General features: G+C 37.8%; 1 protein-coding gene across 1 annotated transcript; it reads left to right on the plus strand.

The window, feature by feature from the left end:
• The first annotated feature begins 5,773 nt into the window (after nucleotides 1-5,773).
• UFL1 (UFM1 specific ligase 1) lies at nucleotides 5,774-42,646 on the plus strand. The gene is made up of 19 exons (XM_032215412.1): nucleotides 5,774-5,923; nucleotides 9,446-9,591; nucleotides 11,430-11,458; nucleotides 12,165-12,262; nucleotides 13,327-13,441; nucleotides 15,710-15,840; nucleotides 17,826-17,884; nucleotides 22,305-22,451; nucleotides 23,455-23,630; nucleotides 25,213-25,392; nucleotides 26,783-26,903; nucleotides 28,372-28,494; nucleotides 29,770-29,890; nucleotides 34,204-34,367; nucleotides 35,779-35,909; nucleotides 37,246-37,326; nucleotides 38,439-38,524; nucleotides 40,036-40,216; nucleotides 42,398-42,646. The coding sequence occupies exons 1-19, from the start codon at nucleotides 5,847-5,849 to the stop codon at nucleotides 42,614-42,616; spliced, it is 2,385 nt and encodes a 794-aa protein (XP_032071303.1). The 5' UTR covers nucleotides 5,774-5,846; the 3' UTR covers nucleotides 42,617-42,646.
• Nucleotides 42,647-51,513: the final 8,867 nt, after the last annotated feature.

A 51,513-nucleotide genomic window follows, 5' to 3' on the forward strand; every position in this document is an offset into this window, starting at 1 on the left:
TCCAACCTCAGGCCCGCGGATGACCCTCCACCTGCTCCCTTACTTGTGGATGGAGAACATCATTTTGAAATTCGTGACATTCTTGATTCCCGTAGGCACCGTAATCGCATCCAATACCTTGTGGCTTGGAAACATTTCCCCCCCTCTCACACGGAATGGGTTGATAAGTCCCACGTTCGTGCGCCCCGCTTACTCCAGAGATTTTATGCTTCTTATCCCGACAAGCCTTGACTTCCCTCCCCTCCCTTTTTCATTTGTTTTCTTATTTGTCTGTTTCGTTTGTTTTTTCTTCCAGGCCTGACAGCCTTTTTCCGGGGGACGGCCGGATGTCAGCTTCTGCTTTGCTGTTGCTTCAGCTGCCATGAAACGGGAAGGGGGGGGGGGCGTGTATGTGGGAGGGATTTAATTGACGTGCTGGAGGAAGGTTCTAGGATGTACCAGTCGTTGGGAGTACGCATGCGTACGTGTTTCCCGCCTGCATCAACGGCCTACACATTCCATCTTCGGCCTGTCTGTTTGAAGTTATCTCACACCTGACATTTGAAGGACTTATGATTGGACTGGAGCTTTGATCCTAGGGGGGGGAACGGGTTTCCCTATATATCAATTGCTTTCGCGCCATATTATTCAGATCTTGCTTCACTACTGCTCGCTTACCATTTATAATTAGTAAAAGTACTTTGGATTTCCAACCCATGGAGTCTCTTAGTCTTCTTTCCTAATTATGGAGTGGAGTGGGCCCTGACACCGTTGCTGTGTCCCAAGGTCATATGATAATCTTTTGCAACCTTTTGATAAGCAAAATCAGTAGGGAATCCAGATTCACTTAACAACCAGGTTACTCACTTATCAACTGAAATGATTCACTTAATAACTGTCATAAGAAAGGTTATAAAAGGGGGCAACTCCCTTAACAAATGTATCGCATAACAATATAAAATTTGGGCTCAAAATTTTGTGGTCATAAGTTGAGGAGCACAGTTGGAGTTGTTGTTCAAAAAACATTTTAGAGTTTCTTAGTCCCTCCGACTGGGTTTGGTGGGAATTTCATGTCCTTGAAAGAGAGTATTTGTGATCTGGGAGTGCTCCTAGATTCATAGCTGTGAATAGAGTAAAAGTTTGAACGTATAAAAATATTGACGTCTTGGGTGGCGGTATGATCAATCATGCCACAAAAATGGCGCAAGCAATCGTTTGAAGGTGAAAATATTTTGGCCCAAATATTCCTTTTTAAAGTGTTGCAGCCAATTTAAATAACAAAACATGTTATTTTGCTTACTTATAGCTGCCAAAGACTTAAATGGCAAGAAGCTAAAAGAAAGAGACTTGGCATATTCACATATAAGAAGCAGACTATCCTATTTCCCACTAAAAAACAATGAGATCTGCACTAAATAATAGGGTCTTGATTAAAAAGAACTCCCCTTGAAGCAATGCTTAGATGTCACATTTCTTTGTGATAGGTAATCTAGGATATACACATGAATGCATGTCAAAGGACACCCCCTCCCTGATAGTACTGAAAGATTTATTTTGAGAGATGGGCTTAAAGGATTGTGTTAATACTGTTGACAGTGATCAAAATAAACTGGGTTGATCTCTTTTCAAATGATTAAGTATTTATGGGCTCCCTCCCTCCCACCCCTTGTATTCAGAAAAAGATTATCTACTGTATGCCCTGAAAAAATTCCAAGTCTTAAAAGGCTACTATACATTCACAGGTAGTCCTCAACTTAGGACAAGACAGTCACCATTCAAAGTTAAGACCTCCCCGCTTCTCCTCACCTCTTGTCACCGATGGTTTGAATTTGGACCTGTCAGGAAAAAAAAGAAGGCAAACTTTTAGCACAAAAGAAACCTTACAGCCCAAACACAATACAAGCAGTGCTCGACTTAGGACCACAATTTAGCCCAAAATTTCTGTTCTTTAACAAGACATTTGTTAAGTGAGTTTTACCCCATTTTACAACATTTCTTGCCACAGTGGTTAATGAATCACTGCAGTTGTTACGTTAGTCCCAGACAGTGGTGGGATTCACTAACCTTCACTACCGGTTTGCAAATGTGAGCATGCACGGTTAACTTGCACCCGCCACGTCTGCGCATGTGCATCGCTTTCTGTGCATGCACACTGCTTGCGCATTATGCTGGGAGAGTGGGCGGAGCCTTCTGCAGCTGTCACTACCGGTTCACCTGAACCAGAGAGACCTGGTTGAATACCACCTCTGGTCACATGGTTGTTAAATGAATCTGGCTTCCACATTGACTTTCCTGATCAGAAAGACACACAAGGGGATTACATGACCTTGAGACACTGCAACCGTCATAAATATGAGTCTGTTGCCAAGCACTGAATTTTGTTCACATGACCACGGGGATGCTGCAATGGTCATAAGTGTGAAAAATGGTGGTAAGTCACTTTTTTCAGTGGAGTTGTAACTTTGAACGGTCATTAAATGAACTATTGTAAATCGAATTATTACCTGTAATCTGCTTTGCATCTTGGTAATAATTTCATCTCACATTATTCCTTTTAGTATTTTTGTTAAGATAGAATATCTTAGCAATGTTGGTTTCACATTGTTTTCTTGTAATATTGCCAGCAAATTGCATCTAGTAATATATATACAAGTGTGCGTGGAGTGTATATGAACTTGAATACTTGAATTTGTTTTAACTTCCCTCTGAGCTGCAATTTCGCTGAATGAGCTTTTTGCCAAGGACAGATCAAGTTTGACCCTAGGTATGAATTAGCTAGAATATGCTAAAAGAATTGGCAGTAAATTTATTAATTAAGATTGTCATCCAATGCAAAAGCCATTGAAGCATACAACTGAACTAAATTAATAAATCATAGATTAGCTCCTAACAGAATGACACCGCTTTCTGTATTAGATTCTAATATAGCAGTTCAGATCTGGTTTAAACTTGATCAAATCAAATACTGTCCAGCTTCCTGTATTTGGGGAAGGGGAATTTTGAGGATTTTAGGGGAAGGGGGGGACTTTTTTACACAAAGTCATTCAAACTTTTATATTTTATGACCTTGTACATTATTTGCTTCTTTCTTTCATGTCTGTCAATTCAATAACTTAGATTTACATTATTCAATTTATTTCCTGATTCTAGCAATCAACTTCAATCCAGCCACTTCAAATTTTCAATCACTGTAAACTGTGTTTCTATGGTAAAATTTGAAAAGTGTGTCATTGTCTATTCTATTGACAGCATATATTATTGAAAATAATGGTTTGGAAAATATTGTGATTGAAAAACCAGTCTTTCTGATGTTTGAAAAAGTTATTTCATCTAAATGTAGATCTAAGGGTTTTTTCTCTGTTTTTCACTGCAATTTTTGTTATTAGTGACAGGAAGGTTGAATTGTTATGAGTGCTGAGAAGGCTAAATAATATGTTCTCTTTTTGTGCCCTATTTGTCCCCCCCACTCCCTCAATCTATTCAAATATCTGGTAACTCTCTCCAGGCTTGAACGGATCATATGTAGGATATCTTTGTTATTGTAAACTATTTTAGTTTCCAATAATGCCTTTTTAATTTTTACACAAGCTTACAGAGTAAGGAGCATTCAGAGGGATAACTGCATGAACTATATGAAGTGCTGAATTATAAAATAAATTTTAAGTGCTATATAAGAAATTAATAAAATGAATAAACTGTTCACTTCACTACCCCATTAAACTGATATTATCCAAGGAGAGCTCATTGCCCCAACCATGAATCATCTTTCAGTAATACATCCTCAGTGACATTACCATTGTCTCACCCTAATCCACAGTGTAGATATCCCAAAGGTGCTTTTTCAGGAGGCACCTGGACTTTCTAGTTTTTTTTTTAAGACGTTTCGCTTCTCATCCAAGAAGCTTCTTCAGCTCTGACAGGATAGTGGGGAATGGAAGCTTTATATTCCTTGCAGACAGCGGGTAATTTGCACCCTTTAGAACAAATTGTGCAGTTCGCTGACAGGCATTATACATCATTTAACATAACACAATCATTTATGTGTTCACTCAACAATGAAAGTTTCCTGCATTTGGCAGAGGTAGCAAATACTTTGCTAACCTTGCCTGGAATCAGAAACTAAGTATGATCAAGCCTGAACAGCTATTAGATGGGGAAACACTTAGAAAATCCAGGACTATGTGTTGGGCGTGGTAATTCTCCACTTCCATTCTCCACCATGACATATCACTTGTACATTTCTGTCAAGCAAAACTACATGGACTGGCACCAGACATAAAACTTGATTTGCAGGAGACTGTACTTCTTCTGCATCTTTAGGGTATCTACAAGCCATTTGTTTTGGCTCATTTCCATGTCCCTCTCCAGCCCTGTTGTCTTAGTCGTGGAGCAGCACTTATTTATTACCAATTTACCTGCAATACATCAGAAATCGCCAGGCTCCCTTAGGTCAACTTGCTTTTCAGCTTCTGGGCTTTTCCCTCTCACTTCACATATATATATATATCTAATATATATATATATATTAGATTTTTTACAACCCCTGGTAAGCCCCAATTATGGGAGGAAGCTAACTGCTTCCATCATCTGTCCTTCGGCTCGTCACAAGAGTCCATCACGACAGAAACCCGCACAAATAAACTCAGCACAAATTTAAAAAAACAAAAACAAACACAAATATATATATATATATATATATATATATATATATATATATATATATATATATATATATATATATATATATATATAATCATTATCATTTCGCCGCTTAAGCACTGTCCTTCTCAATTTTGTTTTGCAAACGCTAACACAGCGTGGAGGGAGAAAGATTCCATCTCGCGTTGTCGTCGTTGGATTATTGTTGTTTTTGTTTCTTGGGGGGGGGCGGTGTGGGATTTTGTATTTTTTAGCTTTCTGCTATAGGTCAGCTGGGTGGAATGACTACAAGTTAGCTCCCATGGAGTTCTCCACCTGTCAATATCGATTCTAACAAGATCTTAGACTTAACAGAATAACAGCTGGTAGGGACCTTGTAGGTCATCTAGTCCAGCCCCTGGCCAAGCAGGAGACCCTACCTCATTCATTCATTCATTCATTCATTCATTCATTCATGCCTATCTTTCTATCTGAGTTTTGGGGAAAAGAAAACGTTGTGCGAAGGAACCTTTTGCAAGAGTTACAACTTTTCCACCATTGTCTTAAGGCACTCAGAAGCGCTCTCTCTCTCTCTCTCTCTCTCTCTCTCCCTCCCCCCCCCCGTCTGTCTGTGGGTGTGGGTGTGGGTGTGTGGGTGCGTGCGCGCAAGTTGTTTCAAGTTAACATTTTTTTATTAGTTTATAATATAACATACAAAAAAATACAAAAGTAAATAGTAGGGAAGATAGGGGAAGGGGAAGAGAAAAGTGAGGAAAAGCAAGAAAAAAAGTTGTTTCTCGAACATCGTGAAATGCGTATTGGTTTTTAAAAAAGATTTGATTCCAATAGGATTGCAGTATACGGAGACGGCTTTCTCCGTTTATCCAAGGGGCAACGTATTTTCGCAAATGCCAAGGATCCAAAGGGTAAATCTGGTTTTTACATGCAGCCACGACCACGGGTCAGGTTTCCGATTCGGGATAAGAAAAACTCAAAGCAATCGGCCCGCATCTCCGCCCTAACAGACCATCTCTCCTGCAGGTGGCGCTGTCACCGACCGAAGCGCCTTTATAATGCGAAGACGTGAGGAATATTGTTCCTGCTCGCGGCCGGTCGCTGGGAAGGCATCGTTGAGCTGACGTGTGATTTTCGAAGCCTTCTTTTGGACACGCCCCTTTTCCCCTGTTCCGTCGTCTCTCCACCCTCCCCCGACCAGACCTGGGACTGCGATGGCTGCTACGTGGGAAGAAATCCTCAAGTTGTCCCAGCAGTTTCAATCCGCTCAGTTCGCCCAGGCGACCCAGAGGTGAGAGGAACGTACTAGGTGGGCGGAGCGAGGAAGAAGCCCCCCCACCTCCGCCTTACGCTCGCTGTAGTCACAAATACACGTCGCCCCCGCCCCCACCCCAGCGACGCTTTTCCAATGCTCTGTTGCACCTTAACTTTCTGTCCCATGTCAGGACCGTAAAGCTTATGGAAGAAGCGGCGCGTCGTTCCCGCTTTTAATAAAAGGGGAGGCTTCTGAACAAATCTACCGTAATGTCTCAATTAGAGCTGCCCCTTTTTGGCTTCCTTTCAAAAGCGTCAACTGCATCCCATACTTGACTGCTGCTATCAAGTGGTGATTGACTGGGATGATTTTTCCCTTGCCAGGAGCTAAACAAACATGGTTTTTTTCATGCCAGGAACTAAACAAACGATCAAGGGATTTGCTTAGATTTTCCTGCAAGCCTACTATCAAAGGGATACGCCCAGGTCTACAAAAACAAAAATTCTGCCTACATATATCTGTATTTATCTATTTATCATGTCAGGGTTTCCTTGCTGCTCTTTATGGAAAGTGCATGAAATTTACCAGTGTGCCTTCCTGTCTGAAACATGTTTATAGGGCAAAGAGCTTTCCTGGTGACATCTTCAGATGTTCAACACTTGAACTACCAGTTTCTTTTGCAGACTGCACTAATCTCATAGAGAAACACGTTTTTAAAGACCAAAATAATGTGTCTTCTGAATTTACTGTCACAAAAATTGTTAATAATGGTTTCCAATGGCATAAGAAAGCACTGTAAAAAATTGTTTTTCCTGGCAGGTAGATGTTAGAACAGGGAATGAGATGGCTCAGTGGCTAAGCTTGTCGATGGCTCAGTGGCTAAGCTTGTCGATCAGAAAGGTTGGCAGTTCGAAACCCTAGCTCTGCGTAACAGAGTGAGCTCCCGTTACTTGTCCCAGCTTCTGGCAGCCTAGCAGTTCGAAAGCACGTAAAAATGCAAGTAGAAAAATAGGAACCACCTTTGGTGGGAAGATAACAGCGTTCCATGCGCCTTCGGCGTTTAGTCATGCCAGCCACATGACCATGGAGATGTCTTTGGACAGCGCTCGCTCTTTGGCTTTGAAACGGAGATGAGCACCGTCCCCTAGAGTCGGGAACAACTAGCACATATGTGCGAGGGGAACCTTTACCTTTACCTTAGATGTTGTAACAGATGGAAATCTGAAGCTTCTAAATAAAAAACAATTTGTCATTCCCCTATTAAAGGATAAAAAGAGAATTCAGTTCCTTGTAAAATAAAAGCCTTTCAGGTTTTTAACCACATACTTAATATATTTAGGTTAGAATTTTGATAAATATTAATACAGTGCAACACATAAAGGACCAGAAAGAAAGCCACATAAATTTTGGAAAAGATGCAGTTGTCATAAAGAGTTGCATGATTGTATTACATTGGGTCCCCACATTCTGAAGTATCTATGGGGAATTTAATCTAATCCAAACTACCTACATCTATCCATGATATCTTTAACATGCAGAATTTAATTATAAAGTTGAGGATTCCATGATAGTTTAGATAGATAGATAGATAGATAGATAGATAGATAGATAGATAGATAGAATAGATGGAGATAGATAGATAGATAGATAGATAGATAGATAGATAGATAGATAGAGATAGATAGATAGATAGATACATACATACATACATACATACACATATACATACATACACACATACATACATAGCAGCTCAATTTTTGTAAATTGTCACATTAATGATTATTTTACTTCAAACTCTGGATGTATGGATCAACTCCCAAAATATTTTGTGATAGACATATTGTTTGGAGAATTCTGAAAACTGTCTACTATTTGAAGAATACCTAGATTGAAAACAGTTATTTCATTTTATTACAATTATCATGAAGTATATTATGAACTGGGGCCATATCTGCCTATGAAAAGAGTGACTAAAACTGACTTTGATACTATTCCTTTCAACAATTGCATAGCTTGTATAACAGAAAAAAGGGGTGTTATAAAAAAAAAACCCTGTGGTGATAAAGTTACTTAATTCAGCAGGATTCTTGAAACAGAATTTTGGGGAAATGAAGTTACAATAATAATAAGCATTGGGAAAATCAACTTTCATAAAATCCTACTTGGATGAATATATCGATACTGATTTTAAAAGTGTTTAACTTGGAAATAGTAGTCTTCATGATTCATATTTAAAATGTATTTCATACATGGTAATTGTAGATTCTATAGAATTTTCAAAGCCCTGGATGCTGAATTTCTGATAAGTTGGATACTGGAAGTTTGATAGAAAATAGACAAGAAGGTCCAGACCTAAATTATAGGCAGCTTTGAACTTTTAATGTTTCACTGGAGTAGCACATATCACGATGCTGGTATGCATATTTTTGTCAGATAGTACCAGTACTGACATAATCCTAATTTAACCTAAACCATGGGACATTATTTACAAAAAATAAATTATTGAAAATGTTTAAAATTACACAGATATAAGGGGGTATTTGGATTCTACACGTGTAGAGAAAAATTACTCTAACAAATATATCTAAAATATAGATTGTTGATATATCTGTACAATATATTACAGGAAGTCCTTATTTAGTAATCATAATTGCTTCTAGCAATTTGGTCCTTACAGGTAGCACTTGCTACGTGATAATTATGTGACAGTGACTATGCTGATGATTTTACTTCAGCTGTCATTTGCTTTACAGCTTCAGAAGGATACAACCCCAAACAGCCATCTAAACCCAAATATTGGGCAAGTTTCCAGAGCCCAACTCACAAGGATACTGGATAAAAGGGCAAATGTCCTTTTTCCTCACTCCCCACCATTTGGAGGGCTCAAAACAAGCCTTAGAATAATTAGCAAGAAGAGAATTAATGTTTCTATTTAAATTCATTGTAGAGGAAAGGATTACAAGAGAGTAACCTGGCAGACAATGGAGTATATACACTGAAAGAAATGTACTCTAAAGTCTGCTGCTTCCCTAGTCTTCTCACACTTCCTGCCACCAGCTGCTTAAGAGGCCCAAAAACCTTTAGTATGAAACTGATTAAGGATTGGTCAATTTCAAGCAGCAGCTGTCCTGGAGAGATTTAATCAACTAATTAAGCTTATACAGCTGAGCTTGTTAACTTGCAATAGAGATGCATTATGCTGTGGAGAAAAGTAGCTGAGGAAGAGGGCGCTTATTCCACAAAGTGGGGGGGGGGAGGTTGCTAAGGCACAGGACAATACAAATTAACTGACTGTAATATTGAATATATGACAGAGAGAGAGCGGGGAAGGGGGGAGAGAGGAGGAGGGAGGGAAGGGAAAGAGAGAGAGAGAGAGAGTCTGCAAGTATTGTAAATGTAGGCATTGGTTTCAAAGTAACTTTAATCACCATTATAACCAAATATGTGCTTTCTGAAACAGTAGCTAAATGAGGACTACCTGTCCTGGCAAAATGCACATTTAAGGTCAGATATTTAGGATTACATGCAAATTCTCTCTGTTCTTTCAATATACAGACTGTCAGAACGTAATTGCATAGAAATTGTTTCTAAGTTAATTGATGAAAAACAGTTGGATGTAGTACATACTCTTGATGGAAAAGAGTATATCACTCCTGCACAGATTAGCAAAGAAATACGTGATGAACTTCTTATTCGTGGTGGTAAGTGTCCATTGATATAATTTTCAAAATTTGACATAATTTGTTAAGTTGTTAAATATCACTTATTTTTAAAAAGGTGTTACTGAAATGTGTAACTTTCTCATTTAGGCATTGTATAATAATAATTTTAAAACTGAAATCATGGTACAGTGCCTAATAATAGATACTGAGATTCTACAAGCCGTATTTCCAGTAGAAGTGCATTTTTCCTGAGAGAGTACTTGAATTTAGCAGGAGAAACATTTTAGGCATTTCAGTTCTAAAAGCATTAGCCAAAATTCTAATAATACTTTTGTTTAAATTTATGTTGAACACTAAACTTCTCTATTCAGAAATCTCATTGAGTTCAATGACATTTTCCATCAGGTAAATCCCTTTTGTCAAGCTATATATTGCTTGGCTAATGTAATACTCAATGGTCATTTCTTAGAAGGAACGGCAAGAAAAGTATTTTTATATGGATTTCAAGCGCAGAGTTCATCTCTGGTGGAAAATTATATATCTGTATTGAATAGAACCGTTAAAAATTTCATTGGACACAGTTTTTTTTAATCACTGCATTAGTTCACTGATATTTTATCCATGAAGTGAATAAAAAACAAAAAATAGATTTCCCACCTCTTTGCATTTTTATAAGAAATGCCTCTGTGGTACCCCAATGTGATTCAGGACTACATTGGTTTGAATATTTTCTCTCTCCAATGACATTTTCTTGACAAATCTTGCATAACTTCCTTCATCCTTCTGAAACATTCCTTGCCTGATAAAGGCAGTACTCCTGTAATATTAAAATACTTTCCAAGGCAGCTTTCATTCTTGTGAATGTGTTTGTTGTGATGCTTGTGGCAGCACCTTCCCAACCTCATAAAACACAGTAGATAATAGTTTAGCTCTTTTGAACTTCACTGTAAGGATTATATCATGTTTTTATAATAAAATGATTGCAGTTTTTATTGCAGAATGTAAAAACAAATGCTATCAAGACTTCAGCCCTAGCAATCTTGCTCTTCCCTTACTCAAATTAATGTCTGCATTGTTGAGTTGATTTCATTTTTACTTTAGCCAGGAAAGAAGGCATCTTTATGCCTCCCATTAAAAAAAATCATTGAATCAATCTCTTTACAAAAATAGCAGCCATACCAGTGCAAGGCTTATTGTAAATACTTGTACTCAGCATTTTCTCCCTCTTTACTATTCTTGGTGGTGCTGATTCAGTCTTTGCTTTTAAAGTTGTAGAAGCACCTGTTTCATAAATGGTATGTTCCCCTTAGTGCAAGAGAATACAGATAGCCCTCGACCTAACAACAGTTCACATTCAAAGTTACAATGACACTGAAAAAACTGACAACCATTTTTCACACTTTTCACGGTTTCAGCATCCCCAGGGTCACGTGATTGACAACTGACTCACATTTATGACAATTGCAGTGTCCAGGGGTCATGGGACCCCCTTTTTCGACCTTCTGACAAGCAAAGTCAATGGGGAAACCAGATTCACTTCACAACCAGGTTACTAATTTAACAGCTGGAGTAGTTCACTTAACAAATGTGGCAAGAAAAATTGTAAAGGGGGGCAAAACTCAACAAATTTCCCACTTAGCAACATAAATTGTGGGCTCAGTTGTGGTTGTAAGTTGAGGAAAACCTGTATATATAGAGGAAAGTAACATACAGATGGAGGCAACCATGCTGGAGAAAATATTATAGGCAGCAGTCATAGATATAATTAATGCTTAAAGTGGTCCCAAGTTACTTTGGAGATTTGAAGTCAAAATGAAAAACGTAATGAACAAATATTAATATTTCCCGGCATTCTTTTTTTCAAAATCTTATTACAGGTCGAGTGAACATTGTGGATTTGCAACAGGTAATTGGACTTCATTATAAACATTGTTTATTTTCCCTTTATTAAGTCAGGTTGAAGTTTATAGGTGTTTTTAGTGGCTTTGTCATTAAATAAAGGGGTTATAAACTGTTTTATATCTGTAGATTTTATAATCATTGTATATATCACCTATTTAGTTTCTATTATGTTTATAATTTTGTACTTTGTTCATACTGAAATAGTCTCATGTAGTTTTAATTTCTTTAATTTCTCTTAAAGCTGTTGTAACTTTTTGAGAAAAGCTTTCCTTTTATTCATCCATTGAATGTTGGTGAGTGTATAAATAAAAATGAATATTCACCAATACATGCAGAAATATAATATTTCATTTCCATTAACCTGTTTTCTTCTCAAACTTCAAGTAAATTGAATCATTTTATAACATTTTAGTGATACATTACTTCATGTCTTGTTTTAATCTTTTTCAGATCCATATTTTAATTAAAATGTTGTGTATTGAAATAGCTGCTAAATAATTATGTAGGAAATTGTCAGTATATCGTTTTAACGGGCGGTAACAAATTAGATTTTGCTATATTTGCAGTATTTGTAAAGCCAGATACATTTGCTATAAACTATTCATTCTGCATTTGTTCTGTTTCAACTGCTGTTAATTTGTTGAACTCGGGTCAGTGACCGTGATAAAATACTAATTACTAACTTATTCCTCCTTTCTTTGCTCTGCCAGATAATAAACGTTGATCTGCTCCATATTGAGAACCGAGCTAACAACATTGTCAAATCAGATCGAACAGTTCGATTGGTATTGGGACAACTTATAGATGAGTGAGTTGCTTAGGATAATTAAATGCAATCTAATTATAGTTGAGACATAATTTTGAGGAATAGCTTTATCTGCATTTGCATAAACCTTTCAGGTTTCGAACCCATCAAAATACTATTCTAGACTTTATTGTAAACTGCAATATATTGTATTTTTCTTGTTAAACTGGAGACAAATGGTTCATCTTGAAATAGTGTCGCTGTCTAGATGGTAAAAAAAGAAATCCAAACTAAAGAAAAGCACTCTGGATTTATTTATTTTATTTATTTGTTTGTTTATTTATTTAATATATCAAATTTACATCTCAGTAACATTACTAAATAATACTAGGAGGGGAAGAGCTAAAAAAGAGAAAGCATGGTGAAAACAGAGACATTTATGTCTAATATCTAAAATGAAGGTGAATGAGAGCAGTAACAAGTAGTCTGTCTTTGGGAACTAGTAAAAGAGACAAAAAGGAAATTTAAAAAAATCTTATTACATACAAAAGTTCCCTTACTTTTAAGTTACATTATGCTGTTTGGAGCTTGGGATTTTAGTATAAAGAAATACTGAATTTTATAAACTACAAGGAAGTTCATAGAACAACAGGACCAAAGAATTGGCTATTTGTATATCTCCATTTCCACTTTGCAGTTATATAGACCTGTGTGCAATTATATTCTATTATACCCTGGCTGTGAACTGCTTATAAGAAAAACAATAGATTGAAAACAGTAAACAAAAGCAACATTAAAAACAAGAATCTCTATTAGGGAAGGCACAATCTAAAATTCCTGAAGCCCTCTTAAAATCCACCAAAAAAACAGAGATCCAGAGGTATGATAGCATAATGTTCCCCAAACAACGAAATTGTTGCTTCACCACCTGAAAATATGGACTTAACAGTAACTTTTATTTGAATAAAATTACTCTGTTCCTTGAAAGTTTTATTGTCAGGCACTATACAGCGATATCTTTTTTGTTTTATCATCAAGTACCATTCCTAAACCAATTACTGATGATATGTATATTTAGTAGCACATTTGAAATATTACACTAATACTGATTCTTCATGTCATATCAGAAATTACTTAGATCGCATAGCAGAAGAAATAAATGACAAGTTGCAGGAATGCGGCCAAGTGAAAATATCTGACTTATGCAAGGCGTATGATCTTCCAGGAGACTTCTTGAAACAGGTAATTCATCTGAAAATTACTTTTTTCACAGAAACTATTTCACTTTGGTAGCTATTTGGATTCCCAGTTATATCTTAAATGTAATGTGATAACATATTTTGACTTGAGATTTAAACCATAACTGATCTCATATGCATAGCTATAATTTAGTTTTTTCTGCCACATTGTTAGGGTAAGGGTTGTATCCAATCTCTTGGCAACTGCTTGCCTAATAACCAGGAAGTAAGGTAGCTTTTAAATTATGAAAAGTAATTCAGAACCAATTACATGATTGCTTTGATGAAATTCTCTATGAAACAATAGCAATAGCAGTAGACTTATATACCGCTTCATAGGCCTTTCAGGCCTCTCTAAGCGGTTTACAGAGAGTCAGCATATTGCCCCCAACAATCTGGGTCCTCATTTTACCCACCTCGGAAGGATGGAAGGCTGAGTCAACCCTGAGCCGGTGAGATTTGAACCGCTGAACTGCTGATCTAGCAGTAGCCTGCAGTGCTGCATTTAACCACTGCGCCACCTTGGCTCATCATAGTAGTTAATAGTAGTTTGAATCCTGAGATTGTGTTAATGTGTTGCTTATATTGAATCCTCTAGTTGGTGGGATATAGGCACAATAGATTTATTAATTTATCTGTTTTATATAGTGGTCCATCTCACAAGCAAGTGGCTCTGGGCATCATATAACAAAACTGAAAGAATAAAATAGAAAACCATTATTAATAAATATTAAAAACATTTTATTAAAAACCCATAAAACTGCTAAAACCAAAAATAATAGATGAAGGTGTGTTAATAGTGCCATCTTACTAGTTCCCCTGCCTCTGGGGTCCTCAGCCCCCCCGGCTAAGGTCTTAAAGGACCTTTGAAAGCTTAGAAGGAGAAGGAGATTTGACAGTGTGGGGGCCACAACAGAAAAGACTCTCTGTCTTAGGGCCCACTAAATGGAACTCCCTAAGTAGTAGAATCTATAACGTATCTATTCTGATAGATCTGGATAAATGAAATTGGGCAAAGGCCAAAGTCCCTCAGTTAACCCCGTCCTTTGCTATCTAGGGCTTTAAAGATCCATACCAACACCTTGAATTGCACCCGGAAACAAACTGATAACCAATGCAACTCATGCAGCAGTGCTCAACCAGAGACACTCATAACTGCTTATGACAGTGCATTTTGCAGCAGCTGAAGTTTCTAGATACCCTTTATGGCCAAGCCCCATGTAAAGCACATTGGGATAATCAAACCAGGAAGTGACTAGGGCATGAATAGGGCCCATTGATCCAGAGACAAGTACAATTAATGCATAGTTTGAAGTTGGGCAAAAGCCCTCCTTGCCATGACTTCCCTGACTCAAGAATCCAGGACGACTCCCAGACTGCACACTGGGTCTGTTTGGGGCATTGCAGCCCCATCCAGCACCAGAGAAGGTGTACTATTTAGAATCAGGGACCCCAAAACCCAATGCCACTTCTTCTTGCCAGAGTTCAGCTGAAGTTTGTTGTCCCCATCCAGACCTTCCCAGCCTCCAGACATCAGGGTAAGATGTCCATAGTATTGCTTAATTGACCAGGAACGGAAATATACATTGGATATCAACAGCATACTCATGATACTTCACCCATAGAGATCGATGAGCTCACCTAGCAATCTCATTATGTTAAACCGGAGAGGGAAGACCACCAATCCCTGTGGTCCCTGCACACTTGGGCCAGGGGCAGGATCTCTCGTCTCTTAATACCACCATCCAAAATCAACCCAAGAGAAAGGAAATGTATCCACATAATACTGTACTGCCCACTCTCAATCTTCTGAATGTATCTAGAAGGATACTATTGTTGCATTTTTCCTAACTCAATAAGCATTATATGAAAGCCTTTATTAACCAAGCTATGATGGGTGTTGTCAGTAATAATTATTGTCCTGTCTGTTGATGTTCATGGCATATGAAACATTGTGTATTGGCGTATAAGAGAAGTAAATGGAAAGGAGCAGGACAAATTGGCACGAAGACAAATAGACAATGAGTAATAGTGGTCCATTCTTTAACATTTGAATTACACATTAACAAGGTCAATTAATCTCTAATAGGATCAAAATATTGTGCATCCAGAAGTAAAAGAATCATTTTCTTATATTAATGTACATAAAATTTGATAATGTGCAAGTTAGATATTACAAATGTGTTGAACTTAGAATTTTCACACACAAGAATTTCACCTACATAATAATGTGTAATGTGATTCTTCTCTTAATTGGTGTATTTTATTCTAGGCATTTTCTGTTCGGTTGGGAAAAATTATTCATGGCCAATTCGATCAGGAAAACCGTGGGGTGATTTTCACTAAGACATTTGTCACAAGACATCGGGCCCGTATTCGTGGTTTCTTCCGGGCTATTACCCGGTAAGTCAAAGAAAATGAAAAGATGCCTATGAGTAATTTAATGTGTTTATAAATGTCTTGGTGAAATGTGTACTTTGAAGGTACAAGTAAAATAATTTAACGTTCTGTTCTTCACAGATAGTCATGAAGTTTAGATTTGTGGAATGCCAAAAGCTTTAATGGTTTTTTTTTGTTTTTTTTGCTTAGCATCCGGCCATTCAGTTTTTAAACCAGCAGTAGCATTAGACTTATGTACCTCATCGTTTGTTTGGTACTCAACACACAAAATAGAATTTGTTCTGTCATCTGCCTAGTGACTCACTACATTATGGGAAAAGATAATTTGGTACCAGGGGTGGGTTTCAACCGGTTCACGGCGGTCCCTGCGAACCGGTTGGTCGGCGAACTCGGAAGTAAGTAACTTCTGGGAATGGCGAAGGGCCCGCCTGCGCGCCCGCGCGCGTTCCTTACCCGGTTTTGATAAGTTCTGCGCTTCCACGCATGCGCAGGACGCATACAGCACCTGCGCAATCCTCCAGGAGCAGCTGCAGCATCACACAGACGCTAGTACGCATGCGTGCGCCGCACGCGCGCACCGCACACGTTCACGAGGACGCCACCGACCCCGTTCCAACCGAACTGGTTGGAACGAGGCGAGAAACCCACCCCTGTTTGGTACCCATCGTTTTTGGTATTCGTACCTCCTGGAACTAATTAACGATGAATACCAAGGTAGCACGGTATCTATTGTGAAATGCAGTTGCATGAAAAGGTTATATTGTATGTTTTCTTTTTTACCTCATTTTAAAAGCATAAAACCTGTATTTGATTGTTTTTAAAACGTGAGACCATTAATCTTATAATAACTTTTCATAAACATTTCAATTATCAGTAAAAGTGGATGTTGGTTTAGCTTCTGAAAATATTTTCTCTAAATACATTCAAAACTATATGAGTTTCCAAAGCAGTCAACGTACTGCTTGTTAGCTGCTTTGGGCCAGTTACATTCTTGATAAAATCCTTCAAAAGTTTTAAAAGATACTACAAATATGAGATCTGTATAGAGCAATAGAAAAAAATCTGGAATGGTTTTTTACTCTCTTCATGAAGAAAGAGGGAAAAGGGAAATGGGAAAAAGGATACATTTGTACAGCTTTTTGCCCCTATTCACTTTTTACCTCTATTCCAATCTACTCTTATTTAATTTATTTTTGAAATATGGTCCCCAGACTACTGGTGATTTATAAAATTCCATCCAAGAAATTTTGTAGTCCAGAAGAGCCCAGTAGCTTCTACAATCCCTGCCTCCCTTTGTGTATCCTGACAGTTCATTTTGGGACTTAAAACTGGTTCATTGACATACAATTGATAATACAAGTAGCAACATTTTGGATACATTTACTGTCATTCTAAGTACGTCGCACTAGGCAGAATGGTGGTCTTGCACAAGAACCCAAAAAGGGAAATATGAAGTGGCATTATGATGAAAAATACTTTTGAAATAGATTTAATTGATTATTTAATTGGATCCTTAATATTGTACTCAGAATTGTTACAATCTTAACCATCAAATTTGTACTGAGAGTTGTTATGATATGGTGTGCATAAAATAATCTATGTGGTAAATAAATGTTTAATTTGGAGTTAAATTCTATGGTATAAAAACTAGTTTATAAAGGCCTTTAAAACTAAAGATGGGAATGCATTCCATATTCATTATTTTATTTGCCGAAGGAGTCATTAAAAATAAAAACAAAGGGAGGGGTGTTAATTGGCAATCCCTGCATTTTCCAAATAGTTGCTTAGGAGTAAGCATATGCTTACTCCCTAAATTTCCACATTTTTTCATTGTATTACCATACAGTGCTAACAAACACACAAAAAGTATTGCTTATTGAGCACAGCAAACACTAGAAAATAGTTTGTCTGTACTGAAGATCATATCTGGTTATTTAGGATATGGTGACATAGTATTTGACATGATGCTTATGTCACTTCTTTCTTAGACCTACACCAATAATTAACCTAATCACTCGACATGGATTTCAGGAACATCTGCTTTACTGTGAGTTTTGCTCAGATGCCTTCTTTATTTTCCATTTAGTGAAAGTAGCATTTCAAAGTGATAACAAGCTCATGATCTATTTTCCAGCTACATCTGTAAGCAACCATATTAATTTTTTGAGTCATCTGCAGAGCTTGGGAATCAGAGATACGGTTTTTGATTGACGCTCCTTTTTCTTCAGTGGGCAATGCTCAGCTGGTACTGTTAGGGGAGGGCATGTTGGGCACTTCAGTGTGGAATGCTGGACCTTCTCTCCTATTTTATTAACAATCTATATGAGCCTGCTGGAGAAGCGCCCATCCATTTGGGATCAGATATCATCAATACTGTTGTGATGTCAAATTTTAGACGTCAATCCCAGACTGAACAGGTAATGTATAGAGGTCCTGACTCAGTGGCTAGAGGCTAGGATGGGGCAAAAGAGACAAGACATCATTTCTGAAACTTTCTTGCGCCATGGAATAGTTCATCCCTTAACTTTTGATTGGATAGCATTGCCCCTGAAGGAGGTGATGAGAGTTCCCAGGTTGTCATGTTGAATCAGAAGATGGAAGCTAAAGCCAAGACAGCCTTTGATTAACTTCAACACATTTACTACCGTATTTTTCAGAGTATAAGATGCTCCGAAGTATAAGATGCACCTAGCTTTTGGGGAGGAAAACAAGGGGGGAAATCTGCTTCTGCCCCCCAGCAATTTGCCTCCCTGCAACAAACAGCAAACAGTCCAAACAATATACATTGTTTGTAGTGTTACATTTCAGACTATACTTGTACAGATGCTGTTAAAATTGATGTGCTTTTAGTTATAGTTATTCTCTGCTATTTAAAAGAAGATAGAATAGCACCGGGCCTCTTCTGATCAAGCATTTATTTTAAAAAGCTTCTTCATTTTATTAAGCTGTCTTGAACCATAATAAAGCAGTCTTTAAACAATAAGTCTAATCATTTGAACATTCTGTAGGCATTTGCAGTTATTGACTTACCTTCCTGTAGCAAACAGCCTAATTAGCACAAGAAAAAAAAATCTGCTTCTGCCTCCCAGCAATTTTCCTCCTGGAGCAAACAGCAAGTTTCACTTTCAGTTTAAGCAGGCCTCCCGATCATTAGCTGTTTCAGGCTGCAGGGATTGCTATAGCCTATTGCAGCCTCCGCAAGCCCCATTTTCCCCGTTTGCTGCAAGGAGGTAAATTGCTGGGAGGCAGAGGCCAAAGGGTGGTGGACAGTTGGTGGGTAGGGCTACATTCAGTGTATAAGACACACCCAAATTTTCGCCCTCTTTTAGGGGAGAAAAAGGTGCATCTTATATTCCAAAAAATACGGTAGTTTTGTCCTTTTTAAAAAAAAATGATAACCCAAACTTTGTTATACTACTGCGTGTTATTTTGTGTGGGGATAACTTTGAAAATGATTATGAGGCTACAACTGCTACAGTAAACAATAGCTTACATATTGACATGCATTTGTCAGTTTAGCAGGACAACATGTGTTTAATTGGCTGCCAATTCACTTCTGTATCCAATTTAGTTGCCAGTAGACTTGGGCCCTTGTTACCTTAATTGTCATCATATAGAATTTGTTTGATCCATACAGTCTAATAAAGAGGTGTTCCAAATACCTAGACAGAAATAAGAAGAAGATATGGGACCTTCAGATTGAACTCTCCTTCTTTAATAGCTTACCCCCAAGTTATGTGTGCCCTTACTAAACTAATGACATTGGATGATAATGAAAACAGTTAACTTCAAAAGAGGATTTGAGCTAATATGATAGATTCTTATCTTTTTGCTTATTATTATTGTTTTTTACAATAGGGTGTTATTTTATTAATGTTTTATCTCATGTGTTGTAAGCCACTTAGAATGAGAAGACTAAGTGACATTTTAAATAAATAAATTGGCTGCTATAAACAATCTTGTTATTCTTCCAGGTTGCCTTCATTTAGTTTCTCCATGTTTAAATTTGCAATCCTGTTGAAATCATTCTTTCCACTTGATAATATTTGGAAGCCTGAAACCACATGTCATTTTTCTTAGCACCATGTCAGATTTGTTTTTGCCACCTATCTGTTGATTTTTTTAAAAAAACCATAGAATTAGGTCTGATCTAGTTATTCCAGGTTTTTAGATGACTATAGCAGAGAGGTTGTTAAGGAAAAAATAGGTTCTTTTATACATGTCATCATCATCATGATAGCTGATGGTATACAAAAAGTAGTTTGCACTCTATAGTTCAATATCTGACATTTCTAGGCAGATCTAGAAAAGATTGATGCCTGAAACACTGTCATTTAGGTAATCATAAGCTAGAAAAACCAGTGAATCTGACTCTGTACCATATAAGGCTGCATATTAACATTTCTTCTTAACCAATTTCATTGTATACATGATGTAGAATGACAATAAAGGCTATTATTCTTATTATTTTGGTTTATATTCTGTGTGCTCACAATTAAAACAAAGCAATTACTGATCAACAATAACAATAAAAGAATCAGTTTAAAAACCAACTAAAGTCATTCATTCACCTAAAAAGGCTTCAGAAAAGAAGAATACTATAACACTCAAGGTACAGGTAGTCTCAACTTACAACAGTTCATTAATGACCACTCAAAGTTATAACAGCACTGAGAAAGGTGAGTTATGACTGTTTTTCAGACTTACGACCTTTGTAGCAAGCAGCCCCATGTGATCAAAATTCAGATACTTGGCAACTGGTTCATACTTATGACTGTTGCTGTATCCCAAGTTCATGTTGCAACCTTCTGACAAGCAGTCAATAGGAAAGCCAGATTCACTTAACAACCTTGATACTAACTTAACAACTGCAATGTTTTATTTAATAACTGGCAAGAAAAGTCGTAAAATTGGGGTAAAGCTCACTTAACAAATGTCTCACTTAACAACAGAAATTTTGGGCTCAATTGTGGTTGGAAGTCGACGACTACCAGTAATTGCCTCTGCTCTTCAATGCAGAGATTGGGAAGAATGTGTCTTTTTTTCCCTACTCTAGGAAGAGGCCTTGAGCTTTCTTTGATCATCATTCAACTATTTCAGCCTTATTCACATGTTACTTTCTATTATCCCTAAAGGAGCCCAGAGCATTTTGTTCTTGCCGTTCAACCACTTTGTTGTCTGTCCTTGACAGAAAACAGAATAGCCATGCTATCAATAGTGTACAATGGTTGTTTCCTTGAATGCAGTGAACTGGATTCAGTTGCGTACCCATTTAAAATAGATTCATTGAAGTCCATGAAATGTCATCCTAATTTGTTTTGGAGCCAATTGCTTAGCTCACTCAAAAGTCTGGTGTTCTTAGTTCTAAAGTGCTATTCTCAGAAAGAAATTATTGTCTAAACTCAAAATGACTCTGTTAGAAAACATGTTGCTATGAAACCTATTTTTATTAAAATAATGGATGTTACAAAGCAAATTTCTAGGGACTTTATGTCAACAAGCTGAATTCTGATGTGTATAACTTGCTTCTCAAAGTCCAGAAGCTTTCTAACAAGGGGATCAAAAACCCAAGAAAACACACATCATAACCTTTCATTTCACTTCAGTCTTACTTGTTTTTGGAGCTTAAGTATTGCAATAGTGAGAGAGATCTGCTACTATTTGCTTTAAAAAATCTGGCTGATATTCCCTGTGCTTATTTTAAGACCTGGTTGTTAGCTATGTTCTATTTTTTAAATATATAAATTGTCTGTAAATTTATGAAGCAAAAAAGGCATATGTACAATATGTCGGAATCCATAGCTTTTAGTATTTTGTAATACAGTACAGAATATACTCATTAAAGGAAATAAGTTCACAAAAATATATGAAAGTTACTGCTTGAAAATCTATACATATTAGAAAAGAAGATTCCCAAAAATGTGCACACAAATATGTATGAATTGTCATGCTTATTTTTTTTTACGGCTGAATTTATTAGCTGATGCAGAAATGGGACTAAACCTGTAGAAAATGCCCCACTGATGATGTAAGAGTAGATGGCAGAATATATAGAAATACATTGTCATTTAATCTAAGGCCAGGAACATGACTAGAAGCACTTCTCCATTTCCCTTTTTAAGCATTTGAATTTTGACTTTTGATAGCCATTATAAGAGACAGATGGGATTTGTAAAATAAAATAAAAAAATTTACACATTAAAAATCACATTGAGAAATCTGTAATCCAAACTTTCATGCTTCCAAATTACAAATCAAGCCGGAAACTAAGCAAATCCTGCCTTAAACTATATAAGTTCACAAAAGAAACCCAGTTGTAGACCATTAAATGTGCTTAACTACTGTGTTCTGTGAGCTGTATACCTGAAACGTAAGGGGACATACCTTATTATTGCAGCTAAATTTGTTTTCATGATTTCTTTGTAAATCTTTCTAATACTGCGGCTGCTTCATTTTTCCCCCCTCAGCTTTGCTTGAAGAACTTATTAATTCTGGATGTCTAAAAGGCACAGTGGTTGGTGGAAGGCAAGATAAAGCTGTGTTTATCCCTGACATTTACGCCAGAACTCAGAGTAATTGGGTGGATTCATTTTTCAAGCAAAATGGTTATTTAGGTAACAAAATCCTTTGTTTTAAAACAATTAAGAGAAATATATCTTAGATATTGTTTGTACACTTGTCAGTTCTCATTATCCTCGTGTACACATTTGTATGGCCAAGAAAAAAACTGCAGTAACTAGGGAAAACATGAATTCTTAAAAGGTTAGCATCACTAAACAGTAATTTTTACATTTGCTCTTTAATGTTCTCCTGTTAGAGGATTTTGACCATTTTTATGAAAAGAAAGAAAGCGCATACTTGGGAGTGGAATCTGCCTATGATTCCTGAATTAGGAGTCACAATCACTAATTATTACATTCTCAGAAAGAGGGGAATATGTTCCTTTTTCTCCGGTAAAATAGAAAGAATTGAGAAATGTTCTAATAGCTTCATCAAAGCCCATGAATACAGATTCTAAAAGCAGTTTCTGGCTCAGAAAAATAATATATTGCTTTCTCATTTACCCTATAGGAGCTGGTAAACAGTTTATTGTGAAGGGCAAAGCTGGTGGCAATCTGAGTTGTAGAAGGCTATATAGATAGAACTGCCCTTCATTTTTGGAATAAAGCTAAGATTGCTTTGACCACAATTCAGTGGTCAAAGCAGCCTTTGGGCATAAGAAAGTTTCTAAAACTGGGATGTTCTGGGGGGGAAATGGGGTGGTCTGTATAGCAGGTTCCCTCTTTGCAGTAGATATTATTTGCTCTTAGTACTGTTTTCCTTAATGTGTTAATGGCTAGCAAGCTGATTGATATTGCTTTTAGGGTTTGATTATTTATTTTTGTATTACCTTTTGTATTAATAAAAGTGCCTCAGAGCTTTTTTGGAATTTAGTAGCATATAAATTGCAGAAATAAATAAAATAAGTTGAAGATAACAGGCTTTTAGGTAAGCTCAGAATAAAATTCACAGCCAATATATAAAGAAGGGTCTAGAATCCACTCAGAAGTAAATATTACACACACACACATACACACACACACTTAATACTTTGTATGTCATTATATAATTTTGTAGAATTCGATGCATTGTCAAGACTTGGCATCCCTGATCCTGTGAGCTACATAAAGAAAAAATACAAGTCTTTGCCAATTTTGTTTCTGAAAGCATCTTGTGTTGGTCATGAAATTTTGGATCAGGTGGAGGCATCTGTGGATGAAGCCATCAGTTCTGGTCTGTGGGTGGATATTATGGTATGCTTATCCTGACTTTTGATTAGTTTTATTGTTGAGAAATAAGATCTAGTTTTCAGTGACATATGTTATCTAGAACGTCCTACATTCAATCCCAAATATATGTGAGAAGGGCTGAGAAAGAGTCTGGAATTAAATCTTACAGAGTACTTCCAATCATAATATGAGATATGATGTACCTGTATTTGTATGTAGTTCTATAATATAATAATGCGTGTCTAATTGTGACAGATAGAAATAGTGTAAGTTCTAGAAGTACAGCCTCTCAAAGTGTGAGAATGTTGAAAATCATTCGACAAACATTTATTCTAATTTGAAAAGTATTACGGGTCTAATTTAAAAGAGTACCTTATGTCAAATCAATATTTAACCTGAGCAATAAAACATAATGCTGTTTGAAGTGCTATTTTCTTACAAATCTTAAATGAACAGATTTATTTCTTAAGATATCCTTCTATATAATATCAGTGACATACTTTGTGTTGCTTCATGATTCAGTTGGGAAGAAGAATGTATTTTATATTTTGAAATTCTATCAGATTTCTTTGAAGGCTGAAATCTGATTTCTGTTTTATCAGCCCTTTAGAAAGCATTTGATATTAAATGTCTTTGAATAAATGTAGGGGTAAAATTTAAGTCGATTGTTACGCAGAGACCTGAATGAGATTATGATTCCTAAATTAATAATGTACCTTGCTTATGCTCAATAGTAATTTATAATTTACATTGTTTTTACTACCAGCTTGAACTATTTCATCCTATTGCGGGACTTTGTCAAAAAGCACAATTATTTTACTGTTATAAATGACTGTTGAATTTTACTGTATGTCTGGAGCTATTAGAATGGAGCTGCAGTAATAATTTTTTCACTTCCCTGTAGCAAGACATACTAGATATATACCTGTCCTCATCCTAATAGAATTATTGCTTGAAACCAACTTCTTACAACCAAATATTTGAGTTACAATAACTTAACTTATATTTTAATATTAGTTTGTCTTAGTCTGCTCCTTTTCTTTATTTATGTTAAAGTGTGCTCACTGTTAAAATCTTGGGAGTTTTTCTTTATGTATTCTCACATACAATTACATCTATTCAAATTTATATAGATATAATACAAGATAATATCAGTATCAAAATTAGCTTAATTCTGCAGTATGATTAGTCAAACTTGATTTATCCAGATGTGTATGTGGATTTCTACAATCATCACATGATGTTATCCAGCATCATGTTAATATTTTTATACCAGTTGTTGGAGATGTAAAATTTTGAATAAGGTTAGTTACTTTTATGAAACTGAGATTTATATTGATACATTCTGTGCCAGGTTGCTATCATATATCAGATTTACAAATGACTGCTTATATGTTGTAACAATCAAATAAGGAGGATGGCACCAAAAAGCAAAAAGAAATTTCAAAATACTATGATAAAAGTTTATCATATCGGTAGTATTTTGAAATTTAAATATATTTTGCATACACTCTGAAGTGCTTACTTGATTTTTAAAATATTTTAGGTGGTTCATTAACCAATAAATGTAATCTTGAATATGACTGTTTTTGTTTTGTGATCCTAGCCTCTTCTTCCAAGTTCATTATCTGTAGAAGATGCCGGTATGTTGCTTCAGCAAGTGATGAGAGCCTTCAATAAGCAACCTTCAGCCTTGGTCTTTGGTGACACTAATGTAGTCAGTGAGAAATTTATCAGCAGCTGTGCTGATTTGTTTAGTGATCTTATGCACCAGAAAGCTGAAAAGGTTGGTTTACTGAGCGTAACATTTCAAAACAATCCTTGGAGAAGATTGCTTGCCTAATTTATAATTTCTAAGAGGGTAGCCTAAGCAAAATTGCAGCCAAGACATACATACTGTAAGTAATTTTGTGAAGCGTTGGGGGTATAAAGTGTAAACATTTCTCTGCAGGAAAAATAGCCATTTAGAGTGAAAGATAGTGAGATTAAATGTTTCCTATCAAAAACTGACATAATGCAGTATGTAGTGTCCAAGATAATAGTGATGAATTTGGATCTGACACATATGTTACTTTCCCAGAGATTATTTGAGCTTGTATCCATTATCAAAATATAATAATCATTCCCCATCAGAGAAAAGAATATCTAGTTCAGTATCGTCTTTCTAAAGATAGCCAGATAGCCCTAGGAAACCTCTTTGCTAATTGATATAAAGCTTTGGCCTTTTCCTGTTTATTCTTTACTGTTATGCAAAGATGCAATACTTTGCCACTGGGTCTCTTCCAAAGTGTCTCAACTGATGGACTCGAGACAACGTTGCAGATAAATATGTACAACAGAGAGGGAACAATGGTTTCTGTGTCTGCAGAAATATATAGACAGGTTTTGTTTTTGGTTTTAAATCAGAAACACAAAGCAAAGTGGCTAATCATGCACCTGCAAACCAACAAATGAACAGCTGTCCAAAAAGAGATGATTTGCAAAACGTCTTCTAAAGGACTTGTCCTGAGCATTTTTTTTATTTGCCTATCTCTGAACAAGGCTACAGACATACATTTTTATAACTAGAACTGCTGCCTGATGGGGAGAAGGGTGCACCAATGACTTAGCTTACAGTTTTTATGTCATGGAGTAAGGGTGAGTTCCTACTAGTGTTGGTACTGGTTCGCTTCACACGTTGCTAGCACGTGCAAGTTTACTGTAAATTGTTCTGTGCAAAGATCATTAAAAGCTAATAAAAAGCCTGCCAGCAGCAAAGACCAGGGAGCCAGTTTGGGGGCGTGGCCAGCCTGGATTGCTGCTGGTTCTGCGACCTAGGCCAAATTATCACTACCGGTTCTCCTGGACTGGTGCGAGCCAGTAGAAACCCACCCGTGACATGGATGGTATATTTGAACTGCAGATTGTTCATAGATCTCATAGCTGTCCAAACCATTTCCACATTATATAATGTTACTAGGTTTAGCTTCAATTGAATCACAGATTCTATATGCATTTCTGGGTCTAGAATTTAAATGAGATAAATTTGGACCTTCCGTGATTGATTTCATACTGCTCCAAACTTCTTTGTGTCTCAGGCTAAAACTAAACTGATGGGAACTGATGGGAACTGAAAATCTTGACAACCCACAGGAATTCTTAATATAACACATATTTGGATATGGTCTTCATTTCAGGAAATGAAAAATGACCCCGTTCATTTAATCACAGAAGAGGACCTGAAACAGTCTGCTCTTATAGAAAACACATTTTTGAGCAGAAAAGACAAAAAGGATGAAAGAAGGAAGAAAGCCACAGGTAAAAAAGACATAATCATGGGTATCCAAAATAGTTTGTACTCATCTCATCTGGGACAATCTGGGCTTCCAATATAAACTTTGAGTTTTAGATATCTGTTCTAGACATGGCAGGAAACTGAATGGTCTTTCAGATGTGGACAAGTTCCATTTTTTTTCTGAACAGAACTGTTTCTAATGTTTTGTTCTCTTTGATGTGATGGTTGGAACCGATCTTGCCTGTTGTAGTTGACTTGTTATCTTTTGAATTTCCTGTTTGAAGCTGACCAACAGTAGGAACAGTGGTGTCCTTTCTGCTGTTGCCCTAAGGAGACTGGGATTTAGCTAGAATTTGGGGTGGTGACCTAGTTTAGGCAGGTCAGGTAATTGTTTGAGTAATGAAATGTCTGCAAGAAAGCAACCAAGTTCACAGAGCACCAAGGACCCCTTGTAAGTCTTTCTATTATGCTGCTGAGGAGATAGTAGCATGGTACATGTTTACTCGGAGTTAAAGCCCTCTGGCTTTTCTGCCTTCAAAAGCATTTTATTCCTCTCTCAGCCCTCATTCTTAAAATTTGTGAGTCTTCTGGAATAGGGGTTGCGGGCAGTGGAAATTTATGGTGGGAAGAAAGAGAAGAAAGTCCCATTGAACAAATAACAAAAATTTTGTTAGCGTGGATTGCATGAAACTCAGTGCATGATGGTCCTTCTGTTAAGTGATAATTTATCACAGGGTAGATAGCTAAAAGACAGTTTTGTTCTTCAATAACAATAAAGGAACAAACACAAAACATGTTTTGAAGAATGCACTTTATTCAGGCATTTCTTTGTAAAAAATGTTTTAATATCAACATTTAAGCCCTCAATAACAATGCCGCTCTGTAATTTTTATGCTTACAACTATTTAGTGGAGTGTACATCTAAAGCATTTGAATATAGCTTGTAGCTAAAATGTTTTGGCTAGTTAATTGAAGTCATTTTATACGAAAAATACTACAGGACATTGTTCTGTTTAGATTACTTACAATAATCGTTCCCCCTCTTTTGAAAAACAGTGTTATTTTAATTCCAATGTTGGAGATTTAAATGTGTTTCCTTTCATTCCTAAGCAAATGTATGATTGAAGTCTTGCTATAGATGTTGCTCTCTTTTTCCTAGTAACTGTTTGATTTACATAGAAGTTACATTTTGCAACCAGTTCTTACATATATTTTATGGCGGAAAAGAAAAATTAGAATAAATATTGAACTATTATGTTCCTAGTGCGCTTTAATTCATTATTGTGCAATCATGTCATAGTGGCTTTTTACTAATTCCATGCATACTTTTATAAATTTAGGACTACTGGTTTTTTTCCTGTTTGTTTTCACAAGGATATCAGTTCCATTTCATTATGTTTATGAAAATAGATGATGTTCTATGAATATGTTCCGTGAATATGACTTGACTCATTCATATGGCCAATGGTAACTATATTGTTTTTCCACCAGAGGGCACTGGAAGGGTGAGAGATAGTGGTGGTGGAAATGCTAGAGAAATCAAAACTAAAAAAAACAAAAAAAAGGGAAGAAAAGATGCCGATAGTGATGACGAGGCACAAGCAAGTAGCACAAGTAAGTAGTGCGTGCTTTGATTATGCTACCTTTTGTAGTTTTCTAAGTCTATTTTGTGTTTCATTTTATTTGAATTTATCATAAAATGCATGCCTACAAAAATGTGTATGTATATGAACATACCCTCATTAAAGAGTTAACTATATTAGTATGATGATGATTTTTATAGATAATTCTTTGAAAAGTGTCTTGAAGTAAATTAAGGGCAATGTGGAAATGACACTTCATGAAAAGATCTATCTGAAATAGTGAAGAAATGAACCTGAACAAGAAATCCCAATATACAACTCTTTAGCAATTTTAAATTGTAATTAATGTTTACCTTAAAGAATTACATCTGATGGTGCTATGCAAAGCATTTGAAGGAAGGGGCTGCTTTAATAATTCAAGGAGAGATGAATCATTTACTCTTTGTATGTTGTGAAGCATCTTAACAGCAATAGCAGTATATACTGCTTCATAGTGCTTTACAGCCCTTTCTAAGCAGTTTACAGAGTCAGCATATTGCCCCCCAAAATCTGGGTCCTCATTTTACCGACCTGAGAAGGATGGAAGGCTGAGTCAACCTTGAGCCTGGTGAGATTCGAATTGTCGAACCACTGGCAGCTGGCAGTCAGCAGAAGTAGCCTGCAGTACTGCATTATAACCACTGTGCCACCACTGCTCTTAATCAAACGCTTTGCCCAGCCCCAATACCAGAGCACATTATTTGCACCAAGTAGCAGTGATGGTCATTTAAACAAGTAGTTTGGGATAGGAAATCCCATTTTATTAAGCCTCTCTCATAGACTGTTTTCCTGGATGAAATAATTAAAGATTTTGAGTCACACCTGTCTCCTGGTGGCTTCACATTCACATCCATGTAGTTTTTGTGGCATCTGTTCAGAACTGGTTTGCTATGAATTTTTCCAGGATGCTTCTCAGTTTCCTAATCCAACTTACAACTATAGTTCCTAAATTATCTGTAGACTAAGTACTAACTAGTTTTGACCACACTTACCTTTTCAAGATCAGCCAAGACTATTTAAATAATACACCTATCTGTGTTTTGAATTCAATTCATCACCATAACTTTATAAGAAACAAACCTTAGATTTGCATGAACATATCCATCATTTAGAATAATTTTGAAGAAATGCTCAGCACCTAATGTTTTTCTGCATTGATATTAAGATGACTTTCTTTTGCACTAGCTTTTACTGTAAAGATCTAATAGCTTCTTCTATCTATAAGGATCTGTTAAGTCAATTAGAAATGTTTGTCATGTTATGACAGGTAGGAGCAAGCAACTTGAGATCCATTTTATGTCACAAGAAGAAATTGAGGATGTTTTAAGAAAGCACATAAGGGACTGTCCTGAAGAGCTCATCACAGAACTTGCGGGTCATCTAATCAGGTAGCTGCAATCATTTATCTTGGGAAAATAATAAACTGCATCTCTTGTACAGAGAGACATCTACAAAAGCAGCAGAGGGCAAGTGACAAAATCTTCATTGAGACATACATTCCATTCCTTAGATACTTGGTGGCCATTTCACAATGCAAGAATGGAGAGAGTTTGTATTGTGAAATCTCAATGGGATTTTTGTCATTGCTGCAGTTAGAAATGGATGCCTGCACCTGTATTGCCCACAACTGGCCAAGCAGAAACCCAGCATTCCATTTTGTAAGGAATACATAGAACATGGAAGGGCAGAAACATTTTTCGTAGTTTGTAATATTACTCAGGTATGGATCATTGCAATGTTTGTTCTTTCCGGAGAGAAAGAAATTTATATTATCTTAGACCAGGGGTGTCAAACTTGCAGCCCGCAGGCCAGATATGTCACATGCTGACCACGCCCATGCCCAGTTTAGCAAAGGGGCGGGGAGTCGCGATACGTCATGTGACACTGTGACGACATGAATTTGACACCCCTGTTTTAAGACTATCCAGTAACTAGCTGAGGATATTCTGTTAGATGCAGTGCATTGATAAATTCATGCATCTTTCATAGTTTTTCCTACACACATATAGACGTACAATAGGTGCTTAGAATCACTCCCCATACATGTCTAAAGAGCATTTTGTTCTCACTTTGACAGCAGTTGCATGTTACTAATTTTTCTCTAACTCACAGATTTGTGACTTTTTGTGAAAGGGTAATTCGATGTCAAGTGGTCTTATTTCAGAAAAGTGCCCAGTTTGACCGTCCCAGATTTTGATGAATTTTGGTGTGAACATGCACACACATCCTCAGTGAACATTGGTAAAGTGTTACATTTGCCAATGCAATCCTTGCAGAAATATAGTCATTTGTTTGACCCCCATACAGCAGCCTTCTACAGTGTGACTCTGAGGTTTCAGCAACTTTGAGACATAATATCTCTGGCAATATTTTGTTGAGAGAAATAAAACTTGGCCATCTTGTACAACTTGTTGTTCTCCATTAAACAAAACAATAAAAACATTGTCATGAGCAATCTCCATCTAGGTAAGCTGGAGCAAAGTTGGCTAAAAACGACTGGCTTGAAAAAAGGTTAAAGTTTGGCTTTTTATATCTCTGAAAGGAAACGTATGAGAAATGTGAACCTTTGTGCGTAATAACTTAGCAACACAAGGTTTTTGAATATAAAATTTCATTCTCCTACTGGTTTCCAATAGTTCACAAATTAAATGTAAAGTTGATGGTTTTTGTAAAAATGCCAAAAATAGGGTATCTTCAGCCCACTTTTAGAAAAAAAAGACCTTCTGGAAACTCTGTTAAATCATTCTCATTAGAAAGAGCATGTTTCAGTGCCCCTAAAAAAGTAAGGTTGGTTTTTCATCGCTGACGTATAAAGCCCTAAATACAGGGATAAAGTTGAGGACTTTGTATGGCAATGTCACATGCATTCATTGAAATCTGTGATGGTTGAGTAGGGAGCCCCAGACCACTTGACATGGAATGACCCAAAACCTTTGTAAATATACTGCTCAAAAAAATAATAAAGGAAACACTTAAACAACACAATGTAACTCCAAGTCAATCATACATCTGTGAAATCAAACTGTCCACTTAGGTAGCAACACTGACTGACAATCAATTTCACATGCTGTTGTGCAAATGGAATAGACAACAGGTGGAAAGCATAGGCAGTTAGCAAGACATCCCCAATAAAGGAGTGGTTCTGCGGGTGGTGATCACAGACCACTTCTCAGTTCCTATGCTTTCTGGCTGATGGTTTGGTCACTTTTGAATGCTGGCGGTGCTTTCACTCTAGTGATAGCATGAGACGGAGTCTACAACCCACACAAGTGGCTCAGGTAGTGCAGCTCATCCAGGATGGCACATCAATGCGAGCTGTGGCAAGAAGGTTTGCTGTGTCTGTCAGCATAGTGTCCAGAGCATAGAGGCACTACCAGGAGACAGGCCAGTACATCAGGAGACGTGGAGGAGGCCATAGGAAAGCAACAACACAGCATCAGGACTGCTACTCTGCCTTTGTGCAAGGAGGGACAGGAGGAGCACTGCCAGAGCCCTGAAAAATGACCTCCAGTGGGCCACAAATGTGCATATGGCTGCTCAAAATGGTCAGAAACAGACTCCATAGAGTCTGGGTGGTATGAGGGCCCGACATCCACAGGTGGGGGTTGTGCTTACAGCCCAACACCGTGCAGGACGTTTGGCATTTGCCAGAGAACACCAAGATTGGCAAATTCGCCACTGGCGCCCTGTGCTCTTCACAGATGAAAGCGGGTTCACACTGAGCACATGTGACAGACGTGACAGGGTCTGGAGACGCCATGGAGAACGTTCTGCTGTCTGCAACATCCTCCAGCATGACCGGTTTGGCAGTGAGTCAGTAATGGTGTGGGTTGGCATTTATTTAGGGGGCAGCACAGCCCTCCATGTGCTCGCCAGAGGTAGCCTGACTGCCATTAGGTACCGAGATGAGATCCTCAGACTCCTTGTGAGACCATATGCTGGTGCGGTTGGCCCTGGGTTCCTCCTAATAAAAGACAATGCTAGACCTCATGTGGCTGGAGTGTGTCAGCAGTTCCTGCAAGACGAAGGCATTGATGCTATGGACTGCCTGCCCATTCCACAGAGCTGAATCCAATTGAGCACATCTGGGACATCATGTCTCACTCCATCCACCAATGCCACATTGCACCAGACTGTCCAGGAGTTGAGGGATGCTTTAGTCCAGGTGTGGGAGGAGATCCCTCAGGAAACCATCCATCACCTCATCGGGAGCATGCCCAGGCATTGTAGGGAGGTCATACAGGCATGTGGAGGCCACACATGCTACTGAGACTCATTTTGACTTGTTTGAAGGACATTACATCAAAGTTGGATCAGCCTGTAGTGTTTTTTTCCACTTTAATTTTGAGTGTAACTCCAAATCCAGACCTCCATAGGTTGCTAAATTTGATTTCCATTGATAATTTTTGTGTGGGTTTGTTGTCAGCACATTCAACTATATAATGAACAAAGTATTTAATAAGAATATTTTATTCATTCAGATCCAGGATGTCTTATTTTTGTGTTCCCTTTATTTTTTTTGAGCAGTGTATAAAAAGAGCTAAGAAGATGCTTATCTTGGTTAGAAGGATAGAAATATAGATATAGTCATCATGGACTAAAAATAGTCTCTGGTTTGTTCTGCAAGTGTATTCTGATTGTTTTGTAATCCTCTAGCTTTATCTAGAGCTTGTAACTTGTAGCTTGATTGCAATTTCACAGTGCAAGAATGGAGAGAGTCTGTGCTTTCTTAGATTCCTTCATGGTTCATGACCTGAAATCTTCCACAAACCAGGTGTTCATTCCTTCAAGCAGCTCCATCTGATGAGTGAAAATGCTCCTGCTTTGTTAGGCATTAATGCCCCTAAAGAAATGAAACTTCTTTCTTGATTCTTGTTTTATTGATTTTTAAATTGTTTTTGATCAATCGTCATATCCCAAGAAAAAAGTGAATGCTGCTATTAGTATCCAGCAACTTCAAATGGATATTAGAAAAGTATCCCTGAAATAGCTAACCTTTGATTCCAGGAATTGCACAGGATGGATCAACTGGCCTATAAAACTGTCTAACACCAGAGGAAATGGAGCCATGGATGCTGTATTTTCCCTCCACTCCCTTGAACACACACATGCGCACAAGCACACATACACACACACATACACACAAAAAATTTTCCCACCCACTATCAACCCTTCAGGATAGACCAACCTAGAAAACCAAAATCACATAGGCCTATATTACTTTTTTTATATGATTATAGTAACAGAATCTTGAATGCATTTCTTTCTCCTTTTACCTTTGTGAAAATGTGTCAATTTTTTTTTCCCCAGGTTATATTTCTTACTCAGATTCAGTTTTTTTTTAAATATCATCATTGTCTTGGTAGCAGCTCTTCCTCCTATCCCTCCAGTTCATTCTGTCTGCCTCTTATGCCTACTGGGAAAATTAATTTTAACAAGGCCAATAAGACACAAAGTACTGCCGGGCTAATTGTTTTTCGTGCCTGGGCATTCTGCCACCTAGTATGGGGTCCTTCCCTTTCCTATATTTATTGGAAGCCATTCAGTCCTCTGTACTGACAGATGTGAAGGTCAGCCTGACATCAGCAGTTCTCTGATTCAAGACAAGGCTGTTTTGTTTTAACAGTCTATCACTTTTGGACCAATGGTTGGTTTCTGCTAATTGTCACCCTGTATTCTGCTTCCTTCTCCTCTCTTTAAGGCCCTTAACAAAGAACTATCAGGAAGTGTTGCGTTCTGTATTTTTTTCCTCAACTTCTCACTCCGGAGCTAGCAGAAAAAGGACCATTAAGGATTTACAGGAAGAAGTTTCCAATTTGTATAACAATATCCGGTTATTTGAAAAAGGAGCAAAACATTTCACAGGTGAGATAAAGAGTTTTCATAACAACAAAATAAATACCGTATTTTTCGGAGTATAAGACACACTGGAGTATAAGATGCACTAAGGTTTTGAAGAGGCAATTTTTAAAAAAAAGATAGGGAGAGAGAGGGAGAGAGAGAGAAATACAGTAGGTAGGGAGAGAGAGGGAATATACAGATAGGTAGAGAGAGAGAAACACAGTAGGTAGGGAGATAGAGAAAGAGAGAGAGGGTAGGTAGGTAGATAGATAGAGGGATATATATAGAGAGAAATACAGTAGGGAGAGAGAGAGAGGGTAGGTAGGTAGGTAGATAGGTAGGTAGGTAGATGTTTCCAGGTGTATTTATCCATGTGCTGGAGAAGGAAATCTGACAACCTGCAGCACCTAAGACTTGTTGCTGCTGGCACAGCACTTGATCAATGTAATTCTCATCAATCACTCTAACTTAAAGAGCTTTCCGAAAGGGGAGGGGGAGTTTTTGCACTCTGCAAACCTTCCCAAAACGGCCCATTTTTTTGTGAAAACGGGCATTTTTTTTTCAAATAAAAGACATGAATAACCTTGGGGGGGGGGTTGCAGAGTGCTCCTGGGGGGAGGGGAAAGAGCAAAATAACAGCCCATTTTTTGCTCATTTCTGCCCTCCCCAGCCCCCAGACGTTCTTTGAAAGCCTCCATAAGGGTATGCACAGCCATTTTGGTGAAGGGGGTGGGACTTCAGGAGGCAAAAAAATGCTATATTCGATGTATAAGACGCACCCAGATTTTCAGCTTCTTTTTTGAAGAAAAAAGGTGTGTCTTATACTCCGAAAAATACGGTAAGCATTTTCTGTGCAGTATCTGAAGTGCCCCCATTTTTTGTTCCAGGTTTATTTCACCTCTTTGTTTCATATGAACCATTTTTTATTGTTTGCTAACTGTTTTGATTTCCAGCTAGTTGATGATCCTGCTCCTTCAATTTTCTTAGACCATTTTCTGCTACAGCTTTGGCTGATTCTTTTTTCTGGTCTTCTCTCTGCTACTTCATCTCTACAATATTTTTGTGTTGATCTTTATTGATTCTGTAATTTGTGATTTACATAGTATGGGTTGTTGTTGTTTTTTTGTCAGCTGAAAGCAGGATGTCCTAGTTTGAAATATTTGACATTGCCAACAAGCTTTTCATGCTCTTTGATGTTGCATTTTAGTACATTTTAGTAAAAGCAGCTGATCACAAGAGTTTCGCAGTGTGACCCAAAGAAAGTTTACTGGTTATAAAGGGATAACTATAGCAAGATTTTTTTTTTAATTTCGAGATTTCTATTTTGCCATTTAATCCATGTATACATATTATTCTGAAATTAGATTGTGCAGATTTCTTACGTAATGTGCTGATTTTAAACTAGCATTTTAATAATAGAACTTTTATTTTACAGACGAGACACAAAATAACATTGCAAAACACATGCTGAAAACAGTTTGTACAGATATCACTAATCTTATTTTCAACTTCCTTGCTGCTGATGTAATGATGGCAGCTGATGACTACACCACCCTTACAATTGAGGTACAACAATGCAATTTTCTGTAGCGTCTTAGTTTCTTAAAGAATGATGGGTTTCCTAAGCTGTGCAAGAAATCACAATGTAACACAACAGATGCTTTTCAATGTGTCACTTGTTGATCCTACTACACAGGTTTCGTTTTAATTGTACTGCTGCTAAATTGTTTCCATGCACTGTTAAAGGTGATGGTTATTCCTACAAATTACTAAATGGTTTCAGATCAGGATATCTGAAATATCACCAATTTTTCTAAAAACCTGCCAATTTTTGTTCTTGTTCTGTCACTAAGTCATGGTCAATTCTTCATGACACCATGGACCATAGCAAGCCAGGGCCCCCTGTCCACCACTGTCCTTACACTACCAGTGTGATGTTTTCAGCAAGCTGGAAATATTATTTCCATTTTAATTATTGTAAAATGACTTCAAATGGATTTGCTTTAACCTTCTCTCTTAAAGGGTTCAGGTTCCTCCATTCCTGTTTTTCTTATTTTAGCTTTTTTGAAAATCAATTTAAGTTATAAGTTGTAAATGATAAATTTTGGTGAGTTTTGGAAGATTCTGAAGGCCATAATCAAACACAGTGAAACGTGGTACCTGTCAAGATTTTAAAATTAACTGTAAATGGGCAGTTCTAATTGCAGTTTGAAACTTAAACATATCTTAAATATGTAGAAATAATCTAAACAAGAAAAAATTAAGCCAAGTATTGTATCATTTAGAATTAAGTAGCTATGAGTTAGGTAGCTTCCTTCCTCTCAGATAAGTAGCTAAGAATAAACTTTTCAATATTTCCTGTCTGTTTCCCAGACTAGCATGTAAATTAAAAAATTATTTAGGACATTATCATCCAATTCTTTCCTTATGTATAAAAATAAGGAAAAGCTAAATTAGGGAAAATAAATTACACGTGTGTGCACACACACACACTACAGTTTTTAGAATATACTAGTTGATAACCCAGCGATGCCCGGGTATTTATAGGGAGAAAATGTTCGGACCAAACGTAATTTCTAATGTTGGATTTTCCCCCTTACCAGAGGGAGCCCCCTTGTGAACTACTGTGAAACCGTTACCATGGCAACTCCACTCGCTGTACAGTAGAAGCCAAGTTTGGTTGAAATTGCTCGAGGCATTCTAGAGTTATGCTGCAACATACACACATACACACAGCCATTTATACATACATACATACATACATATATATATATATATATATATATATATATATATATATATATATTTGTGAAATATTTAAGCATTTTCAGAAATAAATATGTTAGACCTTGAAACCTTACATTATCTTTAACATGTTATATTCTTTTTGAAACTCAAATAGATGAGGAAGAAAATTTTAAGTACATTATCTGAAGAGATGAGAGGTCCTTTAACAAAGCTCCATGTTTCTCTGAATGGCAAGGTAAGTTCCAAGTTAATTACAACTTTTTTTGTAATTAATTTGTTGAAGGATATTGTTAATTAGTTATTAGCTTAATAACATTTTGAAATATGTAGATATTAACTCTGAATCACTCTTCCCCAACCACTATTAGGTTAGTAACAGTCCAACTGGGGGGGGGGGGTGTCATTTTATATGCATGGAAATCAAAATGAAGGTGAAGATAGGGACACCAATGGTAGAAAATTAATTTTCATGTCTATTCGGAGGAAGAGAGTTATAAAATTATAGAACTTCCTGATAGGAATAGGAAACGTTAATTACATTTTATTCAGTTGAAAATGTCAGATTAGTTTTAAAATGTACCATTTTGAATGAAATCTGTATGAATTGTGGATAGTTTTCATTTGACCCATCTCATTCTGTTCCATACCTTGATATAAGAATTGTGTTTAATTTTTTTTCTTAAGTGACTCATTGTGATAGAACTATTTTTACAAAGTGCAATGTGTAAAGAGAGAAAATGGTGTAGCATCTATGAAAGGTGTATCCTCACAATCAATGATCAGATTTAGGAATGGAATCACTTTTTCAGTTAACTACATCTATCCAAAATCCTATATTTAAGTTGTTGTTTTTTTTAATTTATCAAACCATTATATCTGACCTCTCAAATGTTTATCCTATATCTCACCTAGATTACAGTCCTATCTGTGGTACATACTAGGGGTGGATTCCGGCAGGCACTACTTCCAGTTTGCTTATGGCTGTGCCCCATGCGCACCTCCGCAGTTCAGTAAAAATTGTTCTGCGCATGCCAAAAACAAGATGGAGAACTGGTTCGGGGATGTGGCAGGCCTGGGTTGCTGCCGGTTCCAGCGATCCAGGCCACCAAACCACTACTGGTTTGGCCGAACTAGTCCGAACTGGTAGGAACTCACCACTGGTACATACCCCTATGTGAACATCCTTGCTTCGATAGATGAAGGGTATTTTCTCTCTCTTTTCCCTTTTCCCTTTCTGACGATTCATTGATTTACTCTTTTTATTTGCTTAGAAAATACTATTTTTGTTAAAGAAAATTGCTGGAACCTGAACTAGTAATAATGAATTTGTTTCTTTTAAACAAAAAGACTTTGGAAGAATTTGTTTCTTGTCTTGATGCTGCTGCAGAGGCTTGTGATATCATGGTGAAAAAGGGAGATAAGAAGAAAGAAAGGTAACTGTTAATTTGGGGGTGATGGGAGATTACCAACTTGTTGTGGTGAAGATATAATAGTAATTCCTATGAGCCCGAGGGTTAAAGTTCTATGTAGAATCACCCTTGCCAGTAAGATAGAAAGGGGAGCATGAATACTAAGACTAATTGATAGCACAGGGATTAGCTGGTCACGTTCTGTCTGAGAAAAGTCATCTGATACAGAAGAAAAAAAAGCTTCAAATTCAAGACTGGAAGAAGGCAATGGCAACCTACTTCTGTATTATTGTCTATTAGTACAGTCAAGGCTGTAACATTTTGCCAGGTTTGTATGCCAGCTGGAAAGACTTCCACTTTGAAAGGCATTCATCTAATTCCCAGGGAATTGTTTAAAAAGCCCACAAGCAGATCCGGAGGTTCGGACTTGAGCTGACCAGATTGCAAGGATTTTGCTCACTGATGCTGCCAGTACTAGAAGAGCCACAAGCAATCTTTTTTGTTTTTTTGCTTTTTATCTAAGAACATATATTGGGCAGGGGGGGATTAAAATTATGAGATTGAGGGGGAAAGGAGAAAGAGAGAGAAAAAGAAAGAAAGAAAGAAGAAAAGATTCTGTGCAAATGGAAATTAATCTAGTCATAATTTTCAGCCTTGCTTATGAGGCCAGATTTGTCTGGAAACATTTTACAGATAAAGAAATTTAATTATCCTATAGTACTGATCTAATGAAAGCCTGCTAAAGTCTTACAATGTTTACAATATCTGCTATTGTGAGTGTCTGCAACCTGCGGCTCCGGAGCTACATGTGGCTCTTTGGGCTCTCTGCTGTCCTCCCTTTTTGGAAATCTGACCTCACTGAGGAATGAGCCATGGTGGAGCCTTCCCTCCTCCTCCTTCCCCTCCATCTACTCTCGCAACCCGCTGGCTGGCTGTGGCAGGGCAAGGAGGGTGCACACGAGTGGGGAAACCCTTCTCAAGCGAGCGCCCGCCTGCGCTGCAGGCGCCTTTGCTGTTCTTCAGCAAGCACAAAAGGGGGGGAGACAGGGAGGGAGAGAAAGAAAGAACATGGTTTTGTGGTTCCCAGTGTTTTTTAACAACTGGTCTATGCCCTAATAACTGGCTGAGGTAGGCATGGCTAGGGGGCCATGTGACTGGGATTGAGTGACATCGAGTTGGCCATGTCCACCAGGGTTTTGTGACTCCCAGTGTTTTTTTTTCTGTGGGAAATGGGTCCAAATGGCTCTTTGAGTTTTTAAGGTTGCAGACCCCTATGCTATTGTATTTAAAGGTTCTAGTATAGGAGTCCAAAATTAGATATAATTTAAATATTTTCAATTTTATTGGTAGGTGAATATAGGCAGATAGAGTAGTATTTAATATGCATATTGGCTCCCAAGAGAATGTTCCTCCGAGCCCATAGTTTTATGTTTTTTAATACATTATTTTGTAAATATGCTGAATATTATGGTAAATGTCAGCACAGTTCAGTTGATAAAAAACTTTCTTAATGTTCTTCTTCTTTAATTTCTTAGACAAATCCTGTTTCAGCATAGGCAAGCTCTGATTGAACACCTGAAAGTCACAGAGGATCCAGCTCTTATTCTCCATCTGACATCAGTCTTGCTGTTTCAATTCTCAACCCATTCCATGCTTCATGCACCAGGAAGATGTGTGCCGCAGATAATTACCTTCTTAAGTACAAAGATCCCAGAGGTATTTTCACTGAAAACTAGATTATTTTATATTCCTATGTCCCACCCGTAGACATATATACTTCATTCACTGACAATAGGGACTCCGCACCAAATCTCCTGATTGTGTTTTTGAATCTAAGGCACATCTGGTTTTGCCTAACCAAAGAGCAGAGGGGGTTAAGAAAAGAATTACACCTAGTCCTGTTGTATGGGGGTTAATTTGTTGGAAACCATATCTCATTCAGCAGACCCATGAGTTTTATGCAACCACAACTCAAGTCATTAATGTTCCCAATGAATTTTAAATGGTTCTTCCACTAATTGAGAGTTTATTTATTAAAGCACAGCTCCTCAAACACACCATACTCACAACCTGCCCCTACCACTTCGTTGGCCAGAGTCTAGGGCAAGGGTGTCAAACTCACATTGTCACATCATCGTCACGTGATGTATCACAACCTTTTTCCCCTTTGCTAAACTGGAGGTGGGCCTGGCCAGCATGTGATGCATCCAGCCCACAGGCCATGAGTTTGACACCCGGTCTAGGGCACTAATGGCGAACCTTTTTCTTGTGCGTGCCAAAATCGTGTGTGCGCACACTATTGCACCATTGGGCCTATTTTTTGCACTCCTCAGCCTCTGGGCGCTTTCCTGAAACCTGAGGAAGGCTGAAAATAAGCTGGTTGACGCGCGCATGCACACCAGAGCTGACTGTTGACATGCCATCAAATATGGCTCTGCATGACACCTGTGGCACACATGCCAGCATATATGGCTCTGTGTGACACCTGTGGCACGCGTGCCATAGGTTCACCATCACGGGTCTAGGGCATTGGAAGAAGCCATGTCCGGATTCCAACACTTCTTGTTTCCTTCCTGGTCAGTCTCTTTTCACAAGCAGCATTGAAGCTTAGGTCTTAGGATTGAAGGCCTTTTTCTTTTTTGAACTTATTTTGCAGCTGATTGGCTTCATGTCTTTTCAGCCATAGATGTACAATGTACAGTTGAGCCAGTGCCTTTTCATTCTGTCAGCTTTGATGCATCGTTTCTGCACTCCAGCAGTTCTACATTTTTGTCTTCTCTAAGGTCATCTGCAGTTTGCAACTGAATCTCCATATTGAACCTGGCCTCACGATAATTAATATTACTATTATAGTCTGACTTGTAATCTTTGGATCTTGGGCTTTCTCGCAAGTGTTCATTCTGCATCTGTAATAGGGGTGAGGTGGCAAAAGAAAGGAACATCTGGCATTCATGAAACAATTTTTAATGACTTACAGTGCATTGATTAACCACTATTTTTGAAGGCCTGATAGAATTAAAATGAAGTAGAGAGGTCTAAGGAAGGAGACTTTGCTATGACAGAGTTCCAGTGATTGAGAAATAGAGTGTTAGTTTTTGGAGAGCCACTGGATCATGGACCTTTCAAAGAGTCTGATTTTGTACCATAAACTATGCTGGCCTGCCATAATTTTAAAAAAAAACTTTTCCCCAAACATGCAGAATTTCTTATCTGACCAGTAGAAACTGATGGAGCTTGGGATATGGTAATTGATACAATACTGTCTACCCCTTAAATTGCACCACTCATGGGTATTGCTATGCTCATTTATTAGAAAAGATCCATTGAATGTGATGAGCCTTGATTTTATGGTCCATGTACAGAATTGTTTTGTAATGGGTTGCATTTCTGTTACCATATTTTAGCAAAATGTTTTAAGTCTGCAAGGAAATGAAACCCAAATAAGTTTGGGTTAACAAATTAGGCCTTTGATGCGGCTGTTATGTTACATTTCTGGATCTGACATATTCTTCATAAAAGGACTAAAATATGACATGGTGTACAGAACTGTACATTTCTCTTTTGCCTTGGTCCTAATGTTATCATCATGCTCAGAAAGCATTAGATTTTTATTCCACTTTCATTTTGTGCATCTCGAGGAAGCATACATAATTCTCCCGCCTCCCATTTTCCCCACAAAAACAGCCCTTGCGGTGGGTTATCTGAGAGAAAGTGAGGGGCCCAAAGATGGCTTCCATACTTTAAGGCCAGATTGGAACTTGCAGTCTATCACTTCCTTTGATCCATCCTGTTTCTCTGGATTTTTTTAGTTTATTTTTAGTCTGTAGTCCATTTCATTTGTAACATCTAATTAGCCTTCATAGAAGCCACTTTGAATTTTAATTTATTTCTTTTTAGGATCAGCATTCTCTTCTTGTCAAATACCAGGGATTAGTAGTGAAGCAGCTGATCAGTCAAAACAAGAAGATTGGGCAAGGTGATGACGATTCAGTGGAGAGCACCTTGAACCCAGAAGAAAACACGGAAGCAATCTGGAAAGAACTTCAGGAGCTGTCTGGCTCTGTCAGAGATCTTATTCTCAGGTCCAGAAAATCTTCTGTAACAGAGGAATGTTAAAACTAATAAACTTCCTTCAGGCTTCTCAAAGAGTCAGAATATTTTCTTAGAGAAAAAATATTGCTGATGAGTTTGAAACAGCTTTGGCTTTTAGAGGCTTTGCTTGGAAAACTATACTATATTATGAAACCCAGAACTGATCATGTAGTAGCAGCGTGAGCATCTAGTCAAGAAATACTCATTGAATATTAATTATGAAGAAAGGGAAAATAACAAGAGCTCCTCTATGAGGGAGGTGGGCAGTGAAATAAGGGGTTTTTTTTTGACAAAAATCATTTACATTTTGATCAGTGGGCAGTTGATTTCCCTATTTTTATACAGCTGATAATTCTTGAATCAGATGATTATTACAGGTTGATAAATAGAATTAATACTCAGTTTTGGAGACTGGCTGCCTGCAGCAATGCACTAAATATAAAATATAGTAGTTATATCAATAATAGTATTATTAAAGTACTTTACATAGAGTCATGGCAACTTTCAGATTTTATACAACACTGTCTAGGAAGTTCTTTGTAATTTGACAACCTACAATTTCATACATTCAGTACAAGAGAGGGGTTTTTTTTTACTTAGGAAATATAATGTTTTTGCAAAAGCATGACTTGCCTGAACATGGAATCATTCTGAAACATTTGGTAAGATACAAGACTGTGTTGTGGATCTAGTGTGTTCTCCAGTGCGCTGCTTGGAGAGTCCAGCATGGGTTAATACAGTCTATCTCCCCTTGGACTGAGTGAGTTTTTCTTGACCACGCCTCCATTTGCCTCCATATTTTCAGTTTAAAAACTCAGTCCGCCCGTAAGGACTAAATTAGGGAGCTCTCCAGTCCAAGTACAGATAGACTGGTCTCCTCAAGATTAATTTGACCACTTTGTATTGCGCATTGATAGATAAGAACCAAATTCTACCGTCTGAGATATTGTCTTCATTCTGACTTGCGAAGGAGCTGAGTGAGGAGCGTTGGAGCCAGAGAGAATGAGAAAGTCGTATAAGTTGCTTCTCAGCCGCAGATTACCGCCGGGAGGTGTGGGGCCTAGTCTGGGGCGCCGGCTAGTCCTGCCCTCCTACTCATTACCACTCAGGGACCCGAGGGCGGTTGAAGGAAGGGACCTGTCCTTTTGGCGGCCGTCTCCTTCCCTAGAGATCTGCGGGCGTGCTTGAGCCGGCTGGCTAGTGCCTGGTGTCTGCTTGCTGTGAGTACAGCCAAGAGCCAGGAGTCCTCCCCACCATCCGAGGCCCACGGGCAGCATGAAATATTATGAAGAAAATGGAAGTGGCCAAAATTGTCTGGTATTTTTAAAGTTACTCAAAAAGGTTAAATACTATAAATTAAATAAAATTAAATTTATATTAAATATAAAGATATAATATCATTTTGATCTTTTGGGGGGAGAAAATTTGCTCACCCAAAATTTTTAAGATTCCTTGGAGGCCAACAGTATTCTAGCTTATGTTTTTGCTAGCATGCAGTACTTTTACAGTAAATGAATTTAAATAGGATCTATGGCTGCTTATTGCAAGATGCATCTTCAGTAGTATCCATAATAAATAGTATTTTATCTTCTTTCAGAAGGAAAACCAAGTTACAGTTCATCACTTGCACTTTCATCCGTTTCTGTATTTCTCTGTTGTTGAGTGAGTTATTTTCTCCTAATGCTATTTTTGGAAGATTTTATTCGTATTTTTATACGAAGTGCTGCTGTGTTCTTTCATTTTATCCATTTGTATTAGCAATATAATTTCATCAGACTATTATCCTTATATTAAGCATTTGGTTTATTGACATGTAATTCCTGATTTATTTATTTTTTGCAGTTTACATGCAGTAATATGGTAGTGCTGTTTGGATACTACCATATTAGTAGGTTTTATAATGCCAGAATTGATATTGTTTCGCCATATCTTTTCTGCAGTTGTAACATAATTTGCATCTGCTAACTTCAGATCAAGGCATGAAATAGGATTGTGACAGCTAGATTCAAGGGGAAGCAGAGTTGTCTTCTATTAAATTGGATTCCTCTTAGAAGATTGTTTAGTCATAAAAGCATAGCAGAATTACTTGTCTCAAAATGAGATTCCTTTGCTTCCCACCTCTTGGACAGATTTTTTTTCTCCCTGCTTTATCTCTACTGGTTTTCCCACATCTCCATCATGTACCCAGTTGCTCCATGCTAGTATCCTCTCCTTTGTGACATATTTTGTGCCTGCCCTTCCCATTTTCTCTCTCTGTCCCTGACTTTGACCTATGCTACTTACATCAGTTCCAATTTTCTTTCATTCTTCAGTATTCTGCTTTCCTCAGTGCTTCCATGTTTCCTTTGGAGAACAGTCTTGCCTTATTGTGTATTCCTGAGCTTCCTTCATTTGTTCTTACAAATTAAACATTGTAATTCAGTTTTGATCTACTGATCAAAAAGAATGCATAATAATCAAGTCTTTTAAACACACACACCCTCCACCGCCAGTTATGTCCAAATGTGAAAGGATCAGAAAAAATCTCTCTCTCTCTCTCTCTCTCTCTCTCTCTCTCTCTCTCTCTCTCTCTCTCTCTCTCTCTCTCTGTGTGTGTTGTTGTTGTTGTTGTTGTTGTTGTTAGGAATATAATCTAATGGTTGGGTTGGCAATATATATATCATGTAACAATGCTGTACCTGTTTCTTTAAATCATGCTGTAAATGTGATTGGTTGCTGTTTCCTCAATTGGCCATAAGATGGAGCCAGAATCACTGTTAGATGCTGATCTGAACTGAGTGTTTGGAAGCTGGCTGTTAGAAGTGCTGTATAGTGATCAGCATGAGCCAAGGTGGCGCAGTGGTTAAATGCAGCACTGCAGGCTACTGCTAGATCAGCAGGTCAGCGGTTCAAATCTCACCGGCTCAGGGTTGACTCAGCCTTCCATCCTTCCGAGGTGGGTAAAATGAGGACCCAGATTGTTGGGGGCAATATGCTGACTCTCTGTAAACCGCTTAGAGAGGCCTGAAAGGCCTATGAAGCGGTATATAAGTCTACTGCTATTGCTAAGTCTACTGCTATATTGTAAGTTTTGCAACTGCTAGCAAACTTTGTGTACCGGACTGTTTGTATGATTATGGACTAAGTTATTTGGATTATCCCTTAACTGAAAGAAGTTGATGACTGACTGTCTTAACCGTGTATGACTTGGACTGTTTGATGGACTCTGATACCTCTATTTCCATGAAAGTAAAAGCCTATTTAAACTGCATAGTCTCTATATGCTGTTTGTGTGTTCTCCAACACTACTCTCACAATGCTTCTCTGAATGCACTCGCTCTCCCAACGGGGAGCTTACCTAACGTGTGTGTGTGTGTGTGTGTGTGTGTATGTATTTATATTTCAGAGTTTCTCATTAAATTCCAACATTAACTTCCAAGGTCTCCTTTTAATGAAAATAATACTAGTTTATTCATGTTCTGATCTTGCGTTAGATACTGAAAAGGATCAGAAAACTAAAAAGACAGGGTAGTGATTTAAAATCACTTGAAAACTGGGAAGCAGCAGTATCCCCCACCCCAGGTTCCAGCCCAAATTTGCATGGAGTGCTCAATCATTTGCAGATAAGGATGAGTTGATAATGTATTACTTGCCAAATGGTAAAAGCAGCCAAATAAATCACCACATGCCAGCTTTACATGTACATTAGCTAGTAGTCTCACTGTTTTATTTTAAATGTAGCTATGAGTTTTAGCATCTGTATAATGTCTTGTAATCAGTTCTGAGCCGCAGTGTTCCATCCAAATAGCATAGCACTAAGCCAATGATTAAAAAAAAATAGATGACAGAATTTACTCAAATACTTCGACTCATTTTACACAAGCCTGTTCAGCATATTTAACTTGTTACTGGAGATAGCTTTATATGATTATCTATCTTAAATATATATACAATATACATATACGGTTCACCGACAAAAGGGCAACCAACAAAAGCGTGCCCGATGAAACCGCGGTAACAAAACCGTGAGTTCTAAACCTCGCCGATGAATGAGCGCTGAAGCACGCCGACAACAGCGCGCCGACAGAAGCGCGCTCTAAACCTAACCCTAAACCTGACCCTGACCCTTACCTTAACTTAAATCGTGCTTCTGTTGGCCCGCTGTTGTTGGCGCACTGTTGTCGGCGCGTTGATGACATCGATGGTTTTAGCGCTGCGATTTTGTTGGCACGCTTTTGTCATGCACGCATTTGTTGGGTCACATACATATACAGTGGGGCAAAAAAGTATTTAGTCAGCCACCAACCTCAAACAGTCATACTCCAAACTCCACTATGGTGAAGACCAAAGAGCTGTCAAAGGACACCAGAAACAAAATTGTAGACCTGCACCAGGCTGGGAAGACTGAATCTGCAATAGGCAAGCAGCTTGGTGTGAAGAAATTAACTATGGGAGCAATAATTAGAAAATGGAAGACATACAAGACCACTGATAATCTACCTCTATCTGGTGCTCCACGCAACATCTCACCCCGTGGGGTCAAAATGATCACAAGAATGGTGAACAAAAATCCCAGAACCACACGGGGGAACCTAGTGAATGACCTGCAGAGAGCTGGGACCAATGTAACAAAGGCTACCATCAGTAACACACTACACCTCCAGGGACTCAGATCCTGCAGTGCCAGATGTATCCCTCCTGCTTAAGCCAGTACATGTCCGGGCCCGTCTGAAGTTTGCTAGAGAGCATTTGGATGATCCAAAAGAGGATTGGGAGAATGTCATATGGTCAGAGGAAACCAAAGTAGAACTGTTTGGTAGAAACACAACTCGTCATGTTTGGAGGAGAGAGAATGCTGAGTTGCATCCAAAGAACACCATACTTACTGTGAAGCACGGGGGTAGCAACATCATGCTTTGGGGCTGTTTCCCTGCAAAGGGACCAGGACGACTGATCCGTGTACAGGAAAGAATGAATGGGGCCATGTATCGTAAGATTTTGAGTGCAAACCTTCCATCAGCAAGGGCATTGAAGATGAAACTTGGCTGGATCTTTCAGCATGACAATGATCCCAAACACACCGCCCGGGCAACAAAGGAGTGGCTTTGTAAGAAGCATTTCAAAGTCCTGAGTGGCCTAGCCAGTCTCCAGATCTCAACTCCATAGAAAACCTTTGGAGGGAGTTGAAAGTCCGTGTTGCCCAGCGACAGCCCCAAAACATTACTGCTCTAGAGGAGATCTGCATGGAGGAATGGGCCAACATACCAGCAACAGTGTGTGCCAACCTTGTGAAGACTTACAGAAAATGTTTGACCTCTGTCATTGCCAACAAAGGATATATAACGAAGTACTGAGATGAACTTTTGATATTGACCAAATAATTAGCAAAAAAAATCTTTCCAAATCAGACAATGTGATTGTCTGGATTTGTTTTCTCATTTTGTCTCTCATAGTTGTGGTCTACCTATGATGTCAATTACAGGCCTCTCTCATCTTTTTAAGTGGGAGAACTTGCACAATTGGTGGCTGACTAAATACTTTTTTGCCCCACTGTATATACATATATATATATATATATATATATATATATATATATATATATATATATATATATATATATATATATATATATATATATATATATATATATATATATATATATATATATATATATATAATAATGTATTTTGTAACGGCTTCTGAATAAAATTATATTTTTTTTAATTAAAGCAAGGTTTTTATATGTTTATTCTAACTAGAAGATTGCATATCCTTTGCTATATTTGTAAGCAAGAAGACCCAACTTTAATACATTGGAGTATTTATTTTATCAAAATTGCAATTCTGATATTCTTTTTTAAACCAGATAACCAACCATAGGCATTTATTAGACATTCCTGGGTCTCTGCATGAATCTATATTTCAAACTTGTCTGGTGCAACAGATAAAAGAATTGCTGGTAATTTTTATATATTTTGTAATATGGAAAATATCTGCAAAGATTACATGAAGAAGTGAGTTTGAAAAAGGGCATGAATATAATAAATTGGAAAAGCAGTTAGGATGGAACACAACATTTTGCATTGGAAACTCTGGAAGTTTACTGTTTGTTTTAGAGGAGTAGAAGACAATTAGAAGAAAGCTCCAATTTTATACAATAATTTCTACCCATGTGTACAAGCAATTTATTCTACAGATTGCAGAGTACGATCATTTGCAACTAAAGTGAAACTAACACTGATCATTGTGCTTTGAAAGCTGAAAGGTTGTTCAATTCCAGTTAAGAAATACTATTTAAGCATTCCCATTACAACCATAAATTGAAGAAAAGCCTGGATGAGCTTGAAGCAAACAAAGTATTCAAACAAGCCCAAAAGAAGTGCTGTATTTTTCAGACTATAAGACGCACCGGTGTATAAGACACCAACATTTTGAAGAGGTAAGTAAGAAAAAAAAGATTTTGTCCTCCCTGGCCCCCAGGAGCAGTCTGCAGGCTTCAACAAGGCTTGGGGAAAGCAAAACACCTCCATTTTTCACCTGTTTTCGCAAAAATGAGATGTGGGAACAGGGTTTTGGGAGGCCAAAAATGGCTGCATTCAGTGTATAAGACACACCAATATTTCCACGTTCTTTTAGGGGGAGAGGTGCGTCTTACACTCCAAAAAAATACGGTCCAAATGAAAAGGAATGTGTGGGTGACCTGACTTCAATCAGAACAGAGCTGGAAAGGAACTTGGAGTTCTTCTAGTTCAACCTCCTGCTCAAATAGGAGACCCTATACCATTTCAGACAAGTAGCTGTTCAGTCTTCTTCTTAAAAACCTCCAGTGCTGAAGCACCCACAACTTCTGACGGCAAGCTGTTCCATTGGTTACCTGTTCTCACTCTTAGGAAGTTTCTCCTTAATTCCATGTTGTTTCTCTCCTTGATTAGTTTACATCTATTGTTTCTTGTCCTGCCCTCCGGTGCTTTGGAAAATAAGTTGACCTCCCTCTTCTTTGTGGCAGCCCCTCAAATACTGGAACACTGCTATCATGTCCTCTTCTTTTCTTTAGACTAGCCCAGTGGTAGTCAACCTGGTCCCTACCGCCCACTAGTGGGCGTTCCAGCTTTCATGGTGGGCGGTAGGGGTTTGCTGTAACTCTGCTTAATAAATTTTATAAAGTAAAGCTACTTCCCTACTTTATAAATCATCATTACTGTGGAACAGGTGGGCAGTTAGAAAATGTTACTACTAACAGATACAAAAGTGGGCGGTGGATATAAAAAGGTTGACTACTCCTGGACCAGCCAAACCCAAGTCTGCAACCCTGGAGACAAGATAAAAAGATGCTGCCTAGAGATGATCAGACGAGAGGAAGGAGCCTATAATTGTTTAACAGGCAGAGAACGAAACTTAGGAAAGACCTTCCCAACTGTCAAATGGTTAAAAGTGGTAGCGGGAAATTTGTACCTTCAGACTTGCTGTGTTAATGTAGCCTTCCAATTACGTTGATTTAGCTCATTTAATCCTGTTTCCTATCTGGATTACCCAGAGGACTGACACCAAATCATGAAAGCAGCTGAATCTTTTCCCCCCCAGGAAAAGTCTCGCAGCTGCCTCTAGAAACTTCCAAATGTGTGCTTGTGAGCGCAGGCACAGCTACTTCAAAATATGAAGGCAGCCAGGAGCAGCTATCCTATGCATGTATGGGTTGGACAACCCAAGGAAAGCAAAGCTTTGTGCATGATGATGTAATCACAACAGTGCTGTGACTTGTGTACTTGCACCAGACTTCCTGAAGCAATTATGTAATTAATTGCAGCATTTGGGTGATTAGAGCAACCCTGTGATATCACTGCGGTTTGTAGTGGAGGCTGCTGGGAGTTGCTTTTTAAAAGACAAAAAGAAATGGGTTTGTGCCCCACTTACCTTCCCTACCAGTTTGCAAGTGTGAGCGTGCACATGCGCGCGAGAGCTTTGCTCACACGGACCACCTGTGTATACACACTACAGAAAGTTGCGCATTACATCAGGGCAGGTGGGCGGAGCCTCCCACAACCGCCACTACCGGTTCATCTGAACTGGAGAGAACCAGCTGAATACCACCTCTGTAATGCCCCAACACATTTCCTTTTTAAAAAAATAGTATTTATTACATTTTCCAAAATACAAAACACATTTACACTTGTAACAGCTTTTCCATATCGGTATACATGTTTTTCATAATAATCCTATTTACAAAAAAAAAATTCTATCTCTATATCACTATCCTAAGTTATATCCATCTTTAAATACTCTATATATATTATACTTTTACCATTTATATCTTGTTTTACATTTACTCTCAAGCCAGGAAGACCATCTATTCCAAATTTGATAGTATTGTTTCTTTCCTTCATTTCCATAGATAGTCTATCCATTTCTGCATATTCATAAATTTTCCCTTTTATAATCGGGTCTGGGGGGTGGTGGTATCTGTTTGTTTCCAATTCTGTGCTCGTACAATTCTACCTGCAGTTAATATGTGTAATATTATGTATTGTAGTTTTTTCTCCATTTTCCCATCAAAGATTCCCAGGAGGAACAATTCCGGCTTCAGCTCTATCCTTTGCTCAGTTATCTCTTCTAATCATTTCCTTATATTTTCCAACTTCGGGTGCCCCAACACATTTCAAACACCTTGCTTGAAATGGAGAGTTGTAATCTGAACTGTTGGATCCAACTGAGACAGAGATGGCACCTAGGTGACCTTGATCAAAATGCTACCAAAGGAGAATGGTATTCTGAAAAGCCAAGTTTCATGGCCACCCAGAAGCTAGAATTTATGGGAAAATGGCCCAGTTTAGATTGGCACCTTATATAAGTCAGTGACTAATTTCATACATTTTACTAAGCCACCATGTAGCTGGTTTGGTTTTTGCTTAATTCAATACCATGTAACCAGCCAACTGTGACTTAGT

Source organism: Thamnophis elegans, chromosome 4, assembly GCF_009769535.1.
Source record: "Thamnophis elegans isolate rThaEle1 chromosome 4, rThaEle1.pri, whole genome shotgun sequence".
Lineage (NCBI taxonomy): Eukaryota > Metazoa > Chordata > Lepidosauria > Squamata > Colubridae > Thamnophis > Thamnophis elegans.

Excerpts from the sequence above, each read along its gene's own strand:
- UFL1 (XM_032215412.1), top strand. The coding sequence starts at position 5,847 with ATGGCTGCTACGTGGGAAGAAATCCTCAAGTTGTCCCAGCAGTTTCAA. Across the intron at positions 13,442-15,709 it reads CAGGAGACTTCTTGAAACAG|GCATTTTCTGTTCGGTTGGG; the intron begins GTAATTCATCTG and ends ATTTTATTCTAG. Across the intron at positions 25,393-26,782 it reads TGCACCAGAAAGCTGAAAAG|GAAATGAAAAATGACCCCGT; the intron begins GTTGGTTTACTG and ends TCTTCATTTCAG.